This window comes from Catharus ustulatus, chromosome 1 (genome assembly GCF_009819885.2).
Source record: "Catharus ustulatus isolate bCatUst1 chromosome 1, bCatUst1.pri.v2, whole genome shotgun sequence".
Classification (NCBI taxonomy): Eukaryota; Metazoa; Chordata; class Aves; order Passeriformes; family Turdidae; genus Catharus; species Catharus ustulatus.
The window spans coordinates 78,564,614-78,636,702 of record NC_046221.1 but is presented as its reverse complement, the minus strand read 5'-3'; the positions used below and the strand labels follow the sequence as shown (position 1 = coordinate 78,636,702).

Below are 72,089 nucleotides of genomic sequence, written 5' to 3'. Positions count from 1 at the left end.
ATAAGAAATCAAACAAGGCAGGCAGGAAACTGAAAAAGCTGAGCAATGGTTGCTGTTCAAACTGAGAAGTAAAAAACAAAGATATTTCAGTGGAAGCAGGGACAGGTTACCTGTGGGAAGCGCAGGAGTTCAACTTAGATGTGTAGGAAGAGGATCATGGAAGCCAAGACACAGATGGAGTGGAACTTGGCAATGGATATGAAGAATATCAAGAAGGGGTGCTATAAGCACATGGGTCAGAAAAGAAAGGCAGACCAAATTGTATCATTCCCTCATGGAATCAACACAGGCTGGGGCATGAAGAGATTGAGAGCAGACCTGCTGAGGTCTCGGGGTTGCTGGTGGATGAAAAGCTGGACATGACCCAGCCATGTGCACTCACAGCCCAGAAAGCCAAATGTGTCCTGGACCAAAGGCAGTGTGGCCAGCAGGGTGAGGGAGGGTATTCTGCCCCTCTGCTCTGCTCTGTTCTGGTGCGACCCCACCTTCAGTGCTGGATCCAGCTTTGGGGGCCCCAGCACAGGAGAAACATTAACCTGTTGGAGCAAGTCTAGATGAGGGCACACCAAGGTGATTAAATGGATGGAGCTTGTGTCCTATGAAGAAAGGCTGAGAAAACTGTGATTTTTTGACCAGGAAAAGAGAAGGCTTTGGACTGAACTAATATGAATAGGACACCTCATGCACATGAATCAAAAATCAAATTACTCTTGTAGTTCTATACTTCACATCATAGCCTCTCTCCTTTTTCAGCAAAGGATAGCTGTGAAATTATTGTGAAATATCCAACTCTATTTTGAATTACTTTTCCCCAAGTTGAGTCTGCTTTTTCCCATTATGATAACTGGCCAGTGATGTTCTTGTCTTCATCCTGACCAACAAGCCTTTCTGTTTTCCTGGTCCTCCCTACAGGGGAGGGACTGAGAGAGAAACTGAGTGGGGTCTTGCAGATGGTCAAGGTCATTCCACCACATTAACAACTTCGGTTGCTAGTGGTAGAGGGCAACAATATTTTTGCATGCTAAAGAAAGTATGATGGTCTATTCTCATGGGCTATCAAAAAAAATCACAAGACAAATGTTGTTTTACTATGTAATTTGGAAAACCTTTTTTTCTCTCTAATATTGAGCAAAGTTTTAAAATGTACAGTAGTTCAGAGCCTGATATATAACATAGCTCATTCACATCTGTGTCAGGTAAGGTATTTAATAAAGCAGTATCTCTAATGGCTCTAAAAGACTGAAACCTTTCAAGTGTTCTCAGCATTAGCACGCAATTTCCAGACAATTTTTAGGGAATTTAACTATTATAACAGAAACCACTTTCGTTTTTATAAATCATTTCTTCAGGTAAAAAGTATTTCAGCTCACAGGTGATATTTACTGAGACAACTAATATGCTATAAAATTAGAGGAAAAGAATTACAGAATAGATGAGTGATGTATTTGAAGGGCCATAGTCTGAAATTCTCAGTCTATAAAAGAGATAATTTAATCCTAATTATACACTCTAATTCCACTTCAGTAATTAACAAACCTCGTCACCATGATTTTAGGGTCTGCTATTCACAGAATTACCTTTGTTGCTAGTCTCTGTTGACAGTGCACTTTCATAGGGACAATTTTAAAAACTTCTAAAACTGAAACAGATAATTGAATACAATTGCATAATGTTGAAGATATACACTACTTAGAACTATAAAAATATCTGAAAGAGTAAATGTATCTGCAAATCTGAGGTCTTTGCAAGGAAATTGGGGGGATAATGTTATAGAAAATGATCTCATAAACACAGCACAGAGAAGTGCTGGCCTTAGACTGAACTCAAGTCAACAGTTCCGGCAAAGCAGAAGATTCCTCTGACAACAGGCAATCTGAAAGCCAATTAAGATAGGAATTACAAGCAGGACATGCAATAAAATCAGAGTGTGCTGTTGAAAAGTAATAAAAATAGACAACTTAGCAATAAAATCTAAAATGGGAAGGAGGTGTTGTTCTGCTAGTCTAGTGATGATCCTGGTGTACAGAGGGTGAGACAGACCTTTCTCTGTTCTTAAGGCTGCAAAGGCTAATCTTTGTCCCTGGCATCAAGGACAAGGTAGGAATCTATTTACTAATAGGTGTGGGAAGAGCCAAGAATAAGAAGGTGTCCAAACTCTGCCACCTCCATCTGGAGTGGCCTTAACATAACTCCTGCTTAGGCCCCTAGAGTAAGAAAGAAAATCTGCTTAGTCCTGGTGAGAAAGTGAGAGTATTCAAGGAGTCGTGTTACTTGCAGTCACATTAATGTTGCTTTGTGAATGTGAGATGGATGAAGCGTAACTCCACATACTCACATCTGAGTGCCCAGGGTGAACACTTAAAAGATGGGGCATGTATTTTGAGATCAAACATGACAATTCAAGTGGCTGTAATTGCAGGGCTCAATCAACTGATGGTGTAGACACTGAAATTCCTCACCACTTAAGAAGTCAAAAGCTTTTAGTTTAATTGTATGTAATGTCATTTCCACTGTGATATCAAGTAGGTGCTTTAGTAAACTGTTTTCAGAATAGAGGAAGGAAGGCAGCCCGTAACTGAGGGATTAGTTCAGGCTGCTGTGCAACACTTCCCAAGGGATGATTCATTATTGCACTTTGTTTATGTCAGCAAATATTATACCACCACTGTCAATACATATCATATACAATTTGTTATAAGGCACAATCTGGTCTGAAAAAAAAAAAAAAAAAAACCACAAAAAAGCAGCTTTTTAATATCCAACACACTTTTGATTCAAAACAGCTCTTACTTATTATACCAGTAACATAAATGAGCATCAAATTCCTTCTTCTGTCTTTATGCTCCTGATGGGCTTTCTGCTATGGTGTGCTAAGATAGCATGACGTTGTGCTGTTTTTGTTGAAAATAGATAGTATTCATGATTGAAGCCCTGTGGTCATAGTACATTGCTGGTTTTAGGCACAAGTCAGATATATAATAATTACTATTTGTGTTTATGTGAATGAATAAAGTAGATGTACATACAAAATCTCATGGCTTTGTTTAGGAACAATGATTTCATACAGAAGTAATGAGGATTGCATTTCAATATGTGATACTTGTGTGACAGGCACTGGTTGGTAACAAAACACTATTCCTTTGAATTTTTCTGTTCAATATGCATAGGCATGGCACTATGAATTTTTTGCATTATATAATGATAGAAGATAAACGTTTTGCTAAAAATGTTATCAGTTCTTCAAACAAATATAAAACGTTACCATCATTTTAAAGTGCTTATTTTTTTTATGCACGAATAGAGAAGTAGTTATCAGTAAAATCTATTTAATTTAATTATTTTTGCTTCTGTTTTCAGATAGATGGTTTATTGATTAGTCAATTTGATCAGAGGCAAGAATTTCCAAGATAATGCCTCAGAATACGGGTAAGCAGACCTAGAAAATGCATCATTTAGTTCATGGTGTTGGGACCTCTTCTATATACTATGGTTTTGATATTACAGGCTGTAAGGTAAATTTCAAGGTGGTTGTCTAAACAGGGTGGTTTGGGTACTGACAGTAGCATAACTCGCAAGCAGCAAAGATGCTTGATTTCTTTCAAGTTGCTTCAGATTTCTTTACATATAACTTTGATACCAGGTTTTCTAAGGGTAAAATACACCATGTGTCTACTTTACAGGTAGATTTTGCTACCTAAACTAATCAGAGGTCAATTTTTCAAAGTAGTTTCATTAAGTGTTTGGCTCCTCATTTAATCTGAGCTGGAAGGTACCTGTACAAATCCTTTTCTCTAGGTACTAAACTGCTTTTGAAACTGGTCAGCATAAGACACCAAAATGGCTTGACCATTTTGTGCTTTAATGCTCTTTTTTAGATTACAGTAATTTCATGACTATAAGGCGCACCATTTTGACTAAAATTTTCCCCCGAAACTGGAAGTGCGCCTTATAGTTCGGTGCACCTTATCTGATGTACAAAGTTGCGACATTTGCCACCCCGGAAGTGCGAGCCTGTCGGCATCGGGGCGTCCCCCGCGTGGGGAGGGGGAAAGCTGCCGGAATCAGAGTGACTGCTGTGTGGAGGGGGTGGGAAGCCGCCGGAATCAGAGCGGCTGCCCTGCGGGGAGGGCAAAAGCCACCGGAATCAGAGTGGCTGCCACGCGGGGAGGGGGAAAGCCGCCAGAATCGGGGCAGTGGTGGCACGGGGCAAGTCTGCCGGCATTGGGTCACCCGGAGCGCCAGGGGACTCCTGGAGCGTGCCGGCAGTGCGGGGTTCCCGGTGCGCCAGGGGGGCACGTGACACCCAGAGCGCCAGGGAACTCCTGGAGCAGCGTGGCCCTGGGGACGCTGCATGGAACGGCGGCGGGCATAGCCCAGCTCCGCCGGGTACAGGCAGGCCGGGGGCCAACGGCGGCCGGGTTGAGGCGGGGCCTCAGCCAGCAAGCACGCGGGGGGAGCTGGGGGCGGAGCCTTGCTGCAAAAAAAAAAGGTGCACCTTATAGTCCGGTGCGCCTTATCTGATCTACAAAGTTGCAAAATGTGCCGGCTCCTGGGGGGTGCGCCTTATAGTCCAGTGCGCCTTATGGTCGTGAAATTACTGTAAATTTCTTCATTAATTATATTCACAATTATTTCTCAAAAGCTGTAGACTTTCTTGGTGAAAAAACATCCCTTACATATGTTCTGATGAAGGTCAGCATAGAAAAGCATTTTTATGTAGGATTTATTGGTGCAAAAGTCATTGAATGTGGTAAGAAAGTCTGCAGGTAGCACCATTGTCTGAGATAACTTTCTCATTGATTTTTTTGAGTCATTTTTCTGTACTTAATTTACCCACTTTTACCGGAAACCCTAAAAGTAATCACAGCTCAAGGCTAGCTGCCAAATAGATTGAAATGTGAATTATATCACTGCAGCCTGTCTGTAGACTGATTGCTCTTCTGCTATACATCCAGCTCTATATGAAATAATCCAGAATAGCTGCTAAAGTTCTAGTGTCTGTTATACATGCTACTTGCCTAGATATCCTCTGTGTAAGCCCAATATTTTTTTATTAAAGACATTTTATAATAACCTCCTTCTTCACAGGGCACCACTGAATCACTCTCTATGACAAATTCTCCACGAAACAAGTGGCAAGTTTCTACACGGTTCAATTGAATCTACTTGTTCTCAATAGTTCAAAAGCTGTATACAAAGACTTATTACACCAAGTAACATTTCTTTGGCAGACCCTAATAGATACAGTGTGGTTTTACTTACTCCTGCACCGCTATAACATTGAATACTTTCATTTAACCCTCTAGAGTGAAGCACGAGAGACAAGACTTGACTGCAGGTTCTCATCTTCGTTGAATTTTTTATAATTTCAAGTCTGTCACTACTCAGTGAGGATAGATTTCCATAGATATCAATTAGTCTTCCTGAAACACTAATATTTCACCTCTAGAAGCTTTATCTTCTAGCTAAAAGTTCTTACAGAAATGTACAGATTGTACAGAGTCCTACTGGTCAAATTCTTAACACTTCCTAATGTAACAAAAAGGGAAGCGTTATACGGATGTAGCTTTTTTTTGTCAATACATCTAGAGAAAATATTTAGGCCTAAAGTTGGAAAGTTAAATAAAACAAGTGTTGTTATACAGAAGAGTATATAGGTGTGCATATATCTATGGCTGTATAGATATGAATAATTTTGTAAGAATAAGAATCTTTTTAGGCATCATTTCACAGATAGAGGAAAGACATGCAGAAGAAGTATGAAAATTAGTGGAAAGAGAATCAAGTGTTTCCTAATTTGGAGGTAAGTACCCATATTAGTACCCAGACTTCAATGTTTTATCAGTACTAAATACGGAATTATTTTGTGTGAACAAAAATAAATTATATGTTTTACTGCACTTAAGAATATACAGATATACCCACACAGATCTGTATAGATTATTGCAGATTGTCTGAGTTGACTGGTTAAGACACAGCATCAGTAAACCATACTGTCTTCTTAGTAGACTGACCTCCTGTTTATGGCACTGATGATGGCTTGGGTTTTGCCTTTTTTTCTTTTATATGTTCCCTATATTCTTCACACATGTATTTGTAGCTCTGTAGCCTATTGTATTAGTAGCTAGTTTTCCCAGTAATTTTCCATGGCCTTTCCCTATGCAGAAATACAAAACAAATTCCAGAGCTTCAGGCCCTGGGAGGTACCAGGTCCCAGTGCCCTCTTGGTTCTTCCTGGGAACAAAGGCCCAGAACAGCTCTTGGAGATCCATTCTCCTGGACAAAGTGCAGACAGTTCCAAGGGGACTCCAGAGAAGGGGCTTGATCTGAGCAGGAATTGCATCACCACTTGTGCTCCTTTTATCGATTATGCTAATTTCCTAAAACCTATTAAAAATGTACTCAATCCTGGAGGTGAGCTTGTGCGGACATCTTTCCATGACTGCCCCTGAAGGCCTTCAAATGAAGATCCCCTTTTATCTTACCTCCTTACTAAAATTATCTTGAGTTTCATTTCCAGGTTAGGCAAAAGGCAACAGCACAAATACGGGTTCCAGAATGACGCAATGAGGCAGCAGACTTGGTGCACAATCAGGGTGTACTCAATTCATGGTTTTATTTCCTTATTTTTTTTTTTTTTCATTTTGGCAGGAGTGTAACCCAAGAGTCAATTGTACAGGTTTGTCAGAGGCAATGAAGTTCAATAGGAAGACAACAGACTTTGTATGTGTGTGCATTTTATGCACAGGAAGCTGCACATAATCTGCCTCCTCTGTGCCAATTACTTCCTGATGCTTTTTGCTGAAAATAGAACACATCAGATTTTTTAAAAATTCTGTTTCAGGATAGTAATGGGCCAGCTTTGTTCACAGTTAGTAATCCTAGTAAAATCTTAGACTAAGGGGGAACTACATTGAAACAGCACTCTGGGGGCCTGGCCCTGTACCTCAAATATCCTGCAGAGCTGGCCTGGGATGCTGTATCATGTAGAACAGACGAGATATTAGAGGCTCTTAATCCCAGGGTTGATATTCTGTTTTATTCTTAGGCTTCCATGTGGTCAGAGCGGGAGATGAGGATAAAGAGGAAGTTTCAAACCCGGGCACAGGTTTTTCTATGGGTCAGGAAAGGGGAGGGGTCAGCCTTGGCTTTAGGCCAATCCCATCGCAGGGGTCAGTCCATTGGTCTTGCAGGGGTTACAGGGTTAAAGGGACATACCATTCTTAAAACAGTAGGGTAGTGGGTTACAACACTAGATGAGATGAAAAATATCAGAAAATGATTGCCTTCAAAAACATCTCAGGACAGCTAAGCTGATGGCTTCTTTCTATCACATTCAATCAAAAGCGCAGGCAATATAGGATTGCTTACTGCCTTCTGCCCAGTACAGAAAACGCACGATTTAATTTTATTTATATTCTTAAGCCATCTACTCTGTCCCTACGTATCTCTGATCAGTAAAAATTGTATTGTTGCTTAGTTTTACTATTTCTCAAGGGATCAATAGGCATTAACTTGATTATTCCTAAGAGTATAATAGTTGAAAGAGGTCTTTGAGATAGAATAACTGTGAAAACACACATTTGGTAAGATACCAGGAACATGCCAAATGTCTTAGAAATATGTTGGGAAGGGCAAATAAACAGCTCTTTCATCAGGCAAACATTGGCAATATGAGCATTAACTCCTGAGCATGGCCTTTCTGCACCTTCCTAGTGACTGCTGAAAGGAAAATCAGATGAATAGCACATGAGGTGAATTCATGATGATGAGAACATGAACATGAACACTGACTACAGCTAACATAGAATGCCAAGGAAGAAAATTATGTCCCTTTTTTGCCCTCGTAAACATATAGAGCAGAGACATAAGTTCAGTTCATCTCACTTTAAAGGAGAGAGTAGGATGCAAATACAGTGAGCTCCTGTTATTCAAACAATTCCCCACATCTAACTTACATTTTATTTTTTAGTGCCAGCTGTATCCTGACAGCATAATTTGAAAGCATGCATTCTTTGCAGTTTTTCCAAATGCAAGATGTACTTTTAATAGGGCCTGGAGTAAAGCAACATGATTTTTTTTTTTAATGTATAAGAAGTCTTCTTAAATTCAAGTGGCTTCAGAACTTTTCTGAGATATATATTTATGTTCGCTACATCCCCTAAGGGAAATGTAATTTATCTTGTTATGACTTGTGCTATACTTTGCTTTCCTGGTGACAATGCTGTTAATGCTGGTGCTAACCATGAAATATTCTATTTAAAATGACATGACTATTATGTTTCAATCAAAATGAAGATAAATCATCAGTAAGAGTAATGAGTTAATTAAACTTTATTTAAAATAGTATTTGATTATGTTGTAATCAGTTTGGTTCTGATACATCTAGAAAAGCACATTATTTTAGCCCTAATTTCATATTCCCCAGTTGTCTGTTTATATTAAAGCGAATGATAGATTTAAGAGTCTAATTATAATAAGTTTCATAAGACAGCATAAACATGCTGTTCATACAGAGAGAGCATTGAGAGGCCATTGAGAGGTTCTGCAGAAACCCTTAATCATGAGAAATATTTCTTGTTAGATTGTTTGATATATTAAACTCTTTTCTTCCTAATAACAGTTATCCCAAAGGAAAAGAAAAGAAAAGAAAAGAAAAGAAAAGAAAAGAAAAGAAAAGAAAAGAAAAGAAAAGAAAAGAAAAGAAAAGAAAAGAAAAGAAAAGAAAAGAAAAGAAAAGAAAAGAAAAGGGACAATCAGACAAATTGAACTAATATTTTTCAAAGTTCCCTCTTTGTTTTAATTTCTAAAAATTTATCCTACAAGGTGACATCCAAGTCTGGGTAGCTCACCCTTAGAATGTGACAATCAGCTTAACTAAGTGTACATTCCTTGGAAAGGAGTTTAGATGGAACATTGCACATGATCTGACAGGTGTTTCCAAATTGAATTGTTCAGGTTGAAACAGTTGCTTCTTCATGAATTAAAAAAAACCCACACCATACACATGGGATTGTAATAAGTTAAAAAATAATAAATAAGAAATTACTATCAGGCAAACTTACATAATTAAGACAGAAAAGCCTTACAAGGAAGTTGTAAAAAACCCTTAGTATCTGTCTCTTTTAGTTACATAACTAAAAGTGGAGGTAATGTTAAATATTAAGAAATATGCATATATACATATATTTATTCTAAAAACACAGTGATAGACTAAACTGTTTTGGGTTACGTTTTTTGGAGGTTTTTGGGGGTTTATTTTTAAATGAATATAGAAAGCAAAGAACAAAGGTTTGTAATGATGAGAGGTTTTTAAACCACTGTACCACCAGAGGAAATTTGAGATGTTTGGCAACATAAAAAGTGAGATCCAGCGATAAAGGGAAACATTAATTATCCAATACCTGCTTGAAGGGAACAGAGACACAATGTCTTACAGAAGTTAGGGAATACAATGGGGAGAGTATGAAATGGGAGGTAGTTTAGGAAACAGCTGTCTCCAGCCTCAATTGCAACTGACAGGAGGTGGCTGAGGATTAGAAGGTGTAAACTACTAGTGATAGTCACAGGAGGTTTACATTCAAAATTATAAACAAAAGGAAAGGAAGAAAGGCTCTAAAGTAACAAGTTAATTTTGGGGGTGGGGGTTAAGTTTTTTGGGTTTTTTCAGAAATGTCCATCCATTTTAGGATGAGATGAAAGAAGATTTAACTTACAATCAAAAAATTTCCTACCAAATCAGCAACAATTATTGAGAATAAATGGAAATTCCTAGAAATTGAGAAAATATTATGGTAAAAGATATTTAAGTATATCTGGTACAATTAGATGGGCCAGAATGAAGGAAAGAAGTAAAACTTGAGCACTTAATGAAATAACCAAAGTAGTATCTGAATCAGTCATTACCTTTGAGATCTTGTAGAAGAGAGACATCTCAGGGGATTGAAAAGACCAACCCATTACATTCCCCTAGGAAAGAGAAGACTTTAAAAAGCACTGACTAGTCACAGTACTTTCAATATGTGCAAAGATAGTAGGAGAAGTTATTAAACAGACAATTTATAACCACTCTACAGGAAAATAAGAAGGTGATGAAAAACAGCCAACATAGCTCTCTCAAGAGTAAATCATGTCAAAACAATCTAATTTCCTCCTTTGACACAGTAACTTTCAGTATAATGGATAAGAAGGAAGTAGAAGATGAGATCGCTTTACTTTAATAAAGCTTTTCACACAGTGCCACATGAGACCTCATAGGGAAGCCAGAAAAATGCAGCCCTATAGACCCAGCCTGAACAAAAGATTTAAACAATATTGAGGATGTGTAATACATGCTAACATAAGGGATGAAATTACTGCACAACACAGTATAAAAGAAAAAATTAGGCCTTGGCCTTCCTGAGCTCAGCCACTAAACTATTTTCTGTTTGTATCCTCTGATTTCAGTAAAAGTTTGTTTATTGCAAGTTTTGTACTTAGGCTGAACTGAATCTGTAATTAGAAAATACATTTTACTTGTAATTACGAAGAGGCTGAGATGAATTTTTTGACATATAATAAAAAATAATACCTACTTTTTTATTAATTGTTAAGCAAAATTACTCATTCATAACCCCAGCCAAGATTAGCAACAGAATCACTCCAGAATACTGTAAAATCCAGTCTGAACTTGCCATGTCGCTAATGGGATCATAAAAGTCACAATTTGAAGGGCCTAACTGATGTGGTAACAGGTAACTATGATCACCCCAGCAGCCATCCATTAATGTAACTTCAGAATGATAATCTTAAAGGGAAGATTCCTCCATTGACACATATAATATGCAGATCCTTCTGGATATCAAAAAGCTCTAGAACACTGGCTCCCACCAGCCAATTTAATATCATATGACTTTAAAGGTTTTATAATTATTTTATGGCAGGAGAATAATTGATGTAAGTAGTGATCTAACATATATGCTGCAACAACCTTCTGGGTTATAGCGTAAATTATTATTGCACCAACTGATGCCCATGATTTTGATCAACAATCTTATGGGGCAGAACTTAACAAACCATAGCTTATTCCAAAAAATAGATCAACAAATGTACCTGGTAAGTTGATAGCTACAATTACTTAAATAAAATATAATTAACAAGAAAAAAGCAAAGACACTAGTGTTCTCCTGAATAGGCTAATAACCAGAGTTTAGTGTCATGAATAGAAGACAACCAGGAGAAAGACTAAGGAAACAGAATCAGAGCATGTGAAGAGTCACAAATATCAGACATAGTAGAATGCGATATTCTATCCTTATCAATGAAATTCTGAAACCTAAAATTTCACACAAGTAAGATACTGGGCTTTGATGGCATCTAAAAAAATTGCAGTTCTGCCCAACCCCCTGACTTTTTTACTATTTTTAATTATATATTTTGTTATATTCTGTTTTTCTACTTTGAAATAGAGTTGTGCTGTTAAAACAAAGCCTAAGTGTTCGAAAAGGAAATACCTTCATTAAAATTTGGTTAGAAAAAGAGATCCCTTAACCATACAAACAGTATGTATGCCTATTTGTGTATATATATATAAAAATATATAATTTGTGTATATATATATAAATATATAATTTGTATATATATACACAAATATATATATACAAATACATAGAATATATATAAATATATAATTTGTGTATATATATATATATATACAAATATATATATATACAAATATATATTCTATCTATCTATCTATCTATAAACAACCCTGGATGTAAAGACAAATTGGGGAGTGAGAGGCTAGAGAGCAGTGCCATGGAAAGGGACTTGAGGTTCCTGGTCCATGGCAAGTTGAACATGAGCTAGCAGTGCCCTGGCAGTCAGGAGAGACAAGCCTGTCCTGGGAGTGCATCAGGCACAGCATCACAGCTGGGCAAGGGAGGAGATTGTCTTGCTCTGCTCTGAGCTGGGGCAGCCTCACATTGAGTTCTGAGTGTCACAGTCTGCACAACCTGAGCGGGGGTCATGATGGTTTGTTCGATGGCAGGGTGCAAAAGACAACAGCAAGAGACTAAGGTTTTGTTTAGAAGCAAGCAGCAAAGCGGTTTATTGGGGGCAAGCAATTCAGTTTTGGGGCAATGGTGAGAGAGAGAGATAAAAAGATGACGAAGTAGAGAGGGAGAGAGAAAGACAGAGACAGAGGGACAGAGAGACAGAGAGAGAGAGAAAGAGAGAGAACAGGGGGAATAGCTACCAACAGATGGGACGTCCTCGGATCATCTGGCGATGTCTTCCATCCGTGGGGAAAAAGAAGTCTCCAAGTCTCTTTGGAGAGTAATAATTTTATAGTCCATTTCAAGGCGCGGGGCAGTTACCAAAAGGTGGGGAGATTTATGGATATTGTGTCCAGAGGACCATGGCTTCAAGAATCAGGTGCAGAAAGTACGGCTGTTCTAGCCCCATACCTGCCCGAGTCCATTGTACCACGACAGCACAGCACACACACCTCTACACAGTCCATTAGCAAACATCCACCTTGGCCAGACCAGAACTCCTGCCCAAAGTGAGAGGTGGGGTCCAGGGGTCTCAAGGGTCTCAGGGTCTCAGTCTCTGACGATGATTGTGAGGCAGATCAGGCAACCTTTGGACTGACCCTTACCCTGGGTGACACAATATAAAAGAGGCATTAATTAAGCTCTTAGAGAGTGTCCAAATGAGGTCACCGGAGATGGTGAAGGATCTGGAGGGGAAGCTGCCTGAAGAGCAGCTGAGGTCACTTGGTCTGTTCAGTCAGAAGAGGAGACTGAGGGGAGACCTCACTGCAGTCTACTATTTTCTTATGATGGGAAGAGAAGGGGCAGGCACGGGTCTTTTTTCTTTGTGGTGACCAATTACAGGACCCAAGGGAATGGCCTGAATTTGTGTCAGAGGAAGTTTAGGTTGGATTTTACAAAAAAAAGATTCTTCACCCAGAGGGTGTTTGGGCACTGGAACAGGGTCCCCAGGAAGTGGTCACAGCACTAAGCATGGTAGAGTTCAAGACTCAAGAATTTAAAGAATGGTCTCAGGCACATGGTGTGATTCTTGGGGGTATCTTGTTTAGGGTCAGGAGTTGGACTTTGATAATCCTAGTGATTCCCTTCCAACTCATAATATTCTGTTATGCTGTGATTCTGTTATATGTGTATGCACATGCACATATGTACATATAAATGTTAAATAAATATATGCATATGTACACAGACTTCTGCACATACATACATACATACATGTATAGACCTCACAATCCTAAATTTTAGGCTAACTGGAGTAACTTGGGTTACTAAAGAAAGGACAGCGCTGGAAATGAGTCTTGAAAAAGTACCACTACTGTGGTTCAAACACTGTTTTTATAAGCAAGTTTTGAAGTTAAATTCTGTAGGCAACCTTTTGTTAGAAGATGTACTTGACTGGTTGCTATAGCTTATAGAACTTCACAAGGTATAAAGAAAAGTACTGGAGCAGGTGAGGAAGGGAAATTTCAGAGGGTATCAGTTAATCACATGCATGCAATAAATTAGTAAAAGACATGAAAAATGATACAGAGTAAGGGCTATGCCTTTACAAGCACTGAAGAAAAAATAGAGTACAGCCACTCAGTATGTTCAATCCCTTTTAGAAAGCACAGCCACCCAACATCTGTCTGTACTCTAAAATCATGCTGCTCTCCAGTATTTTTCAGTGTAATAAAATAAGTTCAATAGCTTAGATAAAAACCACTGAGAGTGCACAACAGGTATTATTCAGCTAACACATATTTAAAATGCACTCAGGCTATGTGAACATATGATGTGACATCCTTGAAAAGGCCTAAGATGGACCCAGTTCAAATCACTGTTTTCATGAATAATTCAGACAACAAAGTGTGAAATGCTCTTTGACATTTTGCAGATATCACCAAAACAGGAAAAGTAAACACTTTCAAAGACAGATCTGAATCAGCTTGTAAAATGGCTCCTGACTCCAATTTACTAAGATCAAGTTAACAAAAAGGAAAAGCAATATAACATGAATCAGGAGGTAAATTAAGATTGAGAGACACAAAAATAGAAAATATCTCTCTATAGATTTAAAGGACTGCAAATCACGTCATGGATACAATATTATAATAAAGGAAAAAAAATAAAAAGGCAAATATAAAACTGAGATACAGGATACACTTCACCTTATAAGTAATGAAATTATTCCCCTCTTGTCAGGTTTGCTAATATCATATTTTTTTTAGTATATATCACTACTTTTAATGAAAAACATGTAAAATAATAGCTGTGGAGAGAAAAATTGTGCAAGAATTACAAAATAGGAAATGCTGTGACATACAAATGGCAACTGGTTTTGGTTTTTTTCCTTAAAAAAAAAAAAAAAAGAAGAAGAATTAAGGTATAGGTATCTTCCAAAATGCTTAGATGATTGTAGCAAAACTGCTCTGAGTCAATTAGAGCTTTGTAGTATAGCTGTATAGACTTTTTCCGTAGCCAATTTCCTAATAGTGAGCCAATAGGGAAGAGAATGGACTCCACTGACTGTTAGAAAGAAATAATTCTGACTGATCCTCAAGAAATCACAAGCATGTTGCAGAATCTGAAACAAGAAAGACAGAAGTATTAGGAAGCTGATACTGAGGAGACAGGCACCAGAAGGGACTTGGATGGTAAAACTTTAGACACATGGAAGCAATATATTGTTTCAGTTTTCTCCCGTTCCAGATGTCTACATTTTTTAAAGGCTAGAACTAGGTAGCAGACCTGGTTTTTATCATAATTTAATGATACTCAAAGCACTCAGAAGAATTGACAGATTTCTAACAAATGCAGTAAGATTTTTTGAGGCAACTATTGTTTGGTTAAGATGCTGTAAGAACCTTGTAAAAAGAGAAAGGCTTCAAAAAGTGTTTTGTCATTATGTCTGCTTAACATAATCATTCCTGAACACCTGTGAGCAGTCTACCTTGAGGCCATAAAAATGAAAGGCAAAACTGGTGCAAAACGTGGAGGAGAAACTGAGAGGCAGAATCCCTGACCTTTACCTTCCCTCCTTACTCCCCACAATCACCTGCTGCAAGACACCCCGAGGCCCCCGGGAACCAGAGCCACCGCTTGGGCAGAACTCCCCAACCCTGCACCCCAGACTGGAGTGAGCTGTGGAACCTCACCCTGCTCCTGCATCCCATGGTGGAGCACCGCCAGGCACTGGGGTTCAGCCTGGTGCTGTACCTGCATCCCAGGGGATGGGCTGCTGCATGCCAGCCAAACTGCACCTGCATCCCAGGGGATGGGCTGCTGCATGCCAGCCAAACTGCTCCTGGAATCAGAGGTGACAGGTGAGACACTACAAACTGCAAAAAAAAAGGAAAAAGGAAAAATCTGCTTCTCTCCCCCCTACCTTGTCTCAGCAGCAACAAAGGTAGCACGGAGTGGTGGTGACCTATCCTATGCTTTTTAAAGTAAACTTAACTCTTTCTAGCTTTACTTCTCTCTTTCTTTCTCTTTACTTCTTTTATTATTAAATAAAAATAAGTGAATTTTTTGGCATCAACAGTTAATCTCGTTTGGTTTTTATCTCATTTTTGGGGGATAGTATTTAGAACCTTGAAAGTCCTTCCCATTTTATTCACAGATAGTTCTCTTTATTCCTCTGTGATTAAACTGGTTTGTAACAGATGCCATAAACTTTAACTGTGTTCAAAATACTTCCTGTGTAGAACAAACTTGTGTTGATAGGTTTGAGTAGAAAAGGCCATAATTGTCTTAATGAATTATTATTTTACATACACTTGTGCTTGTCTGAATGACTGTGCATGGGGCAAACATGTTCTGCAGAGACCTGTAAATTCTGGTATGAGGGAAGTTCGAATGGGAATGCATAGGTGTTTAAGTACCAGAAGAAATAACAGAGGAAAAAAATTGGCATGTATTTAGAATCAGGACATGGCTGACCACAATAAGCTGGTGAGCACTGAAGCAGTTATGTTTGCAACAAAACTGCAGTATAGATTACTTTTCAGTAGAAGATCTACACTATTATAGAAGATGGATGGAAATCTTGCAAGTGTGATTCCTCTTCTTGTCATTTCAACCAAAAAAAAAAGACCACAAGGAATGGAAAATAAGGCAATGGGCACCAACCTTGCCTTAAGATTTATAGGGAGTGAAGTGGCAGATAAAAGATCTTGGGGATGAAATATCAGGCCATACAAAGTGTTGACTCATAAGAAATAGATAATATTTTAGCCAAAAATCAGCTCATTGTCAACAATCAAGAAGAAACTTAACTAGCAAACTTATCTTCTGCATCACCACAAGTAATGCTAACCTAACTGACTGAATATATACTTCTTGGTACTAGTATAAAAGAGTGAATAAATAGAACACGAGGGAATGGGTGGGAATGACTGAAAACATTTTTTCTTTAAAACAAAATATCTGTTCCAAAAGTTCTTGCTTTGAGTTTTCTTACATTTAATTCTTATATGGCTTTTGGAACTCTAATTAAGGATAAAGTCAAAATGAATCATAGAATCATAGAATAATAACCTGCATTGGAAGGGACTATCTAGTTCTAAACCTCTTGAGCTGCATGCAGCACCTGAGGTGGGGTCTTACCAGAGCAGAGGGGCAGAATCCCCTCCCTTGCCCTGCTGACCACGCTGCTGTGGATGAAACCCAGGACACTTTTGGTTTTTTGGACTAGAAGTGCACATTGCTGGGTCCTGTCCAACCTCTTACCCACCAGCACCTCCAAGTCCTTCTCAACAAGGCTGTTCTTGATCTGTTCATCCCCCAGCCCATGTTGATACTGAAGGTTGTCTTTATTTGGTACTGCACCTTGCACTTAAACTTGCTAAATTTTATGAGGTTTCCATGGTCACACTTTTCAAGTTCACCTAGGTCCCTCTGGATAGCAGGAATGTCAACTGCACCACTCAGCTTGGTGTCATCTGCAGGTTTTCTGAGACTACACTGGATTTCTTTTCTATGTCATTGGTGAAGATATTAATCAATACTGGTCCTAACACAGATCCCAGAGGAGCACCACTTGTCACAGGTCTCCATCTGGACACAGAGCCATTGGCACTATCTTCTGGATGTAATCATCCAACCAAGTCCTTATCCACCGAACATTCCACCCATCAAATCCATTCTCTCACCAATTTACAGAGAAGGATGTTATGGGAACCATGCGAAAGTCCTTACAGAAATCTAGACTGATGAAATCTCCATCACAGGAGGCCACTAAATTGGTTACTTGCCTACCATGAAGCCATGCTGTCTCGAATCACCTCCCTATCCTCTATGTGCCTTAGGATAGTATCTGTTCCATTATCTTTCTAGGCACAGAAGCAAAACTGACAGGTTGGTAGTTCCCTCCCTTCTAACCTTTTTAAAGATGGGTGCAATGTTTCCCTTTTTCAGTTACCTGGGACTCTGTCTGACTGCCATGACTTTTCAAAAACCATGGACAGTGGTTTGACAGGTACATAAGCCGGTTCCTTCAGGATGCTGGGATGCACTTCATTTAGGTCCCACGGAGGTATGTACAGTCAGATTCTCCAGTGGTCATGAACCTAATGTTCACTTACAGTGGGAAGCCTTCTTCTCCCCTGTCCTTGCCTCATGTCCACTCACTCAAGATATATGGAAAGAGGGACTTCCATAGACTGAAGCAAAAAAAGTTGTTGAATATATCAGCCTTTTCCTCTGTAGTTTGGCAGCCTTGTTTATTGTAGGAGTACACCTTCTTTGACCTTCCTTTTCTATTTGACATACCTGTAGAGGCTTTCATTGTTAACTATTTTACCCTAGCCAGGTTCAGCTCAAGCTTTGCTTTTCCCTTCCCTGACTCATTCCTACAAAACCATACTGCATCCCTATACTCTCCTCAAAGTAGCGGTCCATTCTTTCCATATCTGTGAATTTGCTTCTTGCCATTTAGTTTGACCAACAAGTGCCAATTCAGACATGCTCGTCTCTTGCCTTCCTTGCCTGATTTCTCATGCCTGTGGTTCATAGCTCTTGCAGTCTACAGACAACTTCCGTAAAAATCTGAAAGCTCTGTTCTGTTCCTCTGCCCCTGACGGCAGCTTCCCAGGATGTCCTATTGACTATCTCCTTGAAAAGCTGGGAGTTTGCATTTCTGCTCTTCAGTGGCCTGACTTTTCATCTGGCCCATATCCTTCATGGCTATTAACTCCACTGGCATATGACATTGCAGCCCAGGCTGCCTCCAGGCTTAACATCCCAGTTAGCTCACTTGTGTTGGTGACCGTATTGTCCAGTATTGCCTCTCCTGTGGTAGGTCTGTCTATTTATTACCTAGTTTAGGAAGTCATCCTGCATGCATTCCAGGAGTCTCATTGTGCTACTTTCCCAGCAGATATCAAACTTGAAACAGTAGGTTAGAAGGAAGCACAAAGGGAATACAAAACTGTAGTTTTCTGCTTCTGTGTGAGTAAGCAGATTTTAATTAACAAATTACACTAATTTCATGATTATAAGCCGCACCATTTTGACTAAAATTTTGGTCCGAACCCAGAAGTGCGGCTTATACTCCAGAGCGGCTAATACATGAATGAAATTCAGAAATTTGCCAACGCGGAAGTGCAAGCCCGCAGCAGCCCCGAGTTGAGCCGGAGCCTGCACAGCCCCGGCAGTGGGGCAGCGCCAAGCCGAGCCCGCCCGGCCCCGAGCTGAGCCAGTAAACCCCACGATCCCACAATTCTGTTACCAATTGGCAACTTTGTGAAAGTTGCATGCGGATCCTCGCTGTGAACGAAAGTGCGGCTTATAATCCGGTGTGGCTTATATATGGAAAAAGAACTAAACATTGCCAAAACCCAGAAGTGCGGCTTATAATTAGGTGTGGCTTATAATTGTGAAATTACTGTAATTAAAATTAATTTGGGGGTTTTTTTGCTGATATTAGGTTCAGTTTTTTGTTGGATACACAAGGCATTTTTTCTTTATTTGTGAGTATATTCTAGAGGCCTTTATAGCCAGATGGAAAGATTTTTAGAGAAACTTAGTTTTTGGGTAATAATCCAAAACCAGCAAAATAGCTTCCTAAATAAAATTTGCTGCCACTTAAACTAGAAAACATAATTTTTTTGGAAATTACCATTTTTCCCCCACAGCCATATTGTTTACTAATGTTAAGATATCCAACATGTGGAATTAAATTATTTCACTAAAATGAACTTTGGAATATTATCTCCTTCAGTAGCAGGATTGAAATTTTCTTTAAATGAGACAGAAATTTTAATTGATCTTTTTTCTTTTGTTTGTTTCCTCATAATTACTGTTTTTACAATGTATAACATACCATAGGTGTTATGCATAAGTTCTACGTCAGAAATTATGTGCCCTCTAAGTCTCAGAACTGCACAGAGGAATTTGGAAAAAAAAAATTACCTTTTGCAAACAATGTTTGGGTAATTTTACACCATATGTAGCTGACCCTTCCTGTTCAGTGAGTGCCCTAACTTCAGCTTACCAACCTGCCTTGGCAAATACATATTTCCTCTTCAAAACTATGACTTAGGAGAGCCAATAATAACTCTGCTCTGTATCTAAAAACTCATTGCAAATTAATTTGGAGTGCTGAAGTTTTCGCTTGAATCTGGTCTTAGCATTCTGCACAGTGCGATGAATACTGATCTTCAGTGTGCAGCCTAAACAGCATTTTTTTTCTGTGTGTGATAATATTTCTCTTGGACAATGGGGTGAGATGATTAAAATGAGTTCTAGTGGCTAAGAGGAGCATGAAATGCAAGACTATTAAGTCAGTACTGCCATTTTGCTTGCAGGCCATGCCCTCACTCAGTTGGAATATGTGTGAAATAAAACCATTAAACACAATTTATATTCAGTGAAGTAAAGCTGTGAAAATATAATGTGCAGCTCCAAGCTTTGCCTTTATCATCTTCTAAAATAGGCTTTGCTAAGTAACATTGAAAATGACTCTTCTTTTGGTTCCAGTTTGAGTTGAATAGAAGCAAGTCCTTTTTCACATTCCTTCTGACAGCATGCAAACTCTTCTGCCTGCCTGAAACTTATCTGCATTTACTCAGTATTTGCATTTTATTTCAAAACCCTCATGGCTTTGTTTTGGTCCTCCATGAGGCAATAGTATGCATCTCTCTCTGCAACCCTTTAACAGGCAACAGTCTCGTACCTCAGTAGGAGCAGTACTATGTACTTCATTTTGCTTAGGATCTACGGCAAATTTCAGCCACTTTAATGCCTTAATTCCCATGGGAGGAGATACACAATCTGTTTAAAACAGGGATAAAAGTGCCATAAGATAGGGCTGCAAAATTCTTTAGAAGATGCTGTAAAATTCTTAGTAAACTGTGTCTTAGTAAGAGCAATGAGATTTTTAGTAAATGGAAAGAGAAATTGCAAAGTATGAAAGAACATGCAATTTTAAAATTCTACAAAGCTAAAAGCAATTTGTAACTCTGTGAAATTCTTTAGGGAGATATAAAAAATTTTATTGCCACTTGTCTTCCCAAAATGCAAAGAATTTTATATGCCTAAAAATGAAGACTCCTGGGAATATTAAGAATTATGTTAAGGAGGTATTTTTAAAGCTGTCATATAACTAAGACAAATATGGTTGTCTTTAAATACATAACTAATGTTATATAGAAGTCAGAGTTCTTTAAATCTGACAGAAGTACCAAATTGTCTTAATTCACACAATGTGTTCTTTTTCTATGGAGACAATTCCCAAATTTCAATATTTTTGTTTTGTGAATTTGCAACAAAGAAGAGATCAGGATTGTTTAGAGAGATGAAATATAGTATATGAATGTATTTTTATTTGTGCCATTATAGTTGTGTGCCAGTTACACTTGGAAAAGAGGGAGAGGTCCAATAGGACAGCAACTCAGTTATGCAAGAAAGTAGTGATGATGAGATCAGATACTTGAAATCTATCAGCACATCACTTATCAGCAATCCAGTACATTTTTTAATAGATATGTTGATCTCTGTTCCTGGTGAGCTACAGCTGAAACCTGTATTTCCTGTATTTCTCTCTTAAGCTCTTTTCTCCTGTTGTGTTATAGTGAAGATGAAGCTGCATCGCTTTGAAAAATTCAGGGTAATTTCTAAATATATGCTTGTCAACTTGATTAACTGTTGCATAATCCCATCTATTATGGACTGTGCTTGACTCTCAGTACCTCTTGAATATTGCAGTTTTAACTGTTTGGAAACCGCTATTTCCTTAAACATAGAGTAACATAAAAGTTACGATTTTATGAAATTGCTAAAACTTTCACTTTTTTTTTTACTTATTTTGGTTTTTTTTTTTATTTTCATGGAATCATTAACTACAAAATAGCTTAAGTTGGAAAAAACCTCTAGCGGTCATCTTGTCCGAACTCTTGCTCAAAATGAGCCAATTTACACTATGTAAATTAAGGCTTTATCCTGTCAAGTTTTGAATATATTCACAAACAGACATTCTGCCAGCTCTCTGGGAAGCCAATTTAACCACCCTCATAATGAAAATAGATTTCCTGTTATGTATTTAGACTTTCCCATGTTGTAAACTGTGTCCACTGTGTCTCATTCTAGGAGAGCCTGGATCTCTGTATGCTTCCACTAGCTTGTTAAAGGTATTTATGAAACGCCCGTCTTAGTCTCTCTTGGTAAAACCACATTCATTTGTTAGCCTGTTCTCATACATCATATGTCAAATGTCAAGTTCTCTAATTTCCTTGGTAAATCTTTGATGGTTTGGGTCCAGCACATCAATGCGTTTCTCATGGTAAGGAGACCAAGACTGGGTACAACACTCCAGATCTAGTGTCACAAATGTCAGAGGGAGGCAGACAATCAATCATTTCTCTGGACCTACTGGCAAGACTCATCCTAACACAGTCCAAAGTGCTGCTGCTCTTCTTTGCTGCAAGGGCACACTGGTGGCTCATATTGATTTGCTGTTTACCAGCACCCCTCTCTTCAACTGGGGTTTTTTGGTTATTATGATCATCATGCAGAACTCAGTGTTTATCATTTAAGAACTTTTTCAAATTTATGTCAGATTATATCATATCAATCTTCTGTTTAAACCCCTTTACACAGCAGTCCAACCCTCCCGACCCTTATTCCCAATTTGGTGTCATCCACAATCCTGTAGAGGGGATGTTCCACCTAGTCAGCAAGTATTTTTTCCCCGGTCCATTCCCAAATGCACTCTTAAATGTGTGACCATTTCTTTGATCCAACCCCCATGGCACTATACCTCCAGTGTTGTCATGCAGCTTTCTCAAGACACTTGTCAGTCACTGCAGAGGTTGCCATTGCGTTGAGTCACCATCATGAGCACAACTCCATTTCCTCACATGGGCAGCAAACGCTACTTCAGCTCTTCCAATGTATCTTGTCTGGTTCTACCTACTCTTACAGGGTGATGTGAACCTTCCTTATGGTCTGTACCTGTATCATATGTATCCTGAGGGAAATGTCTAAGATAAACTATGAAATCTCAGCAGACAGTAATATTTAAAAAGACAAATTCAACCCAGGAATGTCAGGAACAGGTGAGTTTAGAGACCTTGTGTGCATATGGGCAATTCAACCTGTCAAAACTTAAATTTACTTGTATTAACCTCAAACTAAATGACACATATGGTCTTCAGCATTATTTTTAGAACTATAATTGAGCTATATATTTTTAAACTTTTCTTTCAACTGCTCTGAATAAGGATGCACAAGTTAACAACAAAATGGCATTGAAACAGCGATTAAATTAATACGTTAAAGAATTGATTATCCATAAATAGAAACCATTTTACCTCATGAAAAAATTAAGAAGAAAGGAAGTTATAATTGTTAAGTTCTTAAATTCACCTAATAATTTACTCATGTAAAATTTACTTTTGTTCCAGAAAATGCATTAACAAAGTTAAAACTGATTTTAATCTTCTGCTTGAGTAGCAGAAAAGTCCTGTTCCTTTTGACTGAAATTAGGTTGGCATTATAGCAATAGACAAATACTTGTCCCAGGTAGACTGCTGAGGGTAAGAAAACATCCTCATTAACAGGCACTCCTGTCATTCCTGCTACCGCTGCAAACAGCCTTGCACCAGCTTTTTGACAGAAGTTTGGATTTCCCCAGAATAGCAACATGCTACCAGTACATTGAGTATAGCAACATCTCCTTGGAACTGCTGTGAATACAATGGGGTTTGAATCTCAGTCCTGCAGGCTATTGTTGGTATAACCCTAATGAATACCTCTTCCAGGGAAAATGAAAGTATTGTCCCTTAGGCAGGCAGGAAGGAGAAAGATTTATCAATTGTCATTCTGCTCCCAAAATTCATATTTCTTTCTTCTTCTGATTGCAAAATTCAATTTTATCTAGTCTTTTGAGATCATAGGATCGATTCTGACTACAGTGGCCAGAAATGAAAGATTTAAATCCCTTAAAGCACATTGGTTTAATCACAGTAATAAGACCAAATGGTTCCTAGCCCTTGAGAGGAGTCCTAAGGTAAGTAAAGTAGGAATCTAGGCATAACATGTATCCACAGTCCTGCTGCAAACAGTAGATAACACTTTTGCTACTGCTGACACTTTCAAGTAATAGATTAACTCCAACTTGCTCAGACTCCCCCTTCTTAGCTTTCTTTCTGCCTTCATTAATTATTTCCCCAGAAATTTTCAGACTGCTTACTAAAAGCTGACTGCTATAGCTTTCCTGTAGCTTTTCCTGTTATAAGATGGAATACTCCATAGCTTCTAAAAGCCATGAAAGGGTGCATTATGGACTGAGGAAGCAGAGGAAAGAAATAGTGGAAAAGTGGGCCCCATATGCTGCTCATTCTGTCATTTCCCTATGGGCTACATTTAGAAAGTAATTTTGACTCTGTAGTCCCATCCTAAAGCATAAACTTTTCCCACTGGTATAGATGAGAATATTTTTTAAATGTTGGGATGCCTGTTTTTCTGAAAAGACACATTAGATTGCCTGATACAATGTAAAGTTTATGAAAAGAGTCCATTAGGAGACCTGTGGAAGTGTGAGGATTTTTAAGCATGCAATGAGAATGTGACTCATCTATGTGAGAAGAATAAAAGAGAATGGACTATGGGACTTGTACAAACTTTATTTCTTTTTTGGTGAAATTGATGCCTTCTCTGAAGGTAGTTCAGTATTTCTTTAATTAAAAAAAATAAGTATTTTTCTTTTGTTCAGTTTCCTTGACAGTAAGCAAAAGAAAATGTCTCTGCCACAGAGTTGTTTGAAGAGCTCTATATTTCTACTAATTTTTTTCACTGGAGAAATTAAAAAACTCAACAACTTCGTTAGTATATATACATTTGTGATGGATATCTATGACAATATTTTAAGGATAATTGTTGGATAAGTCTGTAAAATCATTCAGTGATTCATCTTTTCTTCCTCCCCAAAGTAGTTATTTTCACAAGGAATCTGGCATTATAGAAAAAAAATATCACTACTAACAAAAAGGGCAGAAAGAATTTTGTTTCTTAAGAACCTCATGTTGTGGTCTTTTCTTATGAAGCCAATTAACAGTAGCAAGAACAGTTGAAACTACCAATAAGGAAAACTCCTCCACTAGGAAGAGCTTGAGATGGATCACAAGATGTTCTCCTCTCAGTCTCCTCCAGCCTGAACAGACTAAGTGACTTCAGCTGCTCCTTATACAGCATCCCCTCCAGACTCTTCGCCATCTTTGTTGTCTTCCTTTCCATGCTCTGTAATAGCTCAATGTCTTTCTTCCATTGCAGCACCCAAAACTGCCCCAGCACTGGAGGGGAGGCTGCCCCAGCTCAATGCAGAGCAGGACAATCCCCTCCCTTGCCCAGTTATGATGCTGTGCCTGATGCTCCCCAGGAAAGGGTTGGCCCTCCTGGGTCCCAGGGCACTGCTGGCTCATGGTCAACTTGCCATGGACCAGGAACCCCAGGGCCCTTCCTGCAGTGCTACTTTCCAGCATTTAATTCCCCAGTCTATCCACATATCCAGGGTTGCCCTGTCCTGGGGCAAAATCCAGCACTTGTCTTTGTTAAATTTCAAACAATTGGTGATTGATCATGTGTCTAATTTGTCCTAATGATGAAGTTGCTAAAAGTTCATCTTTATTTTGTATTAATGAATTTTTTTTTTTTTCATTTTAGAGAGGAAATATTCTTAACAAACACAAACCCAGTGTTTTTGATTTTAAATATTGCAAATCTCACATGTGGTTCTGGCAAGGCGTCAAGATCTAAAGAATTTAAGTTAGAAATATTATATAAATATGAAATTTATGTTCGTCCTGCAGTTGTGGTATAGGTACATATCATGGTTATTCCCATATTTGCTTAGTCAGCAATCCCTGGTTGATCAAAAAAGCCTCTGGCCAGTTCTTGCTGAGAAGATCTAATTGACTAATTTGAGAGAAGGAGATTTACTCAACTGCACTACAGAGCATTTCACTAATTATTGCAAGAGCTAGGAAATGGCTGAAAGAGGTAGAAAATTCAAGAAACCAGGTGATGATCTCTGATAGTTCACAGTGACTATCCATATGGTTCCATGTATTGATTAACATCTGACATTACAAATCTGGTTGCTCCAGTGACTCTCTGAGGCAGTTCTTATTGCAGAATTGATTTAAGTTTACCTAGATAAAGGAATTCTAACTAAACTTTAGAAACTACTCCTGCACATGCAGAAATGGTCACTTAGGATGATCTTCTGAAAATACTTAAGGCATGGGGTATTTTGTACACAGTTTATCAATAGCAATATAACATACATGGTCCCATAGGACCATGGGACACAAGACTGAATGAAAGAATTCAGCAAAGATGAGTTTTGGGAAGGTTTTCATCATCCAGCTGAAGACCTCACTGCAATGTTCCTTACAATGGAAACTTCTGCCACCACCCAGACAGGAGCTGATCACATATGAAGATTTGGGATATCCGATTCACCCTATAGGCATGGTCTTGTTTAAAAGATCCTAGTAAGTAAGGACCTTCAAACATTCTCTCATTGACAGTCTGTAGAGCATGATCCTGTAAAGTGACAGCAAGAGCAGTTGCTCCCTGAGATAAAGGGAAAAAGGAGCAGAGGGTGACAGCAAGATGGAGAGAAGCAGGTGCCTTTGTCTCATCAGCACATGGATGAGACCAAAAGGGCACACTTATGTTGGTAGGTTCAGGCAAGTGCCCAGAATGGCAGGCAAATCCTTTTAAGGGACTTGTTCACCAATCCAGACATTCTCAATTTAAACAAAAACAGTAGTCTCTGATGCTCATGGAGAGATTTTTTAATATATAGTTTCAGAGACCTTCTTAAACATAAAAAGACTAGAAAACGCATTCTGCAAAAAACCCCCTCAAGCCTAGCATTTCATGAAGCATGATCATCGCACTTTGTTTGCATTATGTTGTAATGGGGATTTTAAAATAAATATTATATTTATTGTATTTAAATATTGTTTATGTATTATGCAATACTTTTCTATGTCAAGATAAGAGGTAGAAAAGGTAAAACTCTAACAGTGCTCTAAAGACACAGTACAGAAAAAGTAGAGTAGTAGTGAGAGAGAAACCAATGTTGATATTGTACAGTGATGCTTTTACATGTTTTGACACTCTGCCATTGGCTATTCAAAACTTGGAAAAACAACTGATTTTACTTTTCAATAGCCATTTTGTAATCGAATCCATGGCTGCTTGCTACTTCTCCTCTAAATAGTAAAGTAAAAAAATTTCTTTCTTTAATTCCTTCCTTCCTTCCTTCCTTCCTGGCCACTATTCTCCACATACATGTAACTAATATTGTTTGTGTATTTAATGCAATAGTTTATAACTAATTTGCTTGGCATATCTTTTATCACTATGACTGCAAGATTAATTAGGTTGATAAAGGAGATTAAATGAAACCAATATATAAATGAAATCACATTAATCTCTCTGATCTCAAATATCTCAGTGGATACCATATTTTTCCATTTTTCTTGGGTCTACTTCACACATATTTTACTGCAGATGAATCTCAAAAATTGGTACTGCAAAGAGTAGCCTTGTGTCCTTGGTAAACTTCAGAGTGGGCAATTATAACCACTGATTGCCCAGTTTGGTGCCAAGGAATTAAAAAAGAAAAAAAAAAACCAAACTCCAGTACTACTGATAGTGCCTTTATTAAGTTAAATATTATCATTTTGTTCATAGCAATTGACACACTTCTCCCAAAGAAATAAGGAATATCAAAAGAGTAAATTTTGCAACATTTCTGCTTTTAGATGCTCTAGATGTCTCTCAACATTTTGCCAAGGAAAGTCGTAACGAACTTAACATGAAGGTGACCTCAGATACTTATTACTGTTAAGAGCCTGAGAATGCCCTTTAGATGCTGAGGAGTTTTGAGGTCTAACCAGAAGTACAGCTTATTCCACTGGGAAAATTTGCTTCAGTTTTAAATTACTTTTCAATTTGGGTCTCTCATGTCATTTTTACTACTAGTAACTTTATCTGGCATCTTATTTTAACACAAAATTGGAAGAAAGCAGCTTACAAAATTAAAAATCACATTGCCCTTTATGCCCTTTCCTGTATATTTTATTCCTGATTTCCACTGCAGTTTTTCAGAAACCATAATACTGTTGTTAACAGGCCTGTTTTAGAACTCACAGTGCAGGTGGTGAAATTCTGCAGGGGCTTAGACTTTTAGTGCTTTTTGGGGATAAGCAAAGGTAACATTCCTGTGTCTGAATAAATTAATTATGCCATCTCTGTGGTACTAGGTGTAATGCAAATGGCATGTGCTGGACAGGAAATAGATTAACCACAAAAGAGTTTGTTCTCAGTACCACATTATGCTTGACTGATTGGTATTTACTGAGGAACAGATTATCATTTTCAGAATAATTGAGGTGGATTTAATGCACCCTGAGAACTTACCATGAGAAGATTTTGTTATCTGAAGTTTGTTTGCTAGTATCAGATCCAAGTGTAAAGACAGGACACAATTTTCTATATAACTCTTGCTATGATGGCTTAAAATAAGAAGGAAAAAAGAGTGTGTATTTGTTTTATTTCAATGATATTTGAAACATATCTTCAAATGTGACGCATGCGTCAGAAAATTAAACCATGGTTTTAATCTTGTCTTTTAATGTGAATATTCTATTGCAAATACTGGTAAGTGCTTTTATCAGGCATTGGCAAAAAAGTATGTTGGTTTAAGTTTCTGTGACAGAAAAAAAAATTCATTATCAAAGGGGAAAAATCAATCAATTACAATTCTTAGACATAATTTATCTGGAAGTTAGTACTATTTTTTTCAGTCAAGAAAAATACAGAGATCATATGAAGTAGTTTTTCAAAGAAGATATCCAGTCCACTGACATTTAATCACTTTAAAACCAGATTTTAAAAAAATTTAAAAAATGTTTTAATTCTATTTTGATGTAACCAAAAGCAGATGTTGGGTCTTGTCTTTGCCAGCATATGCAAAATCACGTTTTAGGAGTGCACTGAGAATTCCATAGCAATTTAATCTGTACTGTCAGGTACCATCTTCCTGATTTGGGTCTTTTACAGAATTTCCAGCTTAGTAAGGTCTAGACATTTTGAATCTTGTACCAATTGATGAGAAGATATCCCCACATTTTCAACTAATACTAATCCCTTAGGTTTTTTCACATTTTCTCATTTTATTGTTCCGTAAGTGTTTGAATTTTACTCAACCTCTCACTTCCCAAGTTTTTATAGATGTTTAGTGCAAATAGTGATGGTAGAAAAAAACGATGCTACATACAGTCTTAAACATTTTAAATAATCATCTAGGATTAAATTTAAATTTAAATTCATTCTCTAGGAATTATGTATTGGTGCTGTAGCATGGGAACTGCAGAGCCTATACAACATAGAAGGCTGCAGGTTGCACAAAGGTTGTGCTCTGAATACAGTACTCAGGAAGCTCAAGAGAGATCAGGACAGCAAAGGAGGTGGTCTCAATAATGAGATAGATGGTGCTGGGTTACTTGATGTTGGGAACATTGTACAAAACCACTGCCTCCAATGGAAATTAAGAAAACAAGTGAAAAATAAAAAAAATGTAAAATATTTAAAATAATAATTATTCCTGAAGAATTAAGTATGCTACTTAATCTGTAAATGATGAAATAGTTATTTTAAAAAAGATATTTTTCAAGTGACTGCAAATTGGAAAATAAATCTATGTTATCTATGTGTTAGCATGAACATTTGAGAACTTGTAGCTCTTGAGCAAGACAGAATGATAGCACGAAGTTTCAGTTCTGCCAGCTATTCCCACTACATATACCACACTATATATAAAGCAAAGTTCTGCTGATCAATATCTAATGCTTTAAATAGATAGAAATACTTGTGAATACTTGCATAATACTAAATAAATACTTTTGTTCAACCTTGTAATCTACTTTTATAACAAACTTTCACTTCATGACTGGTCTATTTGGAATGCTTCCTAATTTATTTGGATGATGTAAAGTAAACAACTAAATAAGTTAAATTATCTGAGAAAAACATAAATATTATAATCAACTGTAGAATTTACAGTAACCATCATGGTCTATATTTGAAGTAGAATTTTCATGTACCATCAATATTTTTGAATTTTAAATCTAAACATGTTTTATAGTACAGAATACCTTATGGTGAATTCATTCATAAATGGTAATAAACTTGGAAAGCACTGCTTGCTAATCATGAAATATCCAGGAGCCATAAGTACTGACCATATGAACTAATTAAAAGCATAGGTCAATAAACCAAAAGGGAAGCTGGTCATAGACATGTGATCTGCAATATTGCTCTTGAGCACTAGTAAGACAGAGATATTTAGGCTTTGATTTACAGACCCAAGAAACAGAGTATGCGATTCAGTTTTAATGCATTTTCTGAAGAATCCCTTAGCATCATGTGTAAAAATCTAGCAGCAAAACAGACTAGCACTCCAGAATACAAAGGAATGCAAGGCAAAATAAAACAAAACAACTGTGTGCAATGTACTTTGTCAATAATGGAAATTAATTTCAATTGTACACCTCTTAAAAAACTCTGCAGGTTCTTTTGAGACCAGTTAGATGTTACAGTAGAAATGTCTTACTTTATTATTTTATTTTTTATAATATTCAATCAAGTGATTCTGACAGTAATGATGACACCATGATTCTACTTTAGGACAGGTTAAAATTTTACCTATACTGCAGAAGAATCAGAGGTCTGAATTATATTATTGATATTTCATTGAAAGGAATAAGAAGTAGCATTTCCTTTTCACATAAACTAACAATATTCATCTTAAAATCCAAGATAAAAAGCAAGAACCTGTTAAGAAAAAGTAGGAAATTAGTAAAGAGAAATTTGAAGGCAATCACACCAAATTAAAGCAGAACACTCTATGAGAAAAGTGGGCTAATAACCACTCTTTGTGTTTTAGGGAATAAATCTGATATAAAGACATTAAGAAATGTGTTCTAATTAAGAGTTGTCTTGACTGTAAAACATTTTTTCACCTGTATATAAGTTCAATGTAGCCGCATACACAAGACTGATGTATTTTGCACATAAATGGATTATCCAATTCAAAATCAATATATGTGGGACATAGGGATTAAAAGGTAGCCATTAAAATAAAATTTAAGTTCTGTTACGGGCAAGCCATTTCTTATTTAAGCTATATATGATCAGCATACTTTACACTCCTTTAATTTCAAGTGCAAGCCACGCTTTTTTTTTTTTTTTTTTTTAATTTTAAACAATTTGTCATGACAGAAATGCTTCAGCTGGCTCTCAAAATCTCTGAAACCTAGGATCGTAATAAGTTTTCCATTTCTTAACAAACCCAAAGAGGAAAGCTGCAGCGTTACTGTGATGTGATTAATTCTATGCTAAGGAGATATAGCCAATGCTATGTTAATCTTTCCTCCTTTCAACAAAAAGCACTCCTAACTATTGTTGGCCTCACACTGGAAAGTCTTCCTTGACACATTATGCATTTTTTTGGCCATGTGATCCACCAGTTTCAGGGATTGACCAGGCATAGTCTTGTCGTTAAATACAATTCAATGTGAAATGCATTTTTTGCTTTTTGCATTAAAGCATGATTATTCAATGCAAAACTGTATTAATACCATACTAACAAGCTGAAGTCTATAAAGAATTACATTTAAATTTCAATCTCCTTAATACAGAACTGGATATGTGTGTTAATCTTTTAAGCTCTTTGTTAGAGGCAGCATCAGTGTTTAGTTCTAAAAGAAACCTCCTGAGAAGTGCTTTATATTCAATAACCTGCTTATATAAAATGTGTTGCTGCCAATTTCTGAGAGTTTTCTTAAACTGGTTTCCTCAGTGTGTCTGACAGTTGGTCTTAGCCAGTGTCTTCTGTAACTCTCAATAATTTCAGAATCATTTACAGTAATTTCACAACCATGAGGCGCACTGGACTATAAGGCGCACCCCCCAGGAGTCGGCAAAATTCGCAACTTTGTAGATCAGATAAGGCGCACCGGACTATAAGGCACACTTTTTTTTGCAGCGGGGCTCCGCCCCCAGCTTCCCCCGCGCGGTTGCTGGCCGAGGCCCAGCCTCAACCTGGCAGACATTGGCCCCCAGGCCCGCCTGGACAGAGGAGGGGCGGTGCTGTGGGCCCCCGAGCCCGCCCGGACCCGACAGGGGCAGTACCATGGGCCCCTGGGCCCACCTCCACCCGGCTGCCGTGGCACTGCCGGCTCCCCCCACGGCTCACGGCTCACACTTCCGGGGTGGCAAATGTTGCAACTTTGTACATCATATAAGGCACACCGGACTATAAGGCACACTTCCAGTTTTGGGGGAAAATTTTAGTCGAAAGGGTGCGCCTTATAGTCGTGAAATTATTTAATTTTCCCAGGTTTGCTATAGATGATTGCTTGAAAAAGTTAGATTTGTAGTAGCTTCATGCAAAATTGAAGCTGAGTGGAGGTAGGATAGCCATACTAGTTTGCTAATGGTAGGGAAGTTTGGGAATTTATTTTCTATTTGTTTTAAAAAGCCTATAATTTGCTTTATATTAATAACTTTTACACTGACACCTGTCATATTAAAAATATATTTGTCTGAATTAGAGACACCAATAAGAAAGTACAGTAATTTCACGACCATAAGGCGCACCGGACTATAAGGCGCACCCCCAGGAGTTGGCAAAATTCGCAACTTTGTAGATCAGATAAGGCGCACCGGACTATAGGGCGCACTTTTTTTTTTTTGCAGCGAGGCTCCGCCCCCAGCTCCCCCCGCGTGTTTGCTGGACGAGGCCCCGCCTCCATCCGGCTGCCACGGCACCGTGGCCCCGCCTCCACCCGGCAAGCCCGACCCCGCCTCCAACCAGGAGCCCCGGCCTCGCAGCCCCGCAGGCCCCCAGCAGCCCCAGTCGCGTGGGCACCAGGAAGCCCCGGCCTTGCCTCCACCCAGCAGCCCCTGTCCCGTGGTCCCGCGGGCACCTGGAAGCCCCGGTGCTGCCGGCACCCAGCAGCCCCGGTCCCGCGGCCCCACGGGCACCCAGCAGCCTCGGCCCCGTGGCCCTGCAGGCATCTGGAAGCCCCGGTTCTGCAGGCACCCAGCAGCCCCTGTCCCGCGGACCCGCAGGCACCCAGCAGCCCCGATCCCGTGGCCCCGCGGGCACCCAGCAGTCCCGGTCCCGCAGGCACCCGGAAGCCCCGGTCCCGTGGCCCCGCAGGCACCTGGAAGCCCCTGTCCCGCAGCCGCGTGGGCAGCCAGCAGCCCTGGTGTGCGGCCCCGCGGGCACCCAGCAGCCCCTGTCGGGCAGGCACCCAGCAGCCCCGGTCCCATGGCCCCACGGGCACCCAGCAGCCCTGACCCCGCCTCCAGCCAGGAGCCCCGGCCTCGCAGCCCCGCGGGCACCCAGCAGCCCCGACCCCGCCTCCAGCCAGGAGCCCCGGCCTCGCAGCCCCACAGGCACCCAGCAGGCCCGGTGCTGCCGGAACCTGGAAGCCCCGGCCCCGCGGGCACCCAGCAGCCCCAGTCGGGCAGGCACCCAGCAACCCCGGTCCCGCGGCCCCGCAGGCACCTGGAAGCCCCGCTCCCACGGGCACCCAGCAGCTCCGTTCCCGCGGCCCCTCAGGCACCTGGAAGCCCCGCTCCCACGGGCACCCAGCAGCCCCGGTCCCATGGCCCCGCGGGCACCCAGCAGCCGCGACCCCGCCTCCAGCCAGGAGCCCCGGCCTCGCAGCCCCGCGGGCAGCCAGCAGCCCCGGTCCCATGGCCCCGCAGGCACCTGGAAGCCCCTGTCCCACAGCCCCGCGGGCACCCAGCAGCCCCGGTCCCGCAGGCACCTGGAAGCCCCGGTGTGCGGCCCCGCGGGCAGCCAGCAGCCCCGGTCCCATGGCCCCGCGGGCACCCAGCAGCCCCGGTCCTCCAGGCACCTGGAAGCCGGGGCCCCGTGGGCACCCAGTAGCCCCGGTCCCGCAGGCTCCCAGCAACCCCAGTCGGGCAGGCACCCAGCAGCCCCGGTCCCATGGCCCCGCGGGCACCCAGCAGCCCCGGTCCCACAGCCCCGTGGGCACCCAGCAGCCCCGGTGTGCGGCCCCGCGGGCACCCAGCAGCCCCGGTCAGGCAGGCACCCAGTAGCCTCAGTCCTGCAGGCACCCGGAAGCCCTGCTCCCACGGACACCCAGCAGCCCCAGTCCCGCGGCCCCGCAGGCACCCGGAAGCCCCGGTCCCGAAGGCACCCAGCAGCCCCAGCCTCGCCTCCACCCAGCGGCCCCGGTCCCGCGGCCCCGCCTCCAGTCAACAGCCCCAGCCCCGCAGGCACCCGGCAGTCCCGGCCCTTCGGCCCCGCCTCCACCCGGCAGCTGCAGCCCCGTGTCCCCGCCTCCACCCAGCAGCCGCGGCCCTGCCGGCTCGCCCCGCGGCTCGCAGCTCTCACTTCCGGGTTTGCAAATTTCCGAACTTTGCACATCAGATAAGGCGCACCGGACTATAAGGCGCACTTCCGGGTTCAGGAGAAAATTTTAGTCAAAAGGGTGCGCCTTATAGTCGTGAAATTACTGTAATTTTGAAGCATTCAAAACACAAATATGTAGTGGGTACATCGACCATTTATTAATTTGCTGCAGAATTTGCAGATGAAACTTCCATCAAAAAACATCCACAGTACTGCACTTCTGTTCATATACAACTGCAAAATCTTTACTCAGATAAGAAATACAATATGTCCTTTAACACTATGGACTGCATTCTTATTTTCTCTCATATCTAGCTTTCTGATGTCAGCACCCAAAATAGTCTAGTCATTTAAGTGTTAATGTAACTCTGAGCAGTGTTCATTTGTTTTGTAGTTCTAGCAATCTAGCCATACTCTTACACTGTAATTTTGCTGCTGAGGAAAGATGGAGTCAAAGCCCTGTTAGCTGCTCCTGGAAAGACTGTGCCTGGAAGGAAGGAAGATGAATGGGATGCCTTCCCCTATGTGTCATGGAAGCATAAACTGAGCGGGACCTGAAGCATGTTATCCCCAACATTAACCATGGACAGCTGGCCGGAGCAGTTGGGCCACCTGTATCTGACCCATTTATCTTTTGTGTGATTAGTGAAATTGATGGTGCTTTAGCATCTTTCAAAACTCTTGGGAACCTAGGCAGCAAGAACTTGACCTAGATATGCAGGCGAGCAAATACTCTACCTGTTTTTCTTTGCCTTTTCCTTTTCTACCTAAGACAGATCAGAAGCTGCTCAGTAGTCCTGTCAAATAGAAAATGCATAAAGTTTAGCATGGTACCAACATTTTCCTTCTCCCATGTTCTCTGTATGACTATTTCTCTGTAACTCTAAGTATTTCTTCAGAGGTAAAAATAATTTTTATGTAACAAAGATTTTAATGTATTTTTTTGTCCAGTTGGTAGTTCTGGTTTTAATGGATTTCTGTTAAAATATTGATTGTAATTTCACGTAGTCCTGAATGGTAAGATCTATTAATATAATCTACTGCTAGAGGACGGTAATAGTACTTTACCTAACCTTCAGGAATTATACAATTTATTACTTTAAACAACTGAACAGAAATTAACGAAAATATATGGTTTAGCTTCTCTTCCCTACAAATAATTTGAATGACATAGCATATCTTCCTGACAAAGATACCTCTCACTTAAACAGATTTACCTGTAATTCAGAGAAGACACAATTGTGTTTTGACATGCTGTGGACAAACTTTAGATGTCTAAGAACATTTGTGCAACAAGATACCCTTTGTATTGAAACATTAATCTTAAAGAAATTAGGATTTAGTTAAAAGTTAGAAGAAACTGGGTTTGAGGTAGTTACCTGAAACTTAAATAATTCATTGTCTGTTAATTTATGTTTGCTTAGCTGTGCTTGCAATGGGAAAGGATGAAACTAGTAGTTAGGTCCAAAGAACACAAACAATTGCAACCAGAAACTCATTCTTTGCAAAACTGGAGTTGCCGCAAAAGCCATTTGTATTGTCATTAATAGAAAAGGTCAAGGTGAGGAAGACTCACCTTACTTCCTCCTTTTAAGACCCCTCCCCACAAAAACGACCCCAGACTTAATTCAAGAAACCAACCACGCATGCTTAATAGTTATTCAAACTAATTACCATAGGAAGCAGGGGATGGGAGGGGCTGGTATTATGAATATGTATTTGTTTAAACCTTTTGCCAATAAATAGACTCTGTGACCACCTGTAATTCGGCAGTGCGTATTAGGGGGCTACCCCACCCTGCTGCCCAGCGCTGAATAAACATACCCTTTCTAACTTTAAATTGTTAGAGAGTCTTTTGTCTGTCACAGTTGAGTATCGGTATTAGACCAATACTGGTAAATCAGTATGGTGGATTTTTTACTAGCTTTATGTACATTGCTCAGTGAGGTACAATAGTAATGAGAAGGAAAAAAAGGAAGGAAAAAAGGAAGGAAAAAAATCTGAAGTGAACTGCAGAATATCACTCTGCTTTCTGATAAAGGGTAGAAAGGAGGAGTCTGGGAAAAACAAACTTGTCAACCTCAATGAGCATGGAGCAGATCCTTTTGGAAGCTGTTTCAAGGCACATAGGGCACATAGATTGCAGGGAGGTGACTAAAGACAGGTGATTAGAGCATGGCTTTACAAAGGGTAAATCATGCTTCACTAATGTCATAGCCTTTACTAATGCCAATGATGGGCTGAGTGATGGGCATTAGTGGCTAAGAGAAGAACAGCAAATGTCGCCTATTGACTTCTATAAGACCTCTGACATGGGCTCCAACAACAGCCTTGTGAGTAAGTTGGCAAGATACAGGTTTGATAGATGGACTGTTAGATGCAAAAGGAATTGACTGGATGGTATATCCAAAGAGCTTCAGTCAATAGCTCCATGGGGCTTATTAACAAGATGTGTTTCTCAGGGTCCATGTTAGGTAAAATACTATCCAATATCTTTATTAATGTCATAGACAATGAGATAGAGTGCAACTTCAGAAAGTTTGGAGGTGACACCAAGCTGAGTGGCACATGATTTGCTTGGAAGGAAGGGGTGCCATCCAGAGGGATCTTGATAGACTTGAGGAGTGAACTCATGTTAAACTCATAAAATTTGACAAGTCCTTGAGCAAAGTCCAGTAGCCAGGACAATAAAATGCCTGTTATCAATTGAGACTGAGGAATGAAGGGATTGAGAGCAGGCCTGAAAAGAAGGACTTCAGGCAGCTGGTGGATGAAAAATTGGATGTGGACTGGCAATCAGTATTTAGAACCCAGGAAACCAAATGTATCCTTGGTTGCATCAAAAGAAGCTGATGAGAAAGAGGATGTTGCTCCTCTGCTCCATTCTGGTGAGACCCACCCTGGAGTGCTGCATTCTGCTCCGGGATCCCCAAGATAAGAAAGATGTGGTCTATTGGAGCAAGTCAGCAATGATAAGAGGGATAGAAGACAAGCTGAGAGAACTGGAGTTGTTCAGTTTGAAGAAGACAAGGCTCGTGGGAGACCTTATAGATACCTTCCAGTACCTAAGAGGGGGCCACAGGAAAGACAGGGAGGGTCTTTTTACAAGGACTTTTAGAATAAGACAAGAAATAGTAATGATTTTATACTGAAAAAGAATAGATTTAGATTGATAGAGGAAAGAAATTGTTTACAATGAGAGTGCTGACACAATGGTAGAGGATGCCCGGAGAAGTTATGGATCCCCACTTCTTGATAGTGGAAGAACAGTTTGGATGAGGCTTTGAGCAACTTGGTCTGGTGGAAGGTGTCCATGCCAATGGGACCAGATTTGGAGCTAGATGAACTCTGATGACTCTTTCCAAGCCAAACCATCCTGTGATTCTATGATTTTAGATCCCTTTAGTGCGTAGAGACTATGGGTAATGAACAATTGAAAGGACAGTTTCCTTTAAACAGGACAAATAGCACCTGACCTAGTTTAAGTAGTTGTTTAAGCCCAAGATATGGCAGCAGTGCTGTATTGCTTTATATGTTTTAAGGCTATCTCCAGTTATGGCATTATAAAATGTTTTTCTTAGGGTCTTCACTCAGTGGAAACACTGGGGTCTCTACTAGATCCAGTGGAGATAATAATAATAAAAATAAATAATAATAAATATTAATAATAATAATAAAAATTTAATAATAAAAATAATATCTTTTATTAATATACTCTATCAGCTAAAAGTGATCCTGTGTATGAATTGCATGTACTGGAAAAATAAGCAAAACAATGAACTTGCTGCTGAGTCAATAACGTCAGAGCAAACACTAGCTATTGACTCAACAGGGTTATTATAGTGCCAAAAATTGATAGCTTAACTACAGTGCAGAAATATGAAGCAGATGCTACTGAATAAAAACCTGTAAAATTTAATTACTCAAATGCAGACACAGAAGTGTAGTCTGTTATGACATGTAGATTAGTTTTAAATATTTTGACATTTAAAACTAGGTTTTAGTAGAAAGTGCTAATACTTAAATATATTTTATAATTTTTAGCATGCTATGGAGCAAGCAGTAGGTTTTTAGATAATCATAGGTCTGTGTCTTCTTTTAATATATTTTTTAAAATATATTTAATATATTTAATATATTTACTGTATTCTGCCTTTCAATGTTTTTCAGGAAATTAGGAAAAAACTTGATTTCTAAATCATTGTCCAGAATCAGTTATCTCAGTGTGAAAGGAAATCATGCCTATAGCATTGTCTTCATTAACTGTCACAGGAAAGAGCATAATTTAAAAAATGTAACATAAATGCACATTTCCTGTAAATGACTGTACAGGGAATTAAATGCCTGTGAAATCCATTGTGGTTAGACATGATTCAATATTTTAAATACTGAATTTCTTTCTTTTTCTTTTTTTTTATGGGTAAAGAGGTTGGAAGAGTCTAAACAGTGAGTAAAATTATATATAAGATTAGTGAAGACGTAAAGCAATTATGTTTAAATAAGTTTGTCTCAATTTGATATGTGTAAAATGTTGATATTATTTTCAAATTTTTTTTCAAGAAACAGAAAGTAGTTTGAATCAAATGTATGTCTATGAACAACACAAGTGTATTTTGTTCAGATTTCCAATTATTACAACATACTGTGACATGATTAAGACTGGGATATTTTCAAAATAATATTTTCCAAACATTTCCAAATATATACCAAACAGAGTAATGGTGTTAAATTTAAATCTGGATTTTTTTCGTGTATAAAACAGAATAGCGAGGTTGTTTTGGCAAAGACATAAGATAATTTATTCCCTTATCTGAAGAAGCTTTGGTGATGTCCATTTAAATACAATCAAATTACAATGAATCTGCAGTACAAGACAAACTACATACACAGCGACACAAACATAGATGGGCTAATTTAAGAATTTCTTGTTAAAAATGCCATAATTTTATTCCCTTGATTTGAAAGCAAACTAGAAGTTTCCAGTATTATGGAATGTGATGGTATGTGATGCCTGATTTCTCAGACACTATCACAGAAGTGGCTGTTTTTAGATCATTAACTGCATGATTAGAAATCAAAATGATGACTGCTTGGAAACTATATCATGCTCAGCATTACTTTCTGTTATATAGGAGCAGCTGCAATGAAATTAATGAACTCAGAGTGATAAGGCAAGAGGCACACAACATAATAACAAAACTTATATAGCATCTCATAAAAAAACCGCATCATGCAAAACCAGGATATCAGATGAAACTTAATACCTCAGAGTTTAGTTTTGAATACTCTTATATACAATTTGGGATAAGAAAGAAATAAATGCAAAACCTAATTTGTGAGATAAGGGCTTTAGCACTAGCAGTGCAAGTAATCTTTTAATATTTTATTTTGATATCAATATAATAGGGAAATTACCAATGATAATTCTTTTCCATCATGTACAGCTGATAAATATAGCTTTTTCCTACTTACACAGTCACATAACTGAGGAAAAGTTTCTCTCTTTGCTGCAGTGTTATGAAGAAATCACAGAGCTGAATTGGCATTAAAGAATAATAGCACAGTTGAGGCAGCACTGTAGACTGTGGCCTTGCTGTAATAGAGTGGAAGGCTGATGAAAGTTTCTTCAGAAGAATCTGTCATCCAGTGCAATGTTGCTTAAAATTACACCAAAGAAGAGAAGAAATAAGGAAGGTGTCCTGTATTTTTACTACAAGTTTATTCCAAGAAAAGGATTGTGAATGAACAATTTTAATATAGAAAATTTGATTGGCATTTATGTTGCCCATGGTGTTAAAAACAATCTTAGCAGATACTTGCAGCTTTTAGAAGCCTGTTTACCAGTGTGGTTGGGTGTCACTCTGTCCTGATTATGTGTTCTTCTGGAAACATGGAGGGGATCAAATCACAGAATGTTTTGTATGACTTCAAAGTGCAACAGATATAAATATTTAATACTGTAAATATACTGGATACACACAAAGCTAAAGACCATGTCAGTGTTTATGCACATTCTAAGCTGGGATTCCCATGGTAGGCTAGAACTGACAAATCTCAACATGCGATCAAAATACTAATAATAAACTATTGGTGCTTTACTGACTCTAGGTATGTTAAAAAAATGTTAGTAAGTTAAATTTAGAAAGGAAAATAAGTCTTATCAGGCATTTAAAAAGCCTGGATATCAGGTACCTCAGATGACAAAAAATGCTACTATTTCACTTCACAGGAAGAGTGATCTACGTCCTTGAAGTTATCCTCTAGAGAAGATCTAATCACTTCAGCTGTAATTCACAGAAGAGAAGGATTGCCATAGTCACTGGGTCAGACAGCTGCGTACTAGTTTTCATACTGGTTCCTTCTTTTCTCAAATTGCTTACTAGGGCTATTACAGCTCTTTGGCAGTTTTGCTTTCATCATTTCTTCATGGATGCATTATGCATTTCGCATTGATGTAAATTTTAAAAGTAGTTGACAGCAGAAGGAAAAAGCTACTAGTTTAACCTGTAGCTCCTGAACTTTTCTCTGAATCACGTTTACCCCTTCCAAATGCAAAAGACAAAGTTTTGTAATAACTGCATTGATCATTAAAAAGTAAGAGTGCCTGAAGTATTTATGCTATAATTGGATCTCTCATAGCAAAGGTAGTAAAGAAAAGATTCGTCTCAAGACAGCAAATGTTAGATAGGCATCTTTTTATTGCTTTTTTTTTTTGGTAGAGGACAGAATGGACACATATTGCAAGGTTTAATAATATCCAGCGTCTTCTTGACTGCAGGGGAAAAAAAGCACCAGGGAAGCAAAGAAAAACTAGAAGGCACTTGTAGTGTTCATTTAGCAGAACTCACATTCATTATTTTCCTTCTCATGTCCATGCCAGAAAATTGTTGCCTGTTCAAGAACAAGACTACCCATTCCTGACCCGTACTGCTGTGTAAGGAAATGTTTCTGGAAGCTAATTGCAACCTCTTACTGTAAAGCTCATGCATGGGCAGTTTCAGATATTCCAAGCTATATATTCTATGACTTAGTATCATAGGTCACTGTAGAGGATACATTCCATTAGGTAATATCATAGTACCTTTGTAGGCATCTCTGAGGGATGTGTGTTGGGAGAGCAGTATTTCTTCTTTACAAATCCTGCAATTGAAAATCAGTGGCCAAATCTTTTCAGTTCTGCTTTACATTCAGAATCTCAACATGACAAATGTAGAAAGAAAGCAAAATTATTTTCTTGATGAACAAACTACTTCTTTGTCACCAAAAAAAAAGGTGAAAAAAAGGATTGCAAAGTAGGACTAAAGTAGTAGTAGTGGTAATAGCTGATTTGAATGAATTAATTATTAGTTTATGAAAATACTCAACACAATGACATACAGTATGTAAAGTGACATGCAATTGTTGGTGAACCTCAATGACATTAAAAATAAAATTAGGCTTATGTGCTTGACATCCATCTTTGATTACAATGTATTTGAAATATTATCTATTCCTTATGCTTAGGTTGAACTGCCTTGGCTTGTGATAATTTAGGTAAGACCTCAGTCCTGCTGTAAGCACATCACAGATGAAAATAAAAAATGTATTTGTATGTATATTCTACAATTTCATATAGGTACTAAATTTCATAAAACTGTGCCATCTAACCCATGTACTCCTGCCTTACTGCACCTTTTCCCACATGAACAAGATGCACTTTTCAGCTAGAAAGGAGCTGATACCAGTTAAAATCCTCAGCATAGGAAACACTGATGACAATGCAACTATCTTAAAATAAGTTCAATTTTTCTGATTTCTCAGTTTCTTTTAAGTGTGGTTTCATGGTTTCATTTTTCTGGTGGGGGTTTTGTGGAGGACATGCAAAAAGCAAAAGTTGCTCTTGCTGATGAATTACGCTATGTATATTCGTAGAAAAAAATAAATTTTCACACAGACTCTGCTTTCTCATTGTTCTAATAATGTTTTGCCACATAAAAGAGTAAATCATGTTTGGGTGTTTGTTTTTTTATTCGGGTTTGTTTCCACAGTTGGCAGCTTTTTTAACATTTTTATTTAATTTTAGTGACATAGAAAATAATGCAACTGCTTAGAGCCGCACTACGTGATAAAGCTTACCATGTGGGAAACAGATCTTGCACAGTACATATCTCATCTTGTCAAGCCAGATAGGCAGTTTCTTTATTAATGGGATTCATTTGTACATACAAGTCTTACCACAGGTTTTTTTGTTATCAAGAATTACCACTTAAACAAAGTATGTCTTAAATAATGGAATATATGAGTTGGAATTTTCGCAAATGTGAGACATACAGCTACTCTGTGAAGACATTTGACATGGTTGTATTCTAAGCAGCTAAAGGCAGTATTAGCCTTTGATCCCTCATGTATTGGAACAACTTAGAATGCAATAATTTTAAAATCCTGTTTTCATGTATCCTTCAAATGCTTTGTAGGCTATCTAGGTCAGCGCCAATATAATTTCAAGTACATGTCAAGTTGCATCATTCCATGATCATGCTGTGCATTTTGTGGTGCTAGCAAGATTGAACTTGTCCAAATCTTTTCATTTCATAGTATAAAGACTTGCTGTGCACAGCTGGGATTCAGATGTTAAATACAGGAATCGGTTAAATATACCCTGTATTAAAATAGCTAACAGCATTATGATATATTGTTTCTGCTGCAACTCATCTATAGTTGCAAAGCTTTGCCAGTTCTGTGCAATGGTGATTTATTCAGATTACTTTGGAATATCCTGTAAAGTTGTCTCAGGTTACAATACAGGGTGTGACAAAAGGTATCTATTCTATCACCACCTGTTGAGGGTGGGGGCAGTGATCCTTATCTCTGTGGCAGATATTCTGCTAATGGGCCATCCATTGAAACCAGGCGGGGAATTGTTCTTTACCTTTTCACAACCCAACCTTCCTCCAGCGAGTCATTTTCTGCTAATGGCCCATTGAGTCCCACTGTGGGACTGATAAAATTACTTCATCCCGTTGGAAGTTGCTCCAGCCAGGGGGAAGAGCCCAACATTTCTCACCAAGATAAAAACAGAGGTTTTGGGACACTAAGGGAGCCCCTTTCTCCACTGGACTCCAGAGGAAAACCGGATTTCTCCACATCACCACTGGACCTCTGGAAGGAAACTGAACCTTCTGCAGGAGCACTGCTCCAACTAAATCACATCTGTCACTGCAAGAGGATGTAGCCACCATTTAATCGAACTGCTATCAACACCCTGCCTGATGGAGTGAAAGGTTGTACTCTGACTTTGTCAGGGCTTGGGGTCTGTTTCTTTGTGGCATTGTATTTCTATTTTAATTTCCCTAGTAAAGAACTGTTATTCCTAATTCCCATATCTTTGCCTGAGAGCTGCTTGATTTCAAAATTATAATAATTTGGAGGGAGGGGGTTTACATTCTCCATTTTCAAAGAGAAGCTCCTGCCTTTCTTAGCAGACACCTGTCCTCCAAACTAGGACAAAAGTCCATTTCCTTGTTTCTATATAAGACAAAATTCTTATCTTTCATGATGCATTTAGTTCATGTATATAATTCTATAAATTAAATCTTACATAAATTAAGATGATGCAAAAAGGGAATGTGTTTAAAAGACACAATTTACTCCTATTTACAGAGATGATTGTTCATGATTGACATTACTAACTCTATTCTCCTAGGATAAAAATAAAAAAGAAAAAAACAAAACCAAAACACACAGAAAAGCAAAAATACAAAAAAACCCAACCAAGCAAAAAAAACATCCCCAAAACAATTTAGAAGGTAGTTGGTTCACAATTCTGTCATTTATTTCCTGTAATTAAATGGAAAACATCACAGACCTCAGATATAAAGTGGGCGAAATTCTATCAAGAATATTCTATAACTTCTAAACCTCCCATATCCTTATCTTTCTGGTGGATACCTGACAAACCTTGCCTTTTAAATGGGGAATATAAAAACATCTCAGCAATTTTATAGTTAAATTATTGAAATCTGTAATAAAAAACAGATGCAAATTCTACTGTTTTCTGTTCTTTTGTGATTGCATTTACCTCTCAGAAAAAAAACATGTAATAACTCCCAGGCATGTTCTATGCTTACCTTTGTTAAGTGACCGAGCTCCTTAAGTATTCTAACCCATACATACACACAAGCATATTCTTTCAAGTTAAGGAAGAAATCGTGGTTTTGTCTTTGAATGGATTTTTTTTCTTTCCTCATAATTTTTCTGTTTCTCTGTCTGTTGTGTCTGGACCAACAGATCTCCTTAGCAGTAGGAAGCAGAATCTTCACTTGTGACTAAAACATAACCTCTGATATTTGCCCATGTGTTTATTTCCTTCCCAGTTTATCACAGGGGTCTGCCATCTACAGTCATTTGGACTCCAGAAACATTTCCACTGTGCAGCTTGAGCTGCAAAATTGTATTTATCCTTTATTTGATACAGCTCCACCATTTAGTTCCATGCTAGTGCTACTGACTTCTACTTTATTTTTTATTCTACTTTTTTTTGTTCTTGTAATCCAGCACAATTTCCCCAACTAAATGCAAACCTTTAAAGGCAACATTACTCAGAATTTATTTAGGGGATCTGCTGAGGCTAAGCACAAAAAAATCCCATAAAATGAAAAAACTCATACATAAGCTTAAGGGAATTGAACTAGCTCTTTGCTTAGAGGTGTATTTTTAAAGGAGAATGAGTCAATACACATTCACAGTCAGCTAGAGATGTTCTGCCCTGCACAGCCATTGTTTCAATTTTTTGAGAAAGACTCCCACTTTTAAGGGAGTAACATAATTACCTTTTGCTAGCTTATAGCAGTCTCCCATTGAATATGACATTGTGGGAGGCCGAATATGATCTGCCTCCCTCAGAAGGAATTATTTTTTGCTTAGTAAAAAAGATCCTTGAGCTATTAATCAGCACAAATAGGTTGAAGTTAGGAAGAAGAAATGGCCTCGTGGGCAGGGAAATGTCTGTACAAAATTGCTTTTCATTTGTTTGCTTACAGAGTTGCTGGAAATTTTCTGAAACTGTGAAAAAGCAACCTTGAGTTTACCTCCAAGAAACTGAACTGGGGGGTTCCAAGGACATAAATCACCGATATCCAAAAGTGAGACTGCAGTTTCTTATGGGATGGGAATTATATAGTGCATTATATTGTGTCATTAACTTGGGAAGCAGCTTTTGATCCACACAAACCTATGACTCAGACCTGCATAGACTGTTTATCTCAGTTTCATCTGTGACCACCTGTACAAAAAACTACATGGAAAAGTGCAAAGAATTACCAGGGGAAATAGTTTCATAATTTATTTATTTCTCACTAATCTCAAAGCATATTGACTTAACATCTCAAAAAGTATTGACTTAACAGGGGCATTAGCAGATCCATGGAGTTCTTCATTTTGAGCTATTTTTAGCCTGTATGGTATTTTCTAACTACATTTTAAAGTAAAAAAAAAAAATCTTTCCCTCCTCCTGCCTTTACATGTCTGCCACCTTCAGAAGTGAAAAGGAAGTAAAATTACAATCTTGAGCAATAATCAGGATAGTTTACACCTTTATGCAAGAATCTGACTTCTAGTCTTAGTGTTCTGAGTAGGAAGAAATTGCATGAAAATCAGTCTATCTCACTTGGATTGATGCCACAATGAGAGAAATCCACAACAGACTTTCATATCTGCAAGGACCTGACACTATCTACATGAAATGCAGAGTGAGAGTCACAGCCGTCTGAGCATTTGTGACTCAATTGCAGGCACTGTGTGCATTGGAGAATGTCTCTCCTCTGGCTCATGTCACCACACTGTTCTTCCCACCTGTTCTCAATTATACTGGTGTGCCTTGTTCTTTCTATCTACTGTCCCTGAATCTCTGGTAGAACTGAAGTAACTCATAAATAGAAGAAGCATTTTAAATTTCTATAAGAAATGCAGTTCATTGTCCCAACACCTGATCTCTAAAAATTGCTTCATTATAAGGATATATTTTCCACAGCTACAAACACACCAAGACTGGTTCTCAGTTTGCCATGAAGAATTGAATAGTTTAATAGAAAAATAAAACTAGAAATCATCATCAAGTTTTTGTGGGAAGATAAACTTCTTAGAGAAGAAAGTTATGGTTACAGAATTTAGAGGATGCAGCTTTGATTCACGTATAATCACTATGAAGAGGTTGTTTTCAAGATCACAACATTTCTAAGAATTTTACAAGCATGATAATAAAGTTGATGATAAAGCATCAATCTCCACTGAAAGGAATGATGCTCCAATTTTCCTATGCCATTTTGCATCATACTAAGCTCTCAAGTGCAGCAAACCTTCGTGGCATGGCTAAAACTAATCAGTGGATTAAGTGCCCTTTAGAGTTCATGGTGCTTCTACTCTCTCCAACAGCAGTGCTGAATTATGCTGCCTTAAAGCATTCATAGAACCTTATAGATTTACAGATTAGGAAAAAACCCCATCAGTTTTTCCACAATATTATGCACCATGCTTTTTTGACAGATGAGACTACAGATACTTTTTAAAGTCTTTTTAGATTTTAATAGATTCATCGTTTTTTTTAAATGGAACTTGGATGCTGCCTTTTGCATTTTATTAACTTGTTGTGAAGAAGCAATTTGTTGTTAAGGGACGATATAATCTGTAGGAAATAATAATCATTTAGCAACTGTTCCTTGAACAAAACTAACAGCATGTTTTCTCTTAAGAAAAATAACCATGCAGGAGCTTGATAATAAATGTGTGATTTGTGATACAAGGCAGATAGTGCTTTTACATCAAACTAAGCTGGATACCTGAAGAAAAGCCTAAAAGCAGGGAAGTCACAAGGAAGAAAAGTATAAGCTTTCTGTAACACATAATATTCTCAAGTTGTTTGTTGAGATCATAGATTTAAGGAGCAAAGGGACTAGATTTTCCTCCCTCTGTGAAAGGGATAGAGCTCTAAAGCCAAACTACAGAGGTCTCTTGAGAACTATCTTCACAGTCTAGTAAAACTACAGAGATCTCTACTGGAAGCCCCAAGCTCCAGTGAGGCAGCACAAAGGCCATCCACTGTTCATTTCTCAGCTAGCAAACAGTAACCTGATGTAACTGATCTGGAAGAAACTTACCTCTAACTTAAAGCCAACTGCAGTTCCTTTAATTAGACCATTTCACTTCATACAGGAGTACAATACTGGTGCTGCTTACAAGTATATGAATACTTTCTGATTTATCTTTTTTATTCTTGAAGGGAATGTCTGCCTGCCAAGCACACGTCTTTCCCTAATATGTTGGAATCCGTGTATTTTCCTCCATGTATTTCCACAAGAAAGGATATACTGAAAGAAGGTCTTACCAACTTACCTTCTTTTCTGTTTAAAACTCCACAGTAAGATCCTTCATCATTTAAACAATAAAGTTGCCTTTTGTGGTGCTCTATGACAGTCAGTGTGTTATTTATTCTTGTAAAATTACAGAAAATATTTGGAAAATCAAAACAGAGAAGAAATAATTTTTCAGGTAAGACAGAAAAGGAATTTATCTCTGGGGCACTGAGGCCATACTAGTGAATGGAAAAGGAATGGAAGAAGCCTATGACCTTGTAACACAGAATTTACATGCTGTGGAATCAGAAGTTAGTAATGACAGGGACCTGCTCCAAGGAAGCCTGAAGCAGCTGCTGCTCTGAACACCAGTCTCACAGGTTACGGGTTGCAGAGCAAAGGGGAGGCAGGGCTACACATTAGCCGTGAAGAATACTAGTGAAATTCAGAGCAGATTAGAAATTAAAAATCATGACATGCCTTTTACAGACTATTAAACCTGATTCTGAGGAACAGCTACAGGTACTTGAAGTTTCCATGACTACAGTGTTAATTAAACACATGGTAAAAAGAAAACTTCTGAGGATCGAGACTGCAGCCCTGAAAAATTCAGATCATATTTTCAAAGACCAGCTGTGTTTTCTGTTTAAGGTATTTAAAGTATTTATTGACTTTATTATGGTAATTGCTGTTGTCTTTTTTTTTTTTTTTTTTAAGGCCATTGAATCAGTAGATTCAAACATGGAATATTTTGCACTTACAGTTTAATTTTTGGAATCTCACAAAATCAATTTTCTTAATTGTATAGCAAACAGATTGTAATGCCTCCCACTCTCTAAATTTCTATCAGGTGCACTGTAATATGTTTAATTTTGGTATTTCTTTTTTTACCTCTGCTCTTTTGATTATACAGCTAGAGAGTAAACGATAGCCACTTTGAATAGTAGAAAAATTGATCTAATTTGTGATTAAGGTATCAGGTATGAGTGTATCTGTATTTCACAATAAAATGGCAAAAAATTCATTTGCCTCTCATTTCTGTTGCATCAAAAAATGAGTAGAAAACAACTTTTGATACAAATTAAATTATATTTTCACAATTGTTACAAGCTTTTCTCTTAATACCACCCTTTTCTTCCAACACAGTTTAAGTTGAGCGTGTCATGAGAACATTTAATTGAAAATTACTGTGAGAGGTTTATTATATTAATTAAAAATCAAACAATTCTAAAAATACTTAAAGACTAATTCTAAAGGTGCATATAACTACAACCATAATTTCATGTACTACAGCTACTCCATAGTACCACTTAATGTCTTAGTAGGTAGGAGGTTTTAAACCAGTTATTGTTGCAGTTACCTTTGTATGCAATGTTTAAACCAAACCTAACTATATCACTGTTTTCAGAAATCCCTTCTATTGGAGTGCATAAGAAATAGGAAATATGCATTCCTATATTACTTGCAGCGATTCCTACTATTTAATTTTTTCATGTCTGTAAAATAAAATATTCTTGCTGAATGTATATGTTATCTTCTCATCATGCTTTCAGTGATCTCTGCAACTACAGTGCTATCTCCTACATCAACCCTTTAATTCTTCATAACTTCTGGTGAAAGGCTATGGTTTTGATGCTCAGGACTCAGGTAGCTATTTTTTTCTTTCTTATGCTTTTTCAGCTTGGGAAATGAAAAAAACATATTTTTAAATTGTGCTTTTTTTTCCCTGATAATTTACCTTCCCAAATTGTCTTGGTATGCCTATTACGAGTCTGCATATGTATTTTAAAAAAGTTATCTTTCAGAACTAATCAAATAGTTTCTTACTAAAAAAATCTGATCATGATTTTGGGGGAATGCTTGTTCCAGGTATTGCTCCCTATAAATTACATGAATATAGCCACACCATGTTCAGTTCTGTGCTGTTACATTTCTCCAATACTCTCAGTAGATTTATAGCCCCTCAAAAAACTTCTCACACCAGGTTCCAAGGGACAGAATGAATATCACACAATTCCCAAATGCTATTTAACATAATGATGCCAGGATAATACTCTAGAAGAATTTCAAGTCCTTGCAATTAAAATATAGTCTTCTAGTCTTCCCCACGAGATTCGAGGTTCAGAGGAGGTCTGGAATATGCAGAGTTGTGATGGTCCCTACAAAAAGGAGGCAATGAGAAGCAGGGTCAGAATTTAATCAAGACTCCAAGGACTTCTTGGACTTCATCCTGTACAAACACAACTGGAGAGAATTATTTACAATAACTACAAAGTAAAAAATAATTCTTTTCGTAATCGGGTACATTTTGAAGATGTTTCAAAGGACTGTTTCTAACATAACATGGAGGAAACACACTCCAGCACAATGCAGAATTTTTGTTTCCAAATCATCCAGATGCTGGGAGTGTGCTGTGTCTCTCTTGTGGCACAGGGAACAAGATTTTCTTCCTATGGATCTGAACATATGGTGAGCAAGAAAGGGATAATACATATAAAGCATCTCTTCCTATGAAGGGTTAGCATGCAGGTAGGGTATGCCCATCTAGAGATGATTTTTATTATTTGTGGCTGTACTGTTAAGACGACATTCAGAAGGATTTATTCTTCACTGTGACTAAATCAATTAAAACTAAAAGTAGGATGTGGTTATATGCAACTCTGATTTTTTTCTGTCATGTATCTCAAGCCCTAGAAGGACATCAGAAATGAGGACTTCATGGGGTTTCCAGGTGTAAAATGACAATCTGTCTGGAGTCAGAAATTCTATTGAATGAAAGAATCTTAAAATAGGGTAAAGGAACAAAATCATCTGTATATCATTAATATATGCCTTTGTGTACATCACGTACATATACTTATATATTTACATGTTTGTGTACATATATCTGAAAAGACCGCTAAAAGTTTTATCTGTCCAATCAATCCCTCAGCAATCTCAAAGTTCAAATTACCTAATGAATTAGAAAAGTCTCATTGAATACAGAACATAGATTGCATTTGTCTACCCTTCAATTTCTTCCCCTCTCCCCTGGCAGGATGCTCACCCTCACAGGGATCCATCCCCTGGCCCCCACCAGGATGGTGTAGCTGCCCCAAGGCGCCAGTACACTGAAGTCTTCTGGTGTCAGGAGGTTCATCCTCCTCTCAACAGCCCTGGCATGGCTCACTTTTACTTCTGCACATCCCTTCAACATGGCAGGTGCCACTGAGGTCACCATACAGCCCTGGCTCACCCTGGGTTGACGAGAGTCCCTCCTGCCATGCACTGCCAGCACCATCAGGGCCTGGCCCTGTAGACCCCTGACCTCACGAGCATGGAGGGTCTACAGGTGGGCTGTGGGCTGGTGGTCTGGCAGCCCAGGCAAGGCTCAGGGGTGCTGAGAACAGGCATATTTACTCACCAGATTTGGGGATGAAGAATCGATATGTGACTACAGGTTTAAGCCTGGTTATGCCTGATTAAGTACAACCAAGTACATTAGGCACAAGAATTCATTTCTGTGACTCCTCCAGTAAAAGTTAAAATTTAAATAGCCTATTAGTCACAAAACACTAATGTATTCTTCAGAGAAATAATTTACAGTCTGTCTCTGAGTAGGAACTCTGTGCAAACAACCATGTTCAGAATTGATTCACTGTTACATTCAGTAAATCTATTTTTAATAGTGCTTGCTTTTCTCCACAAAGATGAAGAGGGAGATATTGGTAGAGGTACAAATGCATAACTCCAAGTGATAAAACTTCAGGAAAGTAACACTTCTTTGGTTTCCATAGTAACTACTCTCAAAAATGCCACCTGACTTGCATTTACACAGCACTCTGCCAAAACCCACAGTTCCTGGCTGACGCTGTCCCATTACGGCTCCCTGCCCACTTCCCACTTCTTTTAATAGTGCCAAGGCAGACTCTTTATTGGTTGTATCAGGGAGCTGAGGCAATAGAATCACACAGAGAACACAGCACAGTTGGGTTTTTTTTCCAACCGAATCGACCCCAATCATCTTCCCCTGCTCTTGTGAGGAGAAGCAAGGCAGTAGAGCGAGAGTGTGCCATCAGCCAGGAAAACAGAGACGGGCAGAAACACCAGGAAAGCTTAAAAATGAGACAGGTAATGGTTAAACCTATTAGCCTTCCTGTGTTAATGATCGTGTCCTCTTAGATGCCTACTGGTTCTAGAACAGCAAGTCTGTTCAGAAACTTATGCTCTGTCAGCAAACTGAGGCAGAATATAGAAAGCATTTTGAGAGTAAGAACATATGTTTTGATAGAATTAGTTATGAACCCTCTGAATTTTTTATAGAATACAGTAAATTCACGAATACAAGCTGCACTGAGTATAAACCGCATCGCTGGGTATTGGCAAACATTTTTGTCCATAAATAAGCCACACCCGAGTATAAGCCGCTCTGTGTTCGCAGCGAGGACCCGCGTGCAACAAAGTTGCCAAATAGTAACAGAACTGCGGCAGGGCGGGGTTTACTGGCTCGGCTTGGGCCATGAGGGCTCGGGGCTGCCGACAGGGCTGAGTGGCCCAGCTCGGCGCTGCCGCTTGGCGGGGCCGCTCGGGGCCGGCCGCCGCCACTGCTGGGCTCAGTCACCCTGGCCCCGCGCTGCCCCACGGTGGCAGGGGGGGCATGGAGCCCGCCGGCACCTGCGGCGGCCATGGGAGCCGGGGATGTAGCCTGTCTACTCCTGTGGCGGCGGCACGCAGGGATGGGAGCCCCCCGAGCTGCGGGGCCAAGCAGAGAGAGCTGCCCCGCCTTCCCCCGAGCCATGGGGACAAGCAGGAGAGAGTTGCCCCGCCTTCCCCCGAACCGCGGGGACAAGCAGGAGAGAGCTGCCCGCCTTCCCCACCCCCTGTGCTGCCTGCACAGAGCAGCTCCACTCGCCGTGCAACAGAGTAACAATTTGTAACAACCGCATAAATGCAGGGTTTTACTGGCAGGAGCTCGACTTTGCAGTTTGCACTGACTTGGTTTGCACTCCCAGAGTTGAAAATGTCAGAAAATTATTCACATATTGGCCGCACCTGAATATTAGCTGCATTTCCGGTATGGGAGCAAAATTTTGGTCAAAACGGTGCGGCTTGTATTCATGAAATTACTGTACTTACTACACTAGCTGAACATCAAAGTCTACATTTATTTACCTTATATACTACCCCATGTTATCATCAAAATAGGGAGTGTAGCTATGAAGAAGTCAGGTGATAAAAATTGTAAAGTACAGTCTATCTTTGTCTTGAGAATGAAAAGGAGAAAGGCTGCTATCATGTTAGCTTGGTGAACAAAAAATCTTCTATTTCAGGACTAAAGTGATTTCAATTTTGAAGTGATTATTATTATATATATTATTGGAAGGCATTTGCAGGATCAAAAATTTATCCAAAAGAAGTGGGCATGCCTGCGCAACCGCAACTAGCCTGCAATAGAGACGCTACAACTAAAAAGGGATAATACTCATAAATCTATTTCAATGTGATGGACTAGAAATATTTGGGGACAAGGGATAAACATGGCAAAAAAACAATCCTTCCTAAAGTGTTCTGGCAGGCTGGTAAGGCTTACCCTGCAATAGTTTTAATAATGGTCAAATAGATAAAATGATTATGCTTTGAGCAAAATATATGCAAAGCAATGAGACCTAGATAAGAACACTACCATTAGCTTATGCATGATGTGAAGGAAGCACAAATTGTCCCATCAAAATAAGTACCAGAATTTTACAGGGCTTAGCTTCACTGAAGTACAAACAGGAAGAAGAAAAATTGCTTTGGAACTTCCTGGAAACAAAAGAGAAATACAATGTCCTCTTGGTTTTTTTGAGTTTTTAAGTATCTTGGGAAAATAAAAATTTATAATATTTTGAGCATGTGCACAATTAATTGTGTAGCAATTTACTTTTCCTCTTCAATCACATGAAGATATTTTGTATGCTGAGCTTAGAGAAGTATAATTATATTTTCCTCTCTGGTTTCCCTCTCCTCATGAATTGAGCCCCTGTGAATAAAATGCAGTCAACTTCTTTCATTTAACATAATATTTGATGATCACGAAAATAAAAGTTAAAATGCACATATTTTCTTTTAAAATCTCCTTCGTGAAAATATCCTCTGAAGATTACTCTCAATCTTTACAGGAATATATTTAAAAAATAAATAATAACAAAACATTATATCATACATCTTTTTACATTAAGGTCACATATATTGGTCTTTAAATTCTGGTTTTATTTTTCATGTTACAGAAAGAGAAACAGAGGATTAAAGTTTCTCTCAAGCTTGATGTTTATACAGGTTTTTGACTCTGCATTATTTTGAATAAGTCACAAATGCTTTAATGTGTACTGCTTTCCTGTTGTTTTGGCTTGTGTCCTTTTTCACTTGTTTTATTTATATGCACCAGGAATCCATAGAGATGTATCACTGCATTTCCAGTTAACTCATGAAATTTTTGATAATCATATCTTGATAAACATATCAAGTGTATCTGCCCTTGTTTTTCCTATACCTAGCTTTGATATGCAACAGTGAGCAAACACATGGAAAATCAAGATGTTAATGCATCCTACAGGCAGTGCTTTTCTTTCAGAAGTGAAATTTGAGCTGCTTTCAGAAAAAAAGAACCCAAAACAAGACAATTCTTGAAATTGAAAATAACATTCTTAAGTACAGCAGTTTGATTCATTATTTGAACTGGATAGGCAATCCAGGATATGAGACTATGAAATGAGCATTCTTCAATGCAAATAAAAGGAAATGGTTCATTTTTTTTTTCTGGAAACATTTCTTTGAAGAGTTCATGTTTTCTTGACAGATTCTCATCACTAAAAGCACTACTTCTGTCACAATTTCCAAGTAGATATTTGGATTTGGGATCCCTAGTCTTTGTATTGTCACAGCCCAATTTTTACATAGGTATGAAGCAAAACCTGATGACATTTTAATAATAAATAAATTTAATGACTTAAAGTAGAAAGTACTTTCCTTATCTCCATCTTTATATTTAAAATCAAGTAGAATTAAGTGAAAGGGATTAAATTCTGGTTAAGGTAGATTCTCATGCCACACTTTTCACCAAAAGATCTGGTCACATTCTGCTGTACAAAACTATATGATGCACTTCTGTCCTACATAGCTTTCTTTTTGAGGGTTGGATGATAATGCTTGCTTGCATTAGATAAGAAAACTCATGTGGTAAAGGAAGAAATAGTGTCCATCAAGTCCTTTGGCTTCTGAGAAATTATTTTCTGCTTAATTTCACAGAATAACTAAGGTTGGAAGGAACATCTGTAGATTATTTAATCCAATACTGTTCTCAAAGCAGTCTTCTAGAGCAGATTATTCAAGATGTTGACTAGTTGAGTTTTGAATATCTTCAGAGGCAGAGTCTTACCATATGTCAGGGCAACCTACCCCATAGTTCCACTACCTTCACCATAAAAAACCAAACCCAAACCCAAACAAATAAACTAAGAAAACAATAGGAAAAAAAAGTGTTTTGCCCTTGGAGAAATGGAATTTCTTGGTTTGAAGATGCCCTTTTCCTCTTGTGCATTCAATGGGTACCACTGAGAAGAGTCTGATTGAATCTTCTTCATTCCCCCCATAACAGGTACTAACGCACAATGATAAAATCTCTCTGATACTTTACATCTCCAGGTTAACAGTCTTTATTCTCCATCTACCTTTGTATGATTGGTGCTCTTATTCCTTCACCTCCTTTATGGACCTGTGCTGGACTTATTCCAGGAAGCTCATGATTATTTTTTCAGAGAGAAGTCCAAACCTACCTGCTTTGAACACAGAAGTGGACTCTGCACTCAATGTGTGGTCTCAGCCAGAGCTGATTAGTGGTAGGAGCCTATCCCTTAACTCACTGCTGATGCTTTTTCTAATTCAGCCCCAAATACTGTAGACTTTCCTCGCCACAGGGGTGCACTGCTGGCTGATGGTCAGTTTGTTGTCCAACAGCAAGCACCATCAGGTCTTTTTCCGCCAAGCTGCTTTCCAGCTTGTTAACCAGTGTGTACTGGTGCATGATGTTATTCCCCAGGGTACAGAACTTAGAATCTCCTCTTGTTGAACAACATGTTATATTGTGTTCAGCTTAAAGTCTGCGGTGGTTGATGGCTTGGTGAAAAGCAGTATTACAAAAAATTTGATGAAGCATTTGGTCTGGCTACAAAATGAAATTGTTTTTCACAGGAATGTAACACCAATCTGAAGTGACATCACATCTGAGTTCTCACAGCATTTTTCCTCCCCAAATGTGGAAGCATAGTGATTAAGAAAATAGAAATGCAGCAGAAACATATACAGAAAAAAATAAAAGTGGTACGATATTTCTTCATTTGCTGCTAGTAAATTATACTTGTCTCTCTTAGCAATGTTTGCATTCAGATATAATTTCTTAGATATCCAGAGAATTTTGAAATAAAAGGTCATACGTGTTCATCTTGTATTCCACAGTTCAGCCCAAATAACTCATACCGGTTGTTACCATAGTAAACTTGTAGCTTTCCATAGTAAAGTTGTATATATGCCTGTAACATATATATCAACTATACAGCCATAGTCTAAAGATTTCAAGTGATGAAAACATATCCTAATTATAAGTAAGCTGTGATAAGATTTATTTAGAAATTAGTATGACACAGAACTATGTTGGTTATGTTTATGATATCATACTGGTATAAAAGCATAAATGCTTACGAGTGGCTCAGTTCCAGTAGTTACAGCTTAAAAAACGCTGCATTTGCCCAAGAAAAGTAAGCATCTACAATACATCTGGTTAACTTAGATAAGTGGAGTGTGAGATTTTGAGCAGAGCAGTATGACTTCCTGTAACAGCACCATTGCATAGAAATTACAAGATTAAATATAGCACCTGATTTTCCACTGTCACATAATTTAGGATAGTGATAATTTAGAGAAGAAGATCATGGAGATTACATAGGGATGTAGACAGTGAATATCTGTGTCCTTTTTTTTTGGTGTATCACAGAAATGCAGAGTTAGAGCTCATAACCATTTTGTTCAGAGCATGACCGTGGACGACCAGCAGAAGCACAGGGAGACATGGTTGGTGTTTATGTGCTAAAGGTGGTGCTAAACTTGGAGGCCTGTAGGAATGATCAGGAAAAGATAAAAAAAAATGTGGAACTAAACCAGGGGTTTGAATTTGTGTGAAGCAGTTTTCAGAAGATGACTAACTGCACCATAGATTGCAAAACTGTTGGAGATAAAAGTGTAGTGAGGGATATCAGGACTTTTAAGTCTTGTCTGGCAGAATGGCATTACTGGAGCAGGAGCAGGGTTGCTAAGCATGCAGGTTGATTATGTGAATGCCAAAAAAACATTCTGGTTGGTAGATTTTGCTGTGTATTTTCACATAGACTGCCTGAGTTTCAATCCCAGTTCCATTTCCAGTAGTTCTGTGAAATTTGACAATTATTTTTCTAAAAAAGAAAGAGGGACTTGAGGGTGGCCTGGTTGCAGGATGGAGATTAAAGAATTCTGTACCACCAAGTTATATCTAACTTCTTATGCTAAGATGTGAAATTAGAAAACCATAAAATTCAAAATTATAATATACTGGCTTTAACCTCAATGCACTAAAAAAAATTTTTTTTTGTACCAAGAAGAACTTGATGTACATTTCTACCTGCACTTCCTATTAATATATGAAACCTTGTCAGGAGATGCAGCCAGGAATGATAGTCTGCCAAATATAGGTTGCATGTAAAACAGTGACACTTGGCACAACAGAGGAATTTTCAATGCAACCATCTTGGCGTTTTCTCTTTTGCTAAAATGTTGTTAAATGGCTACATTTTTCTAGGTCCTACATGTGAGAGCTACTGCCTTAGACTGAGATGGAGAAGAGGAATGTGTGGCAATGATTGGAAATAGGATGTCTAGTGAGTTTGGACGTCAAGTAGGGAGGTAAGTAGGAGTTCAGCTTAACGTTTGGCATGGAGGAGTTCAGTAGCATTTTTGTTCAAAGATGGAAAGAACTGATTTTGATGGTAGGAAGGAATCAAGCACAAGAACTCTGGAAGAAACAGTCTTCCCTGAGTGTTTTCTTGTAATTTATAACCTGAGGGTGAGTAAAGGTAAGTGTTTTCGACTTTTAACAGTAACAGTGTAATTCTGACATCATAAAAAAAGTATTTTAGACTAGATGAGTGCATGTTATTTTCCAGCATTTTATAGCAATATACAATATAGTCCTAGGATAAAAAAAGGATGCATGGTGCAAATTAGAACGTGTCTATGCAGTTTCCAAATATTCAGTCTATATTTCTGTTTTATAATCTCCCTAGATTTGTGATTTCTTCCCTTAGGTTTGCCAAGAAAAGAAGAACCAGCATGTAGGCCTTTGATATATGCTCCAGTGCAAATGATATAAAAGAAGAATTAATTTTGCCTCATTGCTTTTCTGCAGCATACAATAAAAAATAGTGTTTTCTGATTATTTGGCAGTGCCTTTTGATAAGCTCTAATTGAAAAGAATTTTTGTACAACAGTAAAATGTTGATAACAAGAGATATGTGAAGCGATTGCCTAATTATTTTCCTTTTTTTTCATTTGAACACAATTTTAGAATTATGAAAGTATTTGCTTTCAGGATGTGTTTTTACCATTTACTGTAGGAATTACTTTACAAAAATGTAATAAATTTATGATGCAAAACATCACTTATTCAACTAATTCTTCAGTGACCAAGCCATGTCAACCTTTCATTTTCTTTGTATGTTAGTAATATGCAAGTGTTTTCTCTTCTGTTTTCTTAGTATGTTGATACAATCAATCCAAATGCCTAAGCTGTTAGGTAGTGTGGGATAGCAAACACTGCGCTGCCTGCAGAGTAATGCTGACCCTACTCTTTCGTCAGTCTTGATTTACTGGCAAGATCTTTAAAGTTGCCACGAGCAAGTGAACTGTGACTGATGCTAAAAGACACAGAAGGTAGCAGCTTGACCTTTTACTTGATTTCTTGGACACACTATACAACTGCATGAATAATGAGCATTTATTTAGTGATAGCTGAAACAGTGAAATAAAAAAATTCCTGCAACAATTTGAATTTGTTGGCTTTTAAAAAAACTTTCTTCTTTAGGAAAATCAATGCCTATTTTAAATGAAACATTGTATCACAAATGCAGGTTCTCATACTCAAAAAGGAAGTACAGTAATTTCACCTGATTCTAAGTCGCATGTCCGGGTGTCGGCAACGTTTAGGTCTTTGTCCATGTATAAACCACACTGGAATATAAACCGCACTTTCATTCGCAGCGATGATTCATGTGCAACAAAATAACAAATTAGTAACGGACTTGCAGGATCACTCGCCCTGGCCCTGCACTGCCCTGCGATGCTGGCAGGAGGGAGGCACGGAGCCCACTTGCACCCATGGTGGCAGCGGGAGGGAGGTACGGAGCACCCACCTCCCCACCCCGCTGTGGGGCCGGCAGGAGGGACCCCCCCCCCGCACTTCCTGCACGGACCCCGCCTCCACCCTTCGCGCAACAGAGTAACCAATTTGTAACAATCACGCAATCCCAGGTTTTACTGGCAGGTGCTCGGCTCAGCACCTCGGCTTGCACTTCTGGGTTTGGTAATTTTCGAACTTTTTTCATATATTAGCCGCTCCTGAGTGTAAGCCGCATTTCCAGTTAGGGAGCAAAATTCTAGTCAAAATGGTGCTGCTTATAATTGTGAAATTACTGTAAATTCTTTTTGCTGAGCAACTACATTGATGAAGATTTCTAAACAGGCAGTGTAGTTCAAATATATACAGACTCGTCCTCAATTAATTCTCCAGACTTGATACAGTTGGACTTCTCACTGCTTGAAAGCTCAGCTCTGCAGCAACAGTATTAGAGTGTCACATATTGTGTGAACATAGTAACTCTTAGTGGTACAGGTACAGATGAAACTTCATTGTGTCTTGCACTGCTTATTGAGACACACTCAAAAGTATGTACATTCAGTTGTTTTTACCTCTATGTATACAATGCAATTTTTCTTCAAATGCAATAACTATGTATCACAATTGAAAACAAACAAACAAAAAAATAGAGATGGTAGCACAAAGAGAAAAACATCTTCACAACATCATAGAATCAATTGGATTGGAAGGACTTGTGAAATCATTGAATCCAATCCTTGACCACAAGCCACCTTGCCAACTAGATCATGCCACAAAATGCCACATTTGTTCCTTGAACATCTCCAGGGATGGTGACAGCACCACCTCACTGGGCAGTCCATCCCAATATTTAACAAGGGTTTCTGTGAAGAAATTGCTCCCGGTGTCTAACTTGAACGACCTCTGGCATACCTTGAGTATCTCTGGTCCTCTCATCCTGTCACTGGTTGCCTGGGAGAAGAGATCACTCTCCCTTGGCTACAGCCTCCTTTCTGGCAGTTGTAGAGAGTGATAAGATCAACACTGAGCCTCCTTTCCTTCAGGCTGAACAACCCCAGCTACTCACAGGACTCACTCTCCAGACCCTTCACCTACTTCATTGCTCTGTCCCAAAGTGAGGGGACCAGAACTGTTTGCAGCGCTCGAGGTGAGGCTTCAGCAGGGAGAATATTTTAGAATATTAATTCAGGAAAAATAGTATACTGTCATTTCAGCTCTTTCTCCTCTAGTTTAAGAAATTCTGTTGAATTTTCAGATTGAACTGTATTTCTTCCATCATTCTTTCACAATTGAGAATATTCTTTGATATTTCATCTTCTCAGCTCCATCAGTAAGTTCCTTTTTAATTAACCATATGTACCATCTCTTCCTGATAGCAAAGATACAAAGCAAACCACTAAAGCAAATTAGAATATGTGATGTTTCTTCTGCTTTGTATTCTTTGCTGATACAAATCTTTAGAGCAGTTTTTATGTCCATAATGCTTGAGCAGAGTTTATTGAGCCCAGAATTCTCCTGCAGTGAGAAGAAGGGAGCCTCGGGGCAAAAGAACTTGGCCTTATTGACCTATTGTGTAAAAGTAACTGGGACAAAATGTCTTCTTTTGGGGCATTCAACTTTCCCCTTACAAAATTTTTGCTGATCTTGCTCTTGACATGTTCACCTTTTGTAACCTCTAACTTATTTCATTTATTGTTTCCTTCTTTCCTCCAAATACTTTCTCAGGCATTCTCTTTCTCCTTTCATCCACTTCCTCTTCAGACAGTATTGACCCTACAAGGTACCAATTCTTGCTGCATGTGTATAAACAGTAAATGGAAGCCAATTCTTCTTTTCTTTTAGATGCCTGAGAAAATGTAAAGCAAATCTTCAGGCTTAGCAACACTGTTCCTAGCAATATGGATATCTGATAAATGGATATTAAATGCAGTATACACAGAATATGCCATATAATCACCTCTAAATTACGTGTAATATGATTTTATTAATTGTGCCTGCTGAGATATTAATCTGATTCCTTTCAAAAGTATAACCCTATACTATACTATAGTGTATATACTATACACTATACTGTAATTATAGTAATAAATTTAATCAGGCTCCATTATGCTGCAGGTCTTTTCCACCAAGACCATTCAAACAGTACCAAATAATCAAAAGAATTATTACGTGATAAAAGGACTTCTCTTATACCAAGAGACAAGAAGGTGTAGTGTTGTGCTTCCTTTCTGCTTAAGGAGAAGTCACTCTGGTCATGATGGCTGCAGCTGCCTTCAGCTGGACTCTGGGGAGACAGATAACAACACAGTAGCTGAAGTTTTTATATCTTGCTCCACAGCTGAAGGTTAGTTGAGCAAGCACCATCCAAATTATGGCTGGTGTGCAAATGTGCCTCTAAGTCAATAATCTTGATCCATAAACAGTGAACAGCCCAGCAGGCTACATGTCAGCATCTCCTCTTGAGTAGAGATGTCACTCTAGGATACTCCTTGAGGCTGATACTCAGGAAGTGACACAGGAATAAGTGCACTGACACTTTTAAATCTTAACAAAATCACGTAAAGGATTGATTGCACATACATGATCCTTTAGATATAAACCATTGACCAAACTGGCACTAGGTCTGGATTCAGATGCAGCTGAACTCTGCTCTGGGAAGAAGTTTAGAACTCAAGGGTGTCCTTTCTGAACCTCACGGTTCAACAGGAGGATCTCCCTAACAGTATTGTCAGACCTTGTCTTCTAGGCCCTAAACAATCAAGTGTACCTTTCCATTCAATCTTATTAAACCGTTAAGCAATTTGCCATTGAACTTTTGTCTTATATCTATAAAATATATTGTTGCTTCTCACTCGTGAATAAAGTACATCACTGTTTCCTTGGCAGAAGGGGATATCATAACTCCTCAAAATAAAAGTTGCAAAAAAGATAATGATATTTTGGAAAGTGGAACTGGACAGTTTCTTTTACACTAAAAGAAGGGAAAGAACAACTGGATTATAAAGAGCACAAGTAATCTTGGTGTTGAACAGGGGACCTTAAAGTAGCAGGATTCTGCTAGAACCATCTAACACCTATTGGATCCTCAAATGCAAGTATCTTTATTATAGAGCTAAAAGACAATGCATTAACTGATTGCTTTTGATTACCATTGATGACACTTATTCAACCATAAACCTGCTTCTCTGTTTAAAGACTATCTTTATTTGCATAAATACAATTTTTTTTGTGTATACACCTCTCTCTTTAATAAGAGTGCTATTGATAGAGAGCATATAGTCCTCTGCCTGTGAGAACTCATGCAATGGTGTTCCTTAGGAGATGAAGGATGAAACTAAACCAGTATAAGTGATGTGACACTGCAATGCTTGTTTTTCCCCTATTGACTGCACCCTTAAATTTCAAAGACCTATCTGTCAGCAGGAACGAAAGCAATGACCATTTTGATCCTAAAAGAGCTGCTAGCAGGCAGAGGAAACGTAACCTACCCTCAGGCCTTCCCTTTTTTCTGAAGTTATTTTCAGCAAGTTAAATGCCTTAGGAAGTTGGAAAAGGAAAGCACCATTATTTGTGTCAGGGAGCTGCAAGTGTTGCTCCTAAAAAGTGTGCTGGGATCCAGGCTGACCCCAGCACAGGTGAGACAGTTCCCTGCACTATCCCAAAGCACTTGAGCCTCATGAGAGTAGGGTGGTGACAGCAACAGGTCCCATCAGGAGTCCAGTTGACTATCAAATGAAGCAAGGCAATAAGCCATGTCCTAGGTCAAACCAGGAAACCTAAGCAACAGTTTGGAAACAGGCCAGAGACAGGCACACATACAACAGAGTTCAGTTCTCAGGTTGAACAGAAATGGGCTCCTGGCACCACAGGCAGGGCTGACGGGAGGCTGCAGGGGAGAGCATCATAGACAGTAAAGCTTGTGGGTCACCACAGGGCCCTGAGAGCTTGTCGGGGGAAAAAAACATAACTATCAAAAATCAAAGTTCTTTCCATGCAGAAATGGCCACTTCTATTGCAAATTACCTTAGCATAGTCACTATTGCCTCATTTTTCCTTACTCAACACCAAGAAAGGAGGAAGGAAAAAAACAGATGAGTTGGGGGCATGCACAAGGAGCAAATGCAAGGACCACGTACTTTTCTTATATCAGAGCATGAAACAGCTTGATTGGTTTCTCCTTTTGCAGGGTGAGAGATTGTCACAAAAAGGGACATAGGCAAATTTTTAATGTCTTTTTTTTTTTTCTGAGTGGGGTTTCATGAAGTAAATATGAAATTGAGAGAACCTAGTAGCCATGATAACAAATGAGCAGACTTGAGAAAGTCTCCTTCAACCCAGCAGGTAAGGAACCTCTTACCTTCTTGGTTAATTCAGAAAATAATGGTCATTAAGCTTGAAATAAGTTGCAAACTAAATACATCATAGAGCTGTATTATAGCTCATTGAGTGACAATTTTGGAGACATTAATTCATGCTTGAGAGGGAAGAAATTAATCTTTTTTGCCATAACACCTATTCTTCCAAATAAGTTTTGGTCTCTGTCTTTACCTTGTCCATCTTGCATCTTGTCTTATGCTCAGTAAAACTAGAAATCAGGAACTACTTTTTTTCTTTTTTTGCTTGTTTGGTTTTTTGGGTTTTTTTTTTTTTTTTTTTTTTGGTTTGTTTGTTTTTGCCACTTCCCCAGCATAATTTACTTTAGAAAGGCGTAAGAAAGGGTCCAGAAAGTGGAGACAGCTGTTCATTATATCCCATTTTCAGTGTAGCAGGTACCAGCCCTCAAAAAGAAGGATACTCTGAAAGTCTGCATGCACCTACTGTTAGCTCTCATATTTAATAAACTGAATTATTTGAGACTGTCAGGATCACCTCACCCCTTGTCTTCCGTACCAGGCGATTCATACAAACTTTTAATATAAGCATTGGTTGTGACACAGATATCTCTGAAAACCCTTTTATAAAAATCAACCATCTGCTTGTACTATCTAAATCAAACTCTGAACTATTTACCCTCTGCAAGATCTTTCATCTTATGGCTCTTTCCTTATCATAAAACAAATAAATGAACTTGCTAAGGGCATCCTTAAAACCAAAGATTATATCAAATGATCCTACCTTCTCCTCGTACTCACTGACTGAATTCCCTGGTCTGACCTCACAGCTGATGCTGCTTTGAGCAGGAGATTCAACAAAAGAACTTCAGGGCAATCCTACATAGAAATCCTACATAGAAATGTTGACTATTCCTCAACTTGTCATATTTATACAAGGGTCCCCTAATTACAGTAATTTCACGAATACAAGCCGCACCAATTTGGCCAAAATTTTGGTGGAAACCCGGAAGTGCGGCTAATATTCGAGGGCGGCTAATACATGAACAATATTCTAAAAGCTGCCAACACGGAAGTGAGAGCCCGCGGCAGCCCCAAGCCAAGCTGGAGCCCGGCCGGCCCCGGCTGAGGTGGGAAAGCCTGGCAGAGGCGGGGCCAGCAGTGTGGGGGGCGGGCGGCAGAGCCTGAGCCAGCAGGGCGGGGCAGGGAGGGCGGCAGAGCCCGGGCCAGCAGGGTGGGGGAGCCCGGGAGAACTGGGGCTAGCAGTGCAGGGGAGCATGGCAGAAGCAGGAAGGCCGGCGGGTGGGGCTGCCTGGCAGCGGGGGAAGCCCAGCAGAATCGGGGCCAGCAGCGTGGGGGAGCCCGGCGGTGCGGGGGCCTGCAGTGCCGGCCAGGGCGAGCAAACACGGCGGCGGTGCTGACGGGAGGGGGCAGCCGGCGAGCCTGGCGGCGGCCGCCCCGCCGGCAGAGCCTGGCAGCAGCGGCAGCCCTGCCGGCCTGGCGAGCAAACGCGGTGTAGGGCGGCCGGCGAGCCTGGCAGCGGCGGCGGCGGCGGCTGCCCCGCCGGCAGGGTGAGCAAACGCGGCAACGGGGCGGTGCTGACAGGAGAGGGAGGCCAGCGAGCCCGGCGGCGGCGGCAACCCTCCAGCCGGGTGAGCAAACGAGGCAGCGGGGCGGCCGGCGTGTCTGGCAGCAGCGGCGGTGGCTGCCCCGCTGGCAGGGCGAGCAAACGCGGCAGCGAGGTGGTGCTGACAGGAGAGGGGGGCCAGTGAGCCCAGCGGCAGCTGCAGCACCACTCGGCCGGCCCCGCCGGCAACAATGAGCGGGCCGAGCCTTCCTGGCCCCGCCCCGAGCCAGTAAACCCCGCTATGCCGCGATCCTGTTACTAATTGGCCAATTTGTGAAAGCTGCGCACGGATTCTCGCTACGAACAAAAGTGCGGCTAATATTCGGGGTGCGGCTTATCTATTGACAAAGACAGCAACATTGTCGAGGCACTGGAAGTGCGGCTTATACTCCGTGCGGCTTGTATTCGTGAAACTACTGTATATTTTTCTTACAGTTTCTGTTAACTTTCCTCACACATGCATCAGTCTTACTCTTTTTTGGTTTTGGAGGAGGTCCCTTAAAATAATTTCCACATTTTCCATTCTCCAGTCCTATCCTACTTAAATTGCTCTATAGATTAAACATGATTACCATAGCTAGAAGTTATAGACCTCTCCTATTTTCTCCACTAGTTTTCTTTGAATTTATTAGAAATTCCCCTAAATATGATACCTTGTTCTCATTCCTGCTCCTTTTACCTTTTTACCATACCCTGTTTCATACACATTCTAACTTGAGACAAATCCAAAACAATTTCAACATACAAATTTCAATTTGCATACTTAATTCAGTACTGACCTTTTTGCAATACTGCATCTGCCATCTTCTCTTTAATTTTTGAGTTAGTTGCAGTTTTTTTCCCCCTCTATGATGACTTGTTTCTTAGTATCCTGTTGTGTTGGATTAAAAAATTTTGCCTCTGAAAACTACTATTTTTTTTTCCTAGCACTGATTCCATGTGCTAACACTGTAATTATAGCTCTGAGGAAGGCCTAAACTCACTTGTTTTCCTATTACTTGTGCATGTGGTACATATGTTCCCTAGTACCTGGGGTGAAATTTGACATTTTATTGCCATAGAACACTCATATTAATATAATATTCTGTCTAATAACTTATTAAATACAGTTCATAAGTGTTATTACTACACCTTCTATGCTTGGCTGCTGTTGGCCTGAAAAAAACAGCAACTGGTTTTCAGCATTGTAAGAGGAGTTACAATAATGCATAGGTCTTGTTAATTAAGGGATTTTTTGCTACTCCGAATTAACAGGGTAATAATACAACTGCACCAGGATTTATTATTCAAATAATGGTTTTTTGATAGTAATGGTTGTTCTTCATAGGCTTCATAGGCTGCTCTATTTCTCTAATTAATTTCCCATGCATCTTATTCTGTTTTGAACAGACTATTGAAAAATAGAGATCCTGAGATCCATGTGTGCTATGTATGTATGTGGCCAATTAGACTTTAGCTTCTGTCAACAGCATTGAGAAGAAAAGAAGTACAGTAATTTCACGATTATAAGCCACACCATTTTGACTAAAATGTTGGTCCGAACCCGGAAGTGCAGCTTATAATCCGGAGCGGCTTATATATGAACAATGTTCTGAAAGTTGCCAACCTGGAAGTGAGACCCCGCGGCAGCCCCAAGCCGAGCTGGAGCCCGGCCAGCCACGGCAGAGGCGGGGAAGCCCAGCAGATGCGGGCCGGGTCAGCAGAGGTAGGCTGGCAGGGGGGTGGGAAGCCCAACAGAGGTGGTGGGGCTGGTAGAGACGGGGAAGCCTGACAGAGGCGGGCCAGCAGAGGTGGGTTGGGCTGGCAGAGGCGGGCTGCGCCAGCAGAGGCAGGGAAGTCTGGCAGAGGCGGGCCGGCAGAGGCGGTGGTGGCAGTGCAGGCATCGGGCGGGGGCGAACAAGTCCGGCAGCGGCGGTAGCACCACCTGACCAGCCCCGAGCGGCCCCGCCGAGTGGCAGCGCCAAGCTGGGCTACCCGGCCCCGAGCCGAACCAGTAAACCCCATGATCCCGCGATTCTGTTACTAATTGGCAACTCTGTGAAAGTTGCACGCGAATCCTCGCTGCGAACAAAAGTGCGGCTAATAATCCAGTGCGGCTTATATATGGAGATAGAACGAAACCTTGCCGACACCCCGGAAGTGCGGCTTATAATCAGGTGCGGAATGTACTCGTGAAATTACTGTACTTGTGAGACCTAACTGGATTTTACCATACTCATCTGAGAATATTTTTGTAATGGACTATAAGACTTAACTCTGTAGCACCCCTTTGACTGAATATCTCTGCCTTTTCCTTTGCTTTCAGCATCAAAATAAGTTTCAGAATGAAGCCACCTGAATTTTATAAGTAGCAAAGAAACAACAGAAAACTGAGAGCAACTCGTCACAATAGTATTCCAGGAGCAAAGATAGGCCACATATCATTTATCATGGTAAGCACTGAAATTTAAAAAAAACCAAATCAAACCCCCAAAATCAACTATATGAACTATGGAAATGGATCATGACTTTCTAGTTGTTTGTAGTAAGGTGATAGCATGATCTGAATCAATGTGATTTCATGAAAATTGAAAATAAGAAGATGTGCAGAAATATTTGTCAATGTGAAAAAAGTACATAAGAAGAAAAACAATCATCCATCTTACTCTCCTTTTTTGGCAAGCAGTTACTGGCTTTGATCAATGCTAGGAAACAAAATGAGTAAAACCTATTACATTTTTATTCTCTATTTTGTTAAATGGATGAAAATGCATATTTCATCTGCTTTACATCTGGTACAATTACGTTTTTACAAGAGCTCCAGGAGTGCTGTCAAATGACAGAAGTACTTAGTCTTTGGAAATTTAGGACGTGAATATTTTGATAGCCTTTTTTGCAGGGTAGATTTTACAGTGATTTTTTCTTCACATGTTTTATTTCCAAATTTTTATGGGCTGTGGATTCAAGCCTGCAATGCTTGAATCAACAGCTAAATTCAAAAGAACTCTTCTACATGCATACAGTTGGAAGTGAATGCTTGATCTCTATTCAAAATTTAAACTGAAAATATGTCAAAAATTCCCATATATGTTGTAGCAGAAAGAGGTTTTAAGGAATTTTCTATTTAGGAGGCAGCCAGAGGCCATATTTGTGACTGCACTATACCAGCAAGAAAAATGTGAGTCCGAGCTAAACATTGTCCCCTTTGGGTCATTAAGATTGACCTTCCCAGGCTGCTGTGCTGCATTTCTGTAGCAGCTGTTTATGAGTCTATGATTCAATAAAATCCAAGCTGCAGCTACTGTTATTCATACACTTATATATGTGTATTAATAATTTTTAATATCTTGACACCTGAATTTGATTTTTTTTCTTCTCTGCAATTCCAACAGTTCTGAATGAAAACTGTGTTCAAAGGTAAATGATTAATCACTTTCATTCTTCAACTAATTACAGAGAATTCTAGACAGCACCAAAGAAAAGTTTGGCACATTCTTTTTATAAAATCCATTTTTAAAAATGTATCAAGGTGTAAAAGAAAGATTCTTTTTTACTTGAATAATAATGATTGATCTTTCGTAATACCACTAAAAGCCCTTTCTGTCAAAATTACTTCCCAGGGCAGGGGTGAAAAATTAGCTTATTTTTTGAAATGTCCTAGTCAATTTAACAGTCATTGTTGAGGGCTACAATTGAACAATAATTATATAATTATATCATCTGTTGTGAAGGTTGATAGGCAGTAGGCATCTGTAATGTTTAATGCACTTTTCGCATAATGTTCTCTGTAAGTACACAACACTGGCTTCACTTCCATTGTTTTGAATTATACTCACTTTTGCTTTTAACTAGTGCTCTTAACTAAAATTCTACTTCCAGTTGCCCAAGCACAATAAATTGAATTCAAGTTCATGTATTCAAACTGAGCTTCGTGACGTAATTAAAAGCACATTCTTCCTTGAACATGACCAAATGTGAATTATCTTCCCAAACTCTTTGCTTTGAAGGTCCTTCGAGCCTATATTTTGCAGAACTAAAGACGACTGTTTTAAGTAGGAATTTCATTTGATCAATAAATAAATTCATATGCTTCATTTGACCAATAAATAAATCCAATGAATTGTTGGGTTACTAATATATTTGTGATATCTCAACATCAAAATAAATTATTTCAAATAAAGAATATCTGAACGCATACAATTTTGATTTAAACTAACAAAAGCCAAGTTTACTCAAAATCATAGGAGTTTTCCACTCAAAAATAAAGATTTTTAAAAATCAAAGCTTTTATTTGAAATAAATTTCATTGTTTCTTTTGATAATTATAAGAAAAATGTTTTTTAAATACCTATGTTCTGTATCATGCCTGTATGTTCTATACCAGATATTAAAAATTGCATTTAAAAAAACACCCCAACCAAACATATGAGAAAATATCAAAACATTTAAGAATATTACATTCCATAGAAAAATTCAGGAATTAGTCTTTATTTCTTTCCTGTCTTCCAATTTAACACTAGATTAAGGTGTTGGATTTTTAAAATTATCACCTTTGTTGTTGGTGTTTAGATGCCTGTTGGAAATCCATTCACGAGCTTTGATCTGAACCTGAATTCTTGGGAAAAAAATGTCTTCTGTTTTGTTTTGAATGGGCTGCTTTGGTTATATATTCATTTCAAATTTTGTTTGCAAAATAAACACAGCAGAAATAATTAGTAATTGTGTAAACTTTCTAATGTGTATAAAACTAATCATTGATATAAACTTGAGAATGTACACATTGCGACCGATTTTTGCTTGAGTGAAAAATCTTTTCAAAAAAAGAGAGAAAAAATAAGTTGCTTAAAGGAAGGAAGAATACAAGGATAAGCAAGGGACAAGTGTTCCTTATCCTCATTGTCACTAAGAGAAAATGCAAACACAATTCATTTTCTCTGTCACAAAATCTTGTTACACACTTTTTTTTTGCAAAAGATATAGCCTTTTCAGTATCAGAAATATGTCCAGTAAATTCTTATCTACAGATTTTCTTTTTGGATAAATTCAGTATATGGAATGTTTTTATCTCTCTATTTCAATTAATTCTGTCTCTTTCCTAAATAATTTTGAATAACATCCTTTTGAAGTCTGAATATTTAAACTGGTGGTAGTGCCTCCATCTTTACATATCAAGTGTGTAAATTGCATGAACTTCTGTTTTAAGATTGTTCCAAGACTGCATTCTTTTTCCAGCAATACAAACAACCTGAACTGTCTTGACCAAACCATGTCACTGAGAAGCTGTCTTCAATTATTTATGAGCACCCTCACCCTTACCTTTTCAAAGTTACATTTATATTACTTATAGTGTGATCTGATGTATGTGTCTTGTTTCTAGATGGATGACTTCACCTGTAGCTATATTCAAATTAAGCTTTTTACATAATATTATATATTCTGTCTTAATAAAATATTTATGCTGATGACTCTTCTGTGGACTTCAGAAGGAAAGCTGGAAGCATATCTTGCTGTAACTGTGGCACCTTTAATTTAATGATTAATCTTTAGAAAATTAAATTCAAGTGATTTGAGTTCCTGTGTTTTCCCTGGGAGATCCTGAGAAAAAGTAAGGGCTTAACATAACCCTGCCAAGCTACATGTTTTGGATATGGTAACAGACATCAGACTAACACTTTTAGGGGAAAAAAAAATCTCTAAATAACAAAAAAGTAACAAATATAAGCCAGTAGTATAATTAATGTAATATTCAGTAGGACAGTATCTTGGTCAAAACCCCCAAGAAATCCAGCAATTCCCTGATACTGGGCTAAAGTTAATGTCCAGGAGTGCAATGGCTCGCACATTCACAGTGGTGAGGCAGGCTGGCAGGAAGGAGGGCACAGCACCGTCTCTGGATGAGTCACTTGTATCAGTGAGATTCAGGGCATTCTGGATTTCCTGGACTGCTCTCCTTTGTTAGGTTGCAGAAGTGTTGTCTGGACTTGGTTACACATCTTCATATCCCAAGAAACCATTTAGGCAAATTTAGCAATGTAGGAGTCACTTCCTCCCTAAGTACTGCCACTACAGATGATAACCAGGCTCCTCACTGACTGACATGGGAAGAGGTGAGGGTAAGGGAGAAAAGTAAAATATTTATGGCCTATAAATTGTGACTGGTTTTGGTATTTCACCAAGCAGTGAAACACTTTTCATGATGCGTTTTTCAGCTTCAACTCAACTGGTCTGGATGGAAGCCTTTTTAACATTTATGAAATGTAAATATTTAGAAAACATATGAATGTTGGGCTGATATTCTTTTACCATAAAACTATTCAGATTTCCTGTAATTTCTTATTTTTATGTGTCTTATTGTTGCATGTATAATTTTTACCTGTTAAGATTCTGGAAACTTTTTGTTGTCATCTTTGTTTTTTTAAATCCATTCTTCTTCCTTTTTTTATAATAATAATAATAATTTGTTTAATTTAAATATATATGATATTCCAAACATTTTGCACTGTGAAAAACCCCCAAAATTTTTCAGGAAAATATTTTTCCTGAACCACATATTATTAACCATTTCTGTTTATGTAAACTACAAATATCAGATATAATGGAAAGTTTTTATCCACACTATAATAATTTCTCTTCATACTTAGATAGTGGTTTTTGCTGGTTTATATAGATGCCCTGGTAAAAACTGGTCACCACACTAGTTGAGATGGTATGCTATCATTCTAGATAACATTTTAGAAGTCTTTAACAGCCAGTTGCTCTTATCTGTTCTTTAAAGTGCCACAACAACTTATACTGAATATCATTATTTTGTACTCTGATTACATGATTATATAATTGTAGATTAAGCCTCGGTAAAATTTTACAGTAATTTCACAATTATAAGCCGCACTGAGTATAAGTTGCAATTCCGGGTGCCAGCAACTTTTCATTCTTTGTCCATGTATAAGTCGCACCTGATTATAAGCCGCACATTACAATACAGAGTGTGATAAAAGGTATCTATTCTATCACCATCTGTTGAGGGTGGGGGCAGTGATCCTTATCTCCAGGGCAGATATTATGCTTATGGGCCATCCATTGAAACCAGGCAGGGCATTGTTCTTTATCTTTTCACAACTCATCCTTCTTCCAGCGAGTCATTTTCTGCTAATGGCCCATTGAGTCCCACTGGGTGACTGATAAAATTACTTCATCCCATTGGAAGTTGCTCCAGCCAGGGGGAAGAGCCCAGCATTTCTTACCAAGATAAAAACAGAGGTTTTGGGACACTAAGGTTGCCCCTTTCTCTGCTGGACTCCAGAGGAAAACCGGATTTCTCCACATCACCACTGGACCTCCGGAGGGAAACTGCACCTTATGCAGGAGCACTGCTTCAACAGAATCACATCTGTCACTGCAAGGGGACT

General features: G+C 39.0%; 1 long non-coding RNA gene across 1 annotated transcript; it reads left to right on the top strand.

Moving 5' to 3' along the window:
• Positions 1-47,873: 47,873 nt before the first annotated feature.
• On the top strand, positions 47,874-57,856 carry LOC117007129. The gene is made up of 3 exons (XR_004420093.1): positions 47,874-47,960; positions 57,154-57,257; positions 57,659-57,856. It is a non-coding gene; the product is annotated as an uncharacterized LOC117007129 (long non-coding RNA).
• Positions 57,857-72,089: the final 14,233 nt, after the last annotated feature.